We start from the raw sequence: 72,089 nt of genomic DNA on the forward strand, positions 1-72,089 counted from the left end.
AATGGAATCCCACTCAAGCTCCGAAAGCAGTGTGACTGGAATGGATCAACCAATTAACCATCATCTATTCTGGATGAATTGGGGATGGGTTCGTAGCCTCCTTAATCATTGGAGACAAAGAGAAGGCGATCCTTTCCATCTACCACATTGCCCTCTTGGCGAAGAACCTGAAGCACTTACCGGCGAACCTGTCCGAAACATCATTTTCTCTCTCATTTTCAGAGTATCTCGTCATGATTATATACTATACCAAATTCTAGATCATATTTATCCGCTCGTTCGAACCGACAACCACCCCGGTGTAATAGAAGAAGCCAACGAGCTTCGCGCTCGGGTAGTGGTTTTGGAGAATATGGTGCAAAGATTACAAGCACTAGCAGCAGCATCGGCAACAACAGTACCACCATCTGCAACACCAACAATACCATTACCACCACCAACAACAACATCCGCATCCCACACCTCAACATCACAATCTATACCTCGAACATCAACATCATACGCACCATAAATACCAAGGAGTACCAACAACACCAAACGATGAAGAATTGATTCATAACTTCATCGAGGGAAAATTCTGCAGAGAATATGTAATTTCTAAAAGTTTTAGAAATTATTTATTCTAGTACTAATTGTAAACCAGATGAGTGAGCGAAATGATGAAATGAAACCCTGACTGGAATGATGCACTATTTACAAACTAGACTTGTTTTACCAGCAGCATCAGCAGTACCATCAGCATTACCAGCACCATCAGTGCCGTCAACATCGTCAGCACCAGCAGCACCTATAACATCACAAGTTCAATCAGATCTATAATCACCGCGAACAACATCACTAACCAACAACAAGTAGGTCATATCAACGAGTTATGAACTCATTTCCACTGAAGAAATTATATGTATAACTTATATATATAAATTTTAGAAACCATAGTATATCTTTTCATATTAAGCTATTATAAATGAATTAATAAGGGTAGATACTACTCGGTTAATTCATATTACTAATATGCTATGATGTACATCCTCCGTTAATAACTTAACCATCGTTAGCTACAATATCCCTTTCAACTCGACAAATTTTATTTCATAATAAACCAAGTGTATTATTCAATTATAAGTTTGATTTTACACTTTCATTTTCGATATGCTCGAAATTCCCTAGAAAACATCATCTTATCTTACGAGGTTAACAAGAATTCCATGAGCATCAACATCCTTTACCGAGGAATATCAATTAGTATCGATAATGAAGTACTAATTACATTAGTGAAACACTCCGCGAAAATTATGTAATCTTTAATGTCTTAAAGATTATCCATTTCCAATTTCAGCCAAAAATCAAACGAGTTAGGTATTATATTAACTCAATAAATCTGTATTACATCTGAAGAAAATATACCTATATATTTTCATAAAGACTGTAATAAAATTTTTGTACAAAATATTAACTGTGAAATTTTTTTAATTGGTAGGTAATACCCGAGACATATATAAATTCACAATTAATATGTTACATTCTTGGATTTTGATTCACAAATCAACTATACGCATTACTTTCACAATATTATACATTCTTTTATAAAAATCAAAACAACCATTCTCATCAAAAATTGATTATATATTCTGAATTTTGACGAATCAAAATCCAAGTCAAGATTTAACAGAAGACATCACTCTTAGATTCTTACATCTTTCAAAGCTATACTTTGACTTCAAAACTGTGCTAAAACATCATTTCTATTCATAGAACTCGGAAAATATTTGTATCATTCAGAATTCTAGAACATTATATGTATATTAACGACTACAATTTGTGTTCAAACCCTTCGAAATTCCTGAAGACACTTCAAATAATGAACAATCAAGATGATGATCCAATCACATGTTACCCACAGTTATGTACCTGGAAAAACTCTTGAAACCAAAGTAAAAAGTTTAAAACACGTATCCACGTCAGATTCTTTGGCATTTATTAGCAAAAATAACTTTGCGATTCCTTTTCAAAGTAGCCAGTTTTTTCACAGCTCCAGCAAGTCAACTTCGCCTTTTCATTTGAAACAGTCTTATTATAACCTCAATATATACGTTGCCCTTTCATCATCGTTACTGGAGAACCTTTTATATCTCACCACATTAGCAGTAAACTTACCAACAACTTCATTGATCTTTAAGCCTCTCCGGAAAAAAAAATCACGATACTTATTCATTGAAACTCTATCCATCTACAACTTTTAACAATAATTGTCATACCAACTACTGGGAATTAGCAATCAGTATTTTGAATTTCGCAGCAATTTTATGCCAACAGTTATATGTATACATATAACGTCTATCTTCTGGACTTACATACTTCGAATGTGAAGTTTCTGAAAAACCCCCTAAACCGCGAACTAGTTCTCGAAATTTTGAAAAATGCTGATGAAGCAGCAAAAACTGTAAATGACCTTAACAGTAAAAAGTTTGATGATAAAGAATAATGTGTTGGAAAAGCTCAGAAAAAGAGAAGGTTTGGAACTGGAAAACGGATTGAGCAAATTATGAAGGAGGCTGTGGACAAATCACAAAGACAAAATCTACCTTAAAAGACTCCAAATGATTCAGTGTTGCTGAAGTCTTTAGCGAATACCTTGCTCCTTACTCTAAAACCCTTGCGGACGATATTCTTCATCATCCTCTGATCTTAGATATTCTAAGATATCATCATATCTTTCATTATAAATATCTTCGATGTTTCTGAAGATATCTTCATAACTATTGTTATTCGAAATCATTTATCTCTTCGCGCTATCTGTGTTATATCATAAAAGAAACTATTTTAGTTTCTAAATTCTAAAAAATTCGAATGTAAAATATGAATGCTATTGAAGTAGTGTTGGGAACTGAAGCATGAGTTTGTATAATATAATGTTACTTGATCAACGTGATTATATTACAGTAAGTCATGCTGAGTTTCTAAATGGAACGTGATGATTTATAGATCATAACATCATCATGTGCCATGTTACACGACTCTTGTATTCTACTTAACCTCTAAACATATCAAGAAAATATTTTTCTTGATGACTCAGTCTTTTCTGAGGTATTCTGGTAATTTGATAAATCAATATCGTGCTATTACAAATTCCCTTATTAAAACATTAACTATCCATACTTACAAATTCTGGACCATTATTCGCTTGACTTGAAGTCGGCAAGAGGAGACAAAAGTATGGAACTCTTGAATATAAAAGAAAATATAAAGCTCGACAACAACACATAAATTACAAACCGTGCATATCAATACGTATTGCCACGTAAAGGCACGGGAGAATTAAAGTTACTATAACCCCAAGGTAATAGTAGAAATAAACAAAATCCTCAGGTGGTAGATGAAACAGAAGAATGACAGATATGAAAGTTAGGAGTATATCCAGAATCAGTACTGGATTGAGCATACTGATGAAAGCTTTAAAATATGAGTTGAGGGAGAAAGAATAGAAGGTGTAAGTTGTAAGGAAACAAAGGGGGTGGATTTATAGTAAAATATCCGACAGAGCAATCAAAACAGATGATCACATTTAAAGCGGATCCTAATTCCCTTGATTACCGAAGAATCAAATCTTATTACGAAGATTTTCTCCAAATCTCCTGAACTTGAAAATCAATCCTATCTATGTCAAAAGATATGACGAATCTACACCTACTCATTTCACTCTTTTGTGATAACTTCACTCATACTCTTCACATAAATGGATTGTTTTATCCATATTACTCAATGATGGTAAAACTCTATTTATCAACTCATAATTGTCATGAAAACATTCTTATTGTTAGCCATGACAACCTTGATCAAATTTCGGGGACGAAATTTCTTTAATGGGTAGGTACTGTGACAACCCGGAAATTTCCGACACGATAAGCAAAGTTTGTTAAGTTAAATCTCAAGAATTTTAAACTGTGTTCATACATTCATTTAAACCTCGACCAAATTCCGACGATTCACGAACCATTAAATGAACGAATATGATTATATTTATATGTGTATATATTATAACTTGAAACATTAACAAAGTACTAAACGTATAATACTTTACAAGAACGTATTTGTTTCAATATGTTTATTGATGGAATTAGAAGATAAGATCAAATGATTGATTTATCAGATACATTGTATGATTACGAGTCTCTGTTGAGAGGTCCACTTTGATTTAGGAAACTTTTCCTTTTTAACGATATTCAGAATAAATGGTAAAGTGATTTATAAGTGAGAATAAAATGTCGATTATCGAGTACTAGATAAATATTAGTGGACATTCCTGTTGATTTCCAATTCATGCTTTACAACATTTTCCTCAAGACTTTGATAAGATAACTATTTTAATTTTCATTTTATTTAAATGTAAGAGTAAGAAAGTGTAGGGTAGGTAATTTAGATGTTGGATATTGACAAGATAATTAAATCAACGTTCTACATTAAATGATTTTTAACCATTGAACCTTATGTTATGCTTCACCAACAAACGACGATTTAGAAACTTGAAATTTATTATGTCCATTAGTTTAACCTTTTGAAATGAGTCATAAATATATTTAGTTTTGGGAAAACAAATTATTATATTTATTTAATTTAATTTCAAACGTACGAAAATGTTTTTTGATATAATAGAACTTGATTAATTAAAATATCTTTGATTAATTAACGTTTCTTTGAATATTGGTTGTTAAATATTTAGATAACTTGCAACGTGTATTTAAAATGTGTTTATGTATATTAGATATATCTGATTCCAAATTAATTAAGTAAACAATTGTAACACTCGCTTATTGATTCGATGGATATTTAGATATGTCAATTAGAACGTTAAGAGAATAAAATAAATGCTAGTACATAAATAAACTATACTTAGTTAAGTTTTAAAATGAAAAACGTTATATGATCTAGTAATTCGTATTATGCAAATGATCTTAAATTACACTTTGAAATATAATTAGTTTTGAAAAACTAAATATTATATTATTAGATAAATATTTCAAATATATATTATATGTATAAACTTGTATTTCTAAATGAACATATATATTTTAAAAGATGATAAAATATAATATTAACTTAATCATAAAACGTTTTGATTTAAAATAATTTTTAACAAAACTTTGAAATATAACGAAACGATGATTTAAAGAACAAATGACCAAAATACTCAAATGAATAAGTTACACTTTGAGTGAGATTGTTTTTCATTGATTTGAGTCTTGTTATGTATAAAGGTACATGATGTGTGCGAGGTGTACTAGGAAATAGTATTATTTTTACAACGTAATATTATTAAATATGATACAATTTTACACAAGATATTTATTTATTTATAGAATGGATATACCTAAACCTTGCTACAACACTTATAGGCAGTGTACCTAATCATACAGTAGTGTAGTTTTTAGTAAGTCCGGTTCGTTCCACAGGGATCTCTTAAACAAGCTTAACGCTATAATTTTAAAAACTATATTTGTAAAAATACAAAAATATATATAAGTAATATTATTATTATTAAAGGGGGTTTTTACCGTTTAATGACCGGTTTGTCGATTTTTAAAACTTTAGTCGCAGTTAAAACCTAATGTAAAATATTAAAAATAAATATAACTTAATTTAAAGCATAAAGTAAATAATGATAATGAAATTGAGATAAATAAAAGTGCAATACAATACGATGACAATAAATAAAAGTGCGATAATTAAAAGTGCAATTAAATATGAAATAAAAGAATTATGCTTATTTAAACTTCCGTAATCATGATGTTTGACGTGTTGATTTTTAGTTTATTCTCATGGGTTAATTGTTCTTTGTCCTGGATTATTTAATATGTCCGTCTGGTTTTTGTCCATAACAGTCCATCAGTCATAAATATAAAGTGCGAGTGTCCTCGTCAAATTATCATTATATCCGAAGTCAAATATTCTAACAAATTGAGGACTTAAACTATAACAAGGTTTTAATACTTTGTTTAATAATTACACCAGGATATCGACTGCTGTAACCCAAGATTTTAATACTTTGCTAACAATTATGCCAAGTGTCCTTGTACATAATTTCACCCCTATTTTAATAATTCCATAGACTATTAATCCATTCCCGTGTCCGGTTAAATGAACGATTATTCGTACATATAAATATCCAGCCCATCGTATCCGATCGAGTGTATATGGTTATTTATAGGTACGTCCAATTGTAAATATTTATATTAAATTAACAAACTATCATTTAGTTAAACAAATATAAAGCCCATTAATAGCCCATAGTCTAATTTTCACAAGTGTCGTTCTTTTGTCCAAACCCCAATTATGGTACAAAGTCCAATTACCCGATTTTAAATATTTTTAGCCGAACATCATGATTACTTCGGTATTAAATAAGCATAATAATAACTTAGCTATGAGACATTAAATTAAAAATAACATTAATCATAACTTACAGTGATTAAAAATAGCGTAGCGTTACACGGACAGAATTTTGACTTACACCCTTACAACATTCGCTAACATACCCTTATTATTAGAATTAAAATTAAAATTATAATATATATATATATATATATATATATATATATATATATATATATATATATATATATATATATATATATATATATATATATATATATGTATATGTTTACGTATGAAGGAAGAAGAAAAAGATGTGTTTATTTTGGCCAAAACACGTTGAATTTATAGGACCTGGGCTGGATTTTTCAGCCATGCGATCACATGTAATTACCTCTCCCAGGCCATGCAATCGCATGGCCAGCTGTTGAAGTTCACATGCATTTGTTTTCTTGCTTGCCGACGTTTATAAATAATAATATAATATATAAATAATTATAAGAATTATTTAAATATTATATTTTATTTATGTGCATAGTTAACTTGTAATTTTTAGTCCGTTGCGTCGAGCGTTGAGAGTTGACTTTGGTCCCGATTCCAGTTTTTCGAACGTCCTTGCGTACAATTTAATACCTTGTACTTTTCGTTTTGCGTCTTGTACTTTTGTAATTTTGAGACGTTTCTCATCAATAATTGGAACCACTTTGATTGTACTTTGTACTTTTGAGCTTTTTGGTCGTTTGCGTCTTCAATTCGTCGAATCTGTCTTTTGTCTTCACCTCTTATTATTTAAACGAATATCACTTGTAAATAGAACAATTGCAACTAAAAGCTTGTCTTTCTTGAGGGATAATGCTATAAAATATATGTTCATTTTTAGCATTGTCAAATATTCCCACACTTGAGCGTTGCTTGTCCTCAAGCAATATAGTCTTGAAATATACTAGAATCACTTATTTATTCTTCATACTTTGTACATCAGTGATTTCTATACGGCGGTATAAACAATGGTAGTAAGGTTGTGGTTTACAGTCCCACATGACTATGAAAATTTAGATCCATTAAGGAAATTGGATCTTTATGAAAACATTTGATTTTTTGAAAATTAAATCTAGCTTTTACCCTAGATAAGTTTTCCGGAATAACCGTTCACCGGTGTTTGAAAATTATTTTTGTGGGTTTGGTGGGTTTCAGATTTGAAAATTTTAGCTCAAAACTTACGGTTTTGTGTCACCCACTTGCTAACCTTGTATTAGGAAAGCAACTTATCCAGTATACTTGTTCCGTATATTACCTTTCGGTAAACTACCGTCCGATTGTAAAGGAAAGCGTTGAACAAGCAACTGTTAAGGCAATGTCCCCTGACATACTTTTAATTATGGTCTATAACGTGTCGGATGTAATTACTATCCTTGGTAGGAGCAATAGTAAAGCTCACCCTCATAATTTTCCGGTCTGGCACAAGGTCCTGTCATTGACCATGCTATGCAACCACCGTTCTTACGGTTGACACCCGATTTGGTTCAGGTGACCTAATGAATTCCAGGTGAATTCCTAGGATTTTACGTTTAATGGTAATGAACGCATTAAAAATGGGTTTTCAGAAAATAAATCGGTTTGTAATTTTGATCAAACTATTTTCTCGTTCAAGCTCGAGTTTAGATATCATCGAATTCCATGAGTTTGTAATTCTCAATCTTTAAGGTCAATCTCTAGGATTGAGTAATATCAGGCTTAAAAGCTGATTTTTGATCTTTAAGGAGATTATCCTTTCTGGGGATCTGGTTCATTAGTCTTATCCAGCTAATTTGCACGGCGTCCTCCCCATTTTACAAGATAGATCCTCTCATGGTTAGGATAAGTCTGACCACTTAGCGACCCTGTTTGATGCTGAGGTCCGTGGATTTCCTCCTGATTTTAGAGATGACTTTTCTAGATTTTTCGTCAACCTACAGCTGGTCTGGACGACAACTTCATGACCTAAATCAAGAAGCGCGTTTCTTTTTCGGAAGACTTTACTTCCTTTTAATGATGTAATTGATTCATCGTGTAGATCCATCTTTTCTTTCAAATATATTACAGTAAATTGGGTAAAACTGTTTAGATTAGTCCAAAGCAAAAGTATCTTCAGTTATTTGTACAAAAATATGTGATATATGTTTTAAATAACTTGGTAAATTTTCCCACACTTGGCTTTTATTTTCCTTTTTATTGTCCTCTATTCCATTTTAAATGAATTCTAACATTTTGGTTTGTTTCTCAATTTATGTCCTTTCCGAGGTAACAATAATTTCGGTGTTAACACCTAGTTTTATTGTTCATAAATATGTATAAACATAATTTTGAGTTCATTTAATTGAAAATTTTAAAATTTTTTACTAGAATTGGGTAGTCAGTATATAAGACTAGGGCTGTTCTTTATTATCAGAGAGCACTAGATTCTAATACAACTACTGCTTTACTAGTATTTTTAATGGTAACCAAGTGTTTAAACTAAAAAATTTTAAAATCCGAAAGAATTTAACCCCTTCCCACACTTAAGATCTTGCAATGCCCTCATTTGCAAGAAATCAGTAACAATTTAAATTATTGAGGGTGATTAGCGTAGAAAAATGATTAAATTTTACCAAAGTTTCCAAACATATTGGCGTTTGTTTGCTGAATGATAAATGGTGCATATCATTTGTTCATTCCGTCTTGTTGTTACATCACATTTGTTTTTCGTTTTGTTGTCAAAGTACTAGCTTTTTCTGAATTTAATGCCAGTCTTTGAAAATGCGCTGTTTTACCATGTTTTGTACAATTGAAAATATACATACATACAAATATAAACATGCATGGCAATTTGAAATGGGACTTAAAATCCCACTTTCAAATCAAAAATGAAACATTAGTACAACATAATAAAAATATTAAACATTACAATAAAAGTATCATAATATAATGTGTTTAAACATAAATAAACAGAAATAATAAAAATTAAAAATCATATAAATTACCAACAGGAACTATATCAATCATGGATAGGGGTTCCAGTTCATGTCATCGTCCGGGTTCCATGGTTGGTGATAGGTGTACTGGTATGCCTGGTTAGGGTCGTAGAGAGTATAAGGCGGTCTCATCTCGGGCTGGTGTGGAGGATAGTAAGCTGGTCGGGTCGGGATGTAGGGCTCCTGAGCTGACAGCCAGCTCATAATCTGACGCTGATGATAGTCCCATCTATCATGCTGTCATTGCCTGGAATGTTCGTAATCATTCTGGGCTTGCCACTGCTCCATCCGATGAAATCTCTCCGCGTTTGTCATGTCTACCTCATCTACACGCTGGAAGACATCAGTCATAGCCTCCCGAATGACATCCCTAATGTCATCCGCTTCCTCCATCTCCTCATCCGAGCCTCTCTCTACCTGAGGTTGACTACCTACATAGGGTATTGCCTGGTTGCGTCTACTCTTCAATACCTTAGCACCCGCATAAACCTTCAATCCTAAAAGCTCAACCTGTTCCCTACATTCCATAAGTAGACCCCCTTGGTCCTTATCTACACCTAAATACTCTCCAATGAGAGTAACAAAAATACCTCCTCCAATTATCCCCCCTTCCTGTATTCCTTCAACCATCTTAGATAAATAAAAACCAACACAGTAGGGGATATTAACAAAGCCTTTTGGGTCTCGAATACACTTTAGGTAAAATAAATCATGTAAGGTCAAATTTTCCTTGTTGTGACCTCTCGGTGTAATCGAGTTAGCCAAAAATCTATGAATTATACGAAGCTCGGCTTTGTTAATATGTAAGTAGGTATGTGTTCCTCCCCGCCCAAAAACATTATAATCTGACATACGCCTCCAGACGGCGTTCGCGTCAAAATTCCTATCTACCATTTCACCACGATAAATCAAACTCATACAATCGGGAAGTAGTAATTCAGCGGGCGTATATATCTGTAATGCCCTAGCCATGTCCAGCATGGACATCGTGTACATTCTACCGCCAAGTATAAACCTAAGAAAACTTCTATCATCTAATCTATCTACATCTACATTTAATTCTATAGTACTCATCAGCTCAACACACCATTCCTTATATACAGGTCTAGGAATGGTGAATAAGTGTTCCCAATCAGTAAAAGAAGAACTGTCATACCTTTGGATCAAATGCTCCCTAACACGGTCAGCAAGTTGGACCCTTTCCAAAGGATCCCAATCAATTACCCTAGGCACCTCTACATCTTTCGTTATTAATTTGAATTTATTACTTTGATATGCCGGGTAATCTCTCCATCATCTATCGAATCTCAGATTAGGATGCAACGTGTGTTCAGGAATATTTGGGTATTCTACAGGTGGATGCATCGGAAATACTATGAATTCAGTAACAAACTGTAGCGGATCATAATAAGGTACATGTTGATCAGGCTGATGTTGTGGTTCCTGTTGTGGTACTTGTTCGGGTTCATATTGCATTTCTGGTTCTGGTTCTGGAGCTGGAGCAGGTCGTCTAGATGACGATGATGATGAACCTCCAGTATCGGCTCTCTGCAAAACACATTAAACACAAAATTTGTGCATCCAAATATGCATTAGTGTTAGCAAAATAACAACTTAAATTAACCACAATAACATGTTAAATCAAACTTAAACTTATACGCATTTTCACAATTTTTACAATTCTACACTTTTTCAAATAAGCACATATGAAAATGTAGACAAAGTTCATAAGCATTTAACTCAAATAACATGTCAAAATAGTCATTACTAACAATTAAACAAGTCTCAATTGGCAATTATATCAAATTAATCAAGTTCATGAATTTTGCAACTAAAAAGTCCACTTTAATCTTCAAAAATCATGTTTAGGATTAAAGTTTGGATCATTTAGCTACCTAAACATGTTACACTACTCAATTTAGCAATAATTCATGACAAAAATCGGCCATAACCTGTTTATATCAAAAAGCCCCAAATTGCTCAAGAACACAAACCCTAGATTTCTAAAATTTTTGAAGTTTTTGGCTTCAAATCATGTTAAATAGCATCAATCTAGGTTATACATGCATAAAATACTAACAATTTAACACTAATTACATTAGAAATTAACAAAATTACATTAGGTAAAATATTGGTAATTATCACAAAAACTAGAAAATTTATGAGTTTAGGGGTGTAATTTTTTACCTTTTTTGATAAACTTCTGAACAATTTCATGATTAGAGCGAGAAATTTGACGAATTACGGTGGAAAAATGATGAAATTTGAGAGGATTTTGAGTGTTTTTCGTGTATGTGTGTGTGTATTGTGGTGAAGAACAGCTCGCTGAGCTTTTTCTATCTGGCCTATTTTCCAGCTCCATGCGATCGCATGGAGTTGGATTTCAAAACCCATGCGATCGCATGGGGGTCCGGGTACAGTACTTTGCCCCTTTTTTTTTTATAAAACCTTATAACTTATAAAATATATAATTAATAAAATTTTAAAAATTTATTTCTTTTTAGGATGAGGGTGTTTCGGATCGTTGTCCTAGTCCATCCCTCGACAAAATTTTAAAATTTATCAATTCAAAGCGCGGTTTTAAAAGTAAAGATTTTTTTGGGTTTTTTAAATGTTTTTGGCATACTTTAATTCAATAAGATTCAAAATAATGATAATAAAAGTTCTCTTCCCTCCCTCGGGTAAAGCAATTTTGGTTCAACGACCTAGTCTTCAACTCACGACGAATTTTAAAAATCATATTTTTAACTTAGCGAAATAAAGTAAATTTTTGTTTTTAAATTCACACCAAACTTAAATTTAAAATGCATAAAATTAAAAATTCATATTAAAAATTCACACCAAACTTAAATTTATATTTTTGTTTTTATACATACTAACTTATATTAAAAATATTAATTTTTCAAATATTTACAATTTTAAATATATTAATAATTTTTTTTTTAAAAAGAAGTTTACAATATTAATTTAATTTTTAAATATTAATTTTAAAATCATGGTAAAAATAAAATTAAAAATCTTTTTGGTCTTTTATCCCACTTTAATCAATCAAATATTATCAAAAATATACGCCCCTCTTTTCGGTAAAGTAATTTCGGTTTCATAACCTAGTTTAACTCATGACGAATTTTTGAAATATTTTGGGTTGATTGATTAAAGATATTTATACCTTAAGAATAAACGGTAAATTTCGCAGTGATGTAATAAATTTTTGTATGATATCAATAATTTCGGTCACAAGACCTAATTTTATTGAGTACCAATTTAATACTTTATAGCGAACGATTTAGCGTTTATTATCAAAAGGTTAAAAATAAAAATAAAAATGAAAACTGTACATACTTATCTGTGAGATAGATTTCTTAGTGATATGCTCTAGCCCACTCATAAGATAGTCGGACTAATTGGTTTTCCATAGCTACATAGGCGTAACCTCGAGCATTCAACGTTTTTTTTTCCTAAACATATGAATGGTCCATCTCTGCATAGCGTAACAAATTTGGTATTTGAATAGGTTTGATTATTTGAACATTTACCTTCGTGTGACCATTTTCCGCATTTGTGACATCTTTCAAGGTATCGTGCTCTTCTTTTCGCTGCGGATTTTGATTTTCCTTTACCAAATTGTAACTTATTATTTTCGTTCCTGGATTCTTTTCTTACTCCGTCCAATTTACCTCTGATTAATGATACTATTTCACTTGGAAGGGTATCATTATTACGTTTAGTGATCAAAGCGTGTAGCATTAGACCATGGTTTAGTTCACAGGAAGTCTTCATCTCATAAAACCTAAAAAAATCAAAATTCAGAATGGGGGGAGAAGACTAGTTCTTTAGGGTCTGCTAGGGAAAGACCATTCGGGTTCCATTTTTGAGAACTACACGAAAACAGAACATCTAACTCTAACAGAAATACATATTATCCTTTAAAGACTTGATTCTCCCCACAATTAGTTAGCTGTGGTGTCGAAATTGTGATTAACTTCGTTGTCGACTTCCATTGGACTATCTATGTAATGTTTAACTCTGTGACCATTAACTTTAAATTCAATCCTATTTGAATTTATTAACTCTATTATTCCGTATGGGAAAACTCTTTTGACTATGAATGGTCCAGACCATATTGATTTCAATTTTCTAGGAAATAGCTTGAATCGTGAATTGAAAAGAAGAACTCTATCTCCTTCTTTAAATTCTTTTGAACTTCTGTTTCTTTTATCATGCCATTTCTTCGTTCTTTCCTTATAGATTAACGAATTTTCGTATGCTTTATGTCTTAACTCTTCTAATTCATTTAGTTGACTTAACCGTAGACGTCCAGGTTCATGTAAATCAAGATTACAAGTCTTCAAAGCCCAAAATGCTTTGTGTTCAATTTCTACTGGAAGATGACATGCTTTTTCGTAAACGAGTTTAAAAGGTGTGGTTCCAATTGGAGTTTTGTAGGCTGTTCTAAAAGCCCAGAGCGCATCCTCCAATTTAATGGACCATTCCTTCAGATTTGATCCTACGTTTTTTTCTAGAATACGTTTTAAAGCTCGGTTGGTATTTTCAACTTGTCCACTTGTTTGTGGATGATATGCGGTGGAGATTTTATGAGTTACTTCATATCTTTTGAGAACTTTCTCAAGTTGATTATTACAAAAATGAGTACCCCGATCACTTATTAAAGCTTTCGGTGTTCCGAACCTTGCAAAAAGACGTTTTAAAAAATTGACTACAACTCGTGCATCGTTAGTTGGGAGAGCTTGTGCTTCCGCCCATTTAGATACATAATCAATGGCAACGAGAATGTAGAGATTATTATGAGATTTTGGAAATGGACCCATAAAGTCAATACCCCAAATGTCAAATACTTCACATACTTGAATGACATTTTGTGGCATTTCATCACGTTGACTTATTTTTCCGGCCCTTTAACAAGCATCACAGGATTTGCAAAGAAGGTGTGCGTCTTTGAAAATTGTAGGCCAATAGAATCCAGCATCGTAAACTTTTCTTGCTATAAGTTTAGGCCCATAATGCCCTCCTGTTGGTCCTGTGTGACAATGGTTTAAGATTTGACTAGCTTCATCTCCGAATACAATTCGGCGTATTATTCCATCGGGACAACTTTTAAACAAATGTGCATCTTCCCAGAAATAGTGTTTTATATCACTAAAGAATTTCTTTCGTTTTTGGTACGACAATCCTTTTTCAAGGAATCCACATACTAAGTAGTTTGCATAGTTTGCAAACCATGGAATTTTATTATAATCTATCTTCAATAGATATTCATCAGGAAAGTTGTCCTGTATGGCCGATTCATTTAGAACTTCTAATTCGGGATTTTCAAGACGAGAAAGATGATCAGCGGCGAGATTTTTTGCTCCCTTTTTATCTCGGATTTCAATATCGAACTCTTGTAAGAGTAAGATCCAACGGATTAATCTTGGTTTAGCATCTTGGTTTAGCATCTTGTTTCGAAAATAGGTATCTAAGAGCAGAATGGTCGGTATATGTAGTGACCCGAACTTTTCCATGTTTATATATATTAATTGAGATTGATATTTACATGATTAAATATTTCCAACATGTTAAGCAATTAAACTTGTTAAGACTTGATTAATTGAAATATGTTTCATATAGACAATTGACCACCCAAGTTGACCGGTGATTCACGAACGTTAAAACTTGTAAAAACTATATGATGACATATATATGGATATATATATAGTTAACATGATACTATGATAAGTAAACATATCATTAAGTATATTAATAATGAACTACATATGTAAAAACAAGACTACTAACTTAATGATTTTTAAACGAGACATATATGTAACGATTATCGTTGTAAAGACATTTAATGTATATATATCATATTAAGAGATATTCATACAAGATAATATCATGATAATATAATAATTTAAAATCTCATTTGATATTATAAACATTGGGTTAACAACATTTAACAAGATCGTTAACCTAAAGGTTTCAAAACAACACTTACATGTAACGACTAACGATGACTTAACGACTCAGTTAAAATGTATATACATGTAGTGTTTTAATATGTATTTATACACTTTTGAAAGACTTCAATACACTTATCAAAATACTTCTACTTAACAAAAATGCTTACAATTATATCCTCGTTCAGTTTCATCAACAATTCTACTCGTATGCACCCGTATTCGTACTCGTACAATACACAGCTTTTAGATGTATGTACTATTGGTATATACACTCCAATGATCAGCTCTTAGCAGCCCATGTGAGTCACCTAACACATGTGGGACCGTCATTTGGCAACTACCATGAAATATCTCATAAAATTACAAAAATATGAGTAATCATTCATGACTTATTTACATGAAAACAAAATTACATATCATTTATATCTAATCCATACACCAATGAACAAAAACACCTACAAACACTTTCATTCTTCAATTTTCTTCATCTAATTGATCTCTCTCAAGTTCTATCTTTAAGTTCTAAGTGTTCTTCATAAATTCTACAAGTTCTAGTTACATAAAATCAAGAATACTTTCAAGTTTGCTAGCTCACTTCCAATCTTGTAAGGTGATCATCCAAACTCAAGAAATATTTGTTTCTTACAGTAGGTTATCATTCTAATACAAGGTAATAATCATATTCAAACTTTGGTTCAATTTCTATAACTATAACAATCTTATTTCAAGTGATGATCTTACTTGAACTTGTTTTCGTGTCATGATTCCGCTTCAAGAACTTCGAGCCATCCAAGGATCCATTGAAGCTAGATCCACTTTTCTCTTTTCCATTAGGTTTATCCAAGGAACTTAAGGTAGTAATGATGTTCATAACATCATTCGATTCATACATATAAAGCTATCTTATTCGAAGGTTTAAACTTGTAATCACTAGAACATAGTTTAGTTAATTCTAAACTTGTTCGCAAACAAAAGTTAATCCTTCTAAATTGACTTTTAAAATCAACTAAACACATGTTCTATATCTATATGATATGCTAACTTAATGATTTAAAACCTGGAAACACGAAAAACACCATAAAACTGGATTTACGCCGTCGTAGTAGCACCGCAGGCTGTTTTGGGTTAGTTAATTAAAAACTATGATAAACTTTGATTTAAAAGTTGTTATTCTGAGAAAATGATTTTTATTATGAACATGAAACTATATCCAAAAATTATGGTTAAACTCAAAGTGGAAGTATGTTTTCTAAAATGGTCATCTAGACGTCGTTCTTTCGACTGAAATGACTACCTTCACAAAAACAACTTTTAACTTATTTTTCAGACTATAAACCTATACTTTTTCTGTTTAGATTCATAAAATAGAGTTCAATATGAAACCATAGCAATTTGATTCACTCAAAACGGATTTAAAATGAAGAAGTTATGGGTAAAACAAGATTGGATAATTTTTCTCATTTTAGCTACGTGAAAATTGGTAACAAATCTATTCCAACCATAACTTAATCAACTTGTATTATATATTATGTAATCTTGAGATACCAAAGACACGTATACAATGTTTCGACCTATCATGTCGACACATCTATATATATTTCGGAACAACCATAGACACTCTATATGTGAATGTTGGAGTTAGCTATACAGGGTTGAGGTTGATTCCAAAATATATATAGTTTGAGTTGTGATCAATACTGAGATACGTATACACTGGGTCGTGGATTGATTCAAGATAATATTTATCGATTTATTTATGTACATCTAACTGTGGACAACTATTTGTAGGTTACTAACGAGGACAGCTGACTTAATAAACTTAAAACATCAAAATATATTAAAAGTGTTGTAAATATATTTTGAACATACTTTGATATATATGTATATATTGTTATAGGTTCGTGAATCAACCAGTGGCCAAGTCTTACTTCCCGACGAAGTAAAAATCTGTGAAAGTGAGTTATAGTCCCACTTTTAAAATCTAATATTTTTGGGATGAGAATACATGCAGGTTTTATAAATGATTTACAAAATAGACACAAGTACGTGAAACTACATTCTATGGTTGAATTATCGAAATCGAATATGCCCCTTTTTATTAAGTCTGGTAATCTAAGAATTAGGGAACAGACACCCTAATTGACGCGAAACCTAAAGATAGATCTATTGGGCCTAACAAACCCCATCCAAAGTACCGGATGCTTTAGTACTTCGAAATTTATATCATATCCGAAAGGTGTCCTGGAATGATGGGGATATTCTTATATATGCATCTTGTTAATGTCGGTTACCAGGTGTTCACCATATGAATGATTTTTATCTCTATGTATGGGATGTGTATTGAAATATGAAATCTTGTGGTCTATTATTATGATTTGATAATATATAGGTTAAACCTATAACTCACCAACATTTTTGTTGACGTTTTAAGCATGTTTATTCTCAGGTGATTATTAAGAGCTTCCGCTGTCGCATACTTAAATAAGGACGAGATTTGGAGTCCATGCTTGTATGATATTGTGTAAAAACTGCATTCAAGAAACTTATTTTGTTGTAACATATTTGTATTGTAAACCATTATGTAATGGTCGTGTGTAAACAGGATATTTTAGATTATCATCCTTTGATAATCTACGTAAAGCTTTTTAAAACCTTTATCTATGAAATAAAGGTTATGGTTTGTTTTAAAAATGTATGCAGTCTTTGAAAAACGTCTCATATAGAGGTCAAAATCTCGCAACGAAATCAATTAATATGGAACGTTTTTAATCAATAAGAACGGGACATTTCAGTATAGACCACCGTTTTTGCTAGAACGAGATATGAACGAAATTTGTCAAAAGCAAAGACAATAGCAAGGAGTTCTTTTTCAGTAGTTGTATAATTTGTTTGTGCTCCTTGTAACGTCTTACTAGCATAATATATAGGTTGAAATCGTTTTTCAATCCTTTGTCCTAAAACGGCTCCCATTGCAAAATCACTTGCATCGCACATTAGTTCGTGTAACAACCCGACTTCATAAACTCAAAACACGTACCAAAAAAAAAATTTAGGGCAGTGCATCTGGACGTCGTCCAGAATCCTGGACTGCGTCCAGCTCAGAAAAGTGGGACGGCGTCCAACGTTTGGGACGGCGTCCAGCTCAAACAACTGGGACGGCGTCCAAGCAATTGGGACGGCGTCCCAATGGTCTTCCAGCTACTGATCACGGGTCCAACTCACACGAGCGGAAAACCCGCTTCCCGACACTTTCAAACGAAAACCTTTTTACCACAAGTCAATATAAGTGAAACTAAGAGATTTTCATCATCAAATCAAGTTTTACATCATCTGGCCCACATCGCCCATTTTACGAGTTTCGTTCAAAAATAAAAGTTTCGACCAAATATAAGTTTAAGTTCCAAACGACATTAGAGCATGGTGTTTGGGGTTAAACTACCCAATCTCAGTCAAACTCCAAAAGCTAACACCCAAAAGCATCCCCTAACAAACAAGCGGGAGATCACTAATCCAATTGAACGCTCTTACCCTTGTCAACGCCCGAGCCTATAAAAAAGTAAACAACGAGAGGGTAAGCAAAGCTTAGTGAATGCAATAATTATACGAATACATATATAATTATACCTACTTGCATACACTTACACAACTGCAAACATGCTAGCAAACAACATTAGCTTATCGTCGCAATAACAAGCTATAATTCACCAATACCCCCAAGCTAGCATAACATCCGCATATAAATATAACTCGAATAATATAATATGCTTACAACACAAATAACCATGGTTAACCAATAGTACAAGGGAACGGCGCTCGCGAAAACGCCATCGGTGTTCACAACATCCGTTAGGGCACTTAACACCTCGCACCACTAACCCCTAGGGTGGCACCTTAACACCTCGGCACTTCACCCCGAGTGGCATCTTAACACCTCGATGCTTCACTCATTATTTTACGGAGTGGTGTCTTAACACCTCGACACTACACTCCTAGGTGGCATCTTAACACCTCGATGCTACACCCGAGTGGCATCTTAACACCTCGATGCTACACTCTTCACGTGAAACGTGGTGTCTTAACACCTCGACACTACACCTTTCACGCTACAACAAATAGATACATTATATACATACGCATATAATTATTTCACTCACCTCAAAGCTTCGTGTAAGATAACCGAACTTGCAACGTCAATGTAACGTACCTATTATATTTTAGCACATAATCAATTCACAACTCAAGTCGGTCAAGCAACTCACTCAACAATCTAGAGTCTTTTGACCCTAAGTGCAATCCCGACCCATTTTGCACCTTTAACCCTAATAATGGGTTAACTTCACCAAAACTCCTAATCCTAGCCATTTAAGGTCTTAACACACATTTAAACATCAAGTTGACTCATTTTCACTCATGCAAGACAACCTAGGTCATCAAAGACCCATTTAACCCATTTCAAAGTCAACATACCCATTTGGGTCACCCACAACCCAAATGACTCCCACTAACACTAACTATAGGTGTACTAGTGATCTATTAGGCCTTTGAGACCCATTTACACATTTCAACATTTCAAAACCCTAAGTTAGTCACCATTTAGGTCTTCATGACCCAAACTTACCCAAAACCCCAAAATCACTCATACATGAGTTTTATGTACAACTTTAACCCAAACCTAACCCTTAAATATATTAACTAGAGAAATCAATTTTAGGGCTTACCACCACAATCAAAACGAAGCTAACGAGGAGATGAACAACTTCAATGCTCGAGCTAGAACCCGAAACAAGCTTCTTCCTCTCCTATTAGAGCTTTCTCACACTTAAGAGCACTCTCTCTCTAGAATTAAAGTGGATGATGTTTGGTGGTTGTGAATGGAGTAATGAGACTCCCAAAACTGATCTAGGGCTTTAGAATTCCTCCAAGAAGTGAAATTACCAAAATACCCATCTAAAATAATTAATAGCAAAAAGACATGCCTGCCAGCCATTCTGGACGGCATCCCAAAATGTTGGACGGCGTCCAGGTCTTCAAACTGGGACGGCGTCCCAAATGTTTGGACGGCGTCCAAACCCAAAAAGGAAAACAGGATCTTACAACTCTCCCCCACTTGAACCGGATTGCGACCTCGCAAACCACGCCGCATGACAAGCAGGAAGATAAACCAAAACAAACTCTTCGGGCTCCCAAGTAAACTCGGAACCTTTACTTCGCCGCCATTGAATCTTGAAAGTTCTCACCTCTTTATTCCTCAACATTTTCACCTTCTCGTCAAGGATAGCAATCGGTTCCTCGACATATTCTAACTTGTTGTTTAGCTCGATCTCGTCTAAAGGCATCCATGAGGAATCATCTGCAAGACACTTACGGAGATGGGAAACATGAAATGTATTATGGATCCCCGCAAGTTCTTCGGGTAATTCCAAACGATAAGCAACTTCGCCAACACGAGCTAAAACTTTGAATGGCCCAATAAACCGAGGAGCTAACTTTCCCCGTTTTCGAAATCGAATAATACCCTTCCATGGCGAAACCTTAAGCATCACCATATTGCCTTCTTGGAACTCAATCAATCGCCTACGTCTATCGGCATACGACTTTTGCCTATCTTGAGCCTTCTTCAAATGTTCCCGAATCAAATCGATCTTGCTATTTGTCTCTAAAACCAAATCGGTACTCCCGATCTCTCCTTGACCCACTTCTCCCCAACAAACGGGAGTTCGACACCTACGCCCATAAAGCATTTCGTAAGGTGGCATCCCGATACTAGTATGATAATTATTATTGTACGAGAATTCCACCAAAGGCAAATGCTCATCCCAACTACCACCAAAGTCAATGATGCACGCCCGTAACATATCTTCCAAAGTTTGATTCGTACGTTTGGTTTGACCGTCCGTTTGGGGATGATACGCCGTGCTCAACTTCAATTGCGTGCCCATATCTTCATGAAACTTTTCCCAAAATCGAGATGTAAAACGGGTATCTCGATCCGAAATAATAGATATAGGAACCCCATGTCGCGAGACCACTTCCTTGATAAACAACTTAGCCAAAGTCTCCGACGATATCGCTTCTTTAATGGGAAGAAACAAAGCGCTTTTTGTCAATCGGTCAACTATAACCCAAATCGAATCGAATTGGGTTCTCGCCGTTTTAGGTAACTTTGTAATGAAATCCATGGTAATGTGCTCCCATTTCCATTTCGGGATTTCTAACGGTTGCAACTTACCATACGGCTTTTGGTGTTCGGCTTTTACTTGTAAACACGTGACACATTGCTCAACATACTTCACAACATCACGTTTCATGCCCGGCCACCAATAATCTTTCTTCAAGTCAAGATACATTTTCGTCGCGCCCGGATGAATGGAGTATTTTGACTTATGTGCTTCATCAAGTAGCACTCGTCGGTAATCACCCATCTTAGGCACCCACACCCTTCCTTGGAAAGACAACAAACCACGCGGACCCATAGTAATAAACTCCGATTGGCCCACGATTCGCTCCGTATGCTTGTTGTGAACATAAGCCTCTATTTGAATCTCACCAAGCTTTTCAAGAAAATCGTTGGTAATAATCAAACGTAACGACCCCACTTTTATCGCCGGATGTTGACTCTTTCGACTCAACGTATCCGCGACCACATTCGCCTTACCCGGATGATAAAGTATTTCACAATCGTAGTCTTTCACCACATCCATCCACCTATGTTGGCGATAATTCAAATCTCGTTGATTAAAGAGATGTTTCAAACTCTTATGATCCGAATAAATCGTACACTTGACACCATACAAGTAATGGCGCCAAATTTTCAACGCATGCACTACCGCCGCCAACTCAAGATCATGAGTCGGATACCTCGTTTCATGTTCCTTTAATTGTGAGAGGCATAAGCGATGACTTTACCTCTTTGCATTAGAACACACCCGAGACCATTTAAGGAAGTATCACAATAAACCACCATGTCTTCAACACCTTCCGGTAACACTAACACCGGAGCTTGACACAACTTCTCTTTTAACAATTGAAAAGCAATTTCTTGCTCGTTCTCCCAACCAAACCTCGCATTCTTCCTTGTCAATTTCGTCAACGAAGAAGCGATCTTAGAAAAATCTTGGATAAACCGACTATAATAACCGGCCAATCCGAGAAAACTTCGGATTTCCGTAGGCGTAGTCGGTCGTCCCCAACTCTTCACCGTTTCGATCTTCCCCAGATCTACTTGAATACCGTTTTCGTTCACAATATGACCAAGGAATTGAACTTCCCTTAGCCAAAATTCACATTTGGAGAACTTTGTATACAACTTCTCCTTTCGTAGCGTCTTCAATACTTCACGCAAATGATGCTCATGTTCGTTCATACTTTTCGAGTAGACTAGTATGTCGTCAATGAACACTATTACCGACTTGTCCAACATAGGTTGGCACACTCGGTTCATAAGATCCATGAATGCCGCCGGTGCATTCGTAAGACCAAAGGGCATAACTACAAACTCATAATGCCCGTAACGCGTTCGAAAAGCCGTTTTATCTATGTCTTCCTCACGGACCCGCATTTGGTGATAGCCGGACCGTAGGTCGATCTTAGAGAAATACGTTGCACCTTGAAGTTGATCAAATAAATCGTCAATCCTGGGTAACGGATAACGATTCTTGATCGTCACTTTATTCAACTCACGGTAATCAATGCACATACGTATACTACCATCTTTCTTCTTCACAGATAACACCGGAGCGCCCCACGGTGAAGCACTCGGTCGAATAAAACCCTTCTCGAGCAATTCTTGAATTTGATTTAACAACTCTTGCATTTCCGTTGGTGCTAAACGGTAAGGAGTTTTAGCAATGGGGGTAGCCCCCGGAACCAACTCAATGCGAAATTCAACTTGTCTTTCCGCCGGAACACCCGGTAATTCATCCGGAAAAACGTCTTTAAATTCACTAACAACCAGAATTTCACGAATAGGTGGTGGCTCATTGCGAGTATCAACAACAAGAGCAAGGAAAGCCATGCCACCGGTAACAACAAAACGACGTGCCCGTGCAAAAGTGCATATCGGCACCGGTCTCCTTCTCTTATCACCATGAATAATTAACTCTCCCCCACTTAGGGTCTTCACACGAATAAACTTATCATGGCATGCAATATCGGCTCTATAACGATCGAGCCAATCCATACCAACGACAATATCAAAGTCGCCCAAGGTCATTGGAATAAGATCAATTTTAAAGGTTTCGGCACCAAAAACAACATCACAATTTTCACACACATCAACCACTAGCACCGTCTTGTCGTCCGCTATTTCGACTTCTATCGGACGACTTAACTTAGCTAACGATCTATTAAGTTTAGGCACAAATTTAGGAGACACAAACGACAAATTTGCACCGCTATCGAAAAGAATCCTTGCCGGATTAGAATTAACCATGTAAGTACCTGAGACAACTTCGTGCGATTGTTTGGCTTCATCATTGGTCATCAAATAGTTGCGGCCCCTAACCGTACCCGCCGCCTTCTCTAACCGTTTCACATTGTCGTTTCGCAAGTCGGGACACTCCGGCTTCTTATGCCCTTCTTTGCCGCAATTAAAACAAGTGACTTTGTTTCCGGAACGCGGTTTCGGACACTCACGAGCCATATGACCCGATTGCCCACAATTGTAGCACGTATAAGAAAACCCGCCGATAGTGCCCTTCTTTGCACTATTGACACTTTCGGCCCCCCTCTTGCTCTTGCTCTTCTTGCTTGAGGCATTAGAGTAACTAAAACCTTCAAATTTTCTTTTGGAAAACATGAAATCACTCTTTCTTGGAACCTCTGGCTCAAAACCCCGAGCCAACTCGAACAATTCATCAAAAGACTTAGCCATACCCCGACTAATCTTCCCCTTGTACTCATCATTCAAAGTACGATAGAAATCCTTCATGAGCTTATGATCATCACCAACATATTCCGGGCAAAAACGAGTCTTTGCCAAGAATGTAGACTTAAGAGTAACTAAGTCCATTGAGCCTTGTTGCAAATGGTGCAACTCGTCCCGGATTCTATCGAGATCGGAAGAAGTCCGGTATTCCTTGAAAAACTCCTTCTTAAACTCTTCCCACGTCAAGCCCATACATTGTTCCTCACCATACAAGTTGATTTTATCGTCCCACCACAACTTAGCTTCTTCGCGTAACATGCTAGAACCATACCTCGTCTTCTTTTCGGGAGGACATTCCGCGGTACGGAAAGCTCCCTCAATATCGGAGATCCAACATGTACTTTTTAAAGGATCCCGCACCCCATTAAACATCGGGGGTTGAGCATCCTTGAAGTTCTTGTAGTGGAAGTCCCGCCTTCCTTCGCTTCCTTCACCGCGAGGATAGATATTCCTAGCGTCAAGGGCCTCTTCGATAGTGGCCTTCATTCGTTCATTAATTAGATCGGTTATTTGCTCATCAACCGAATCTTGAAAGACCTTTCGAACGTCCGCAAGAAAATCCGCTTTTAACTTCTTAAAGACGGCCTCGACCTTGGTTGAGAACTCGGCGTCCTCGCTTGTACTTCCGTTATCATGATCGGGACCGTTTCTCATCTTCATTCTATAAAACGAAATAGGTTAAACCACAAAAACGAAAGGACAAATTACATATGTATATACATATACGCCACACTACTCCATCTCGCTCAACAATCGTCGTACATTACTTGTTTGACACGATTTGCACTCGTAGTGATGGTAGCTAGGCATTACTACGCGAGCACGTCGCGGTAACTCGCTAGTACAACGTCCGTCTTGCTGGATGATTGCTAAACACAACACAAAACAATTAGCACAAGGTTAATTCTCACAAACCAAAGCACTAACAATTCCCGATTAGACCCAAAGTCCTACAAGTCCCGCATAAGGCGCTCACACAATAAAGTCTAAGTCTAGGCACCTATCTCAAGTCGCCTAAATCCCTTAGACCATGCTCTGATACCACTTGTAACAACCCGACTTCATAAACTCAAAACACGTACCAAAAAAAAAAAATTTTAGGACAGTGCATCTGGACGGCGTCCAGAATCCTGGACGGCGTCCAGCTCAGAAAAGTGGGACGGCGTCCAACATTTGGGACGGCGTCCAGCTCAAACAACTGGGACGGCGTCCAAGCAATTGGTACGGCGTCCCAATGGTCTTCTAGCTACTGATCACGGGTCCAACTCACACGAGCGGAAAACCCGCTTCCCGACACTTTCAAACGAAAACCTTTTTACCACGAGTCAATATAAGTGAAACTAAGAGATTTTCATCATCAAATCAAGTTTTACATCATCGGGCCCACATCGCCCATTTTACGAGTTTCGTTCAAAAATAAAAGTTTCGACCAAATATAAGTTTAAGTTCCAAACGACATTAGAGCATGGTGTTTGGGGTTAAACTACCCAATCTCGGTCGAACTCCAAAAGCTAACACCCAAAAGCATCCCCTAACAAACAAGCGGGAGATCACTAATCCAATTGAACGCTCTTACCCTTGTCAACGCCCGAGCCTATAAAAAAGTAAACAACGAGAGGGTAAGCAAAGCTTAGTGAATGCAATAATTATACGAATACATATATAATTATACCTACTTGCATACACTTACACAACCGCAAACATGCTAGCAAACAACATTAGCTTATCGTCGCAATAACAAGCTATAATTCACCGATACCCCCAAGCTAGCATAACATCCGCATATAAATATAACTCGAATAATATAATATGCTTACAACACAAATAACCATGGTTAACCAATAGTACAAGGGAACGGCGCTCGCGAAAACGCCATCGGTGTTCACAACATCCGTTAGGGCACTTAACACCTCGCACCACTAACCCCTAGGGTGGCACCTTAACACCTCGGCACTTCACCCCGAGTGGCATCTTAACGCCTCGATGCTTCACTCATTATTTTACGGAGTGGTGTCTTAACACCTCGACACTACACTCCTAGGTGGCATCTTAACACCTCGATGCTACACCCGAGTGGCATCTTAACACCTCGATGCTACACTCTTCACGTGAAACGTGGTGTCTTAACACCTCGACACTACACCTTTCACGCTACAACAAATAGATACATTATATACATACGCATATAATTATTCCACTCACCTCAAAGTCTTCGTGTAAGATAACCGAACTTGCAACGTCAATGTAACGTACCTATTACATTTTAGCACATAATCAATTCACAACTCAAGTCGGTCAAGCAACTCACTCAACAATCTAGAGTCTTTTGACCCTAAGTGCAATCCCGACCCATTTTTCACCTTTAACCCTAATAATGGGTTAACTTCACCAAAAACCCTAATCCTAGCCATTTAAGGTCTTAACACACATTTAAACATCAAGTTGACTCATTTTCACTCATGCAAGACAACCTAGGTCATCAAAGACCCATTTGACCCATTTCAAAGTCAACATACCCATTTGGGTCACCCACAACCCAAATGACTCCCACTAACACTAACTATAGGTGTACTAGTGATCTATTAGGCCTTTGAGACCCATTTACACATTTCAACATTTCAAAACCCTAAGTTAGTCACCATTTGGGTCTTCATGACCCAAACTTACCCAAAACCCCAAAATCACTCATACATGGGTTTTATGTACAACTTTAACCCAAACCCTAACCCTTAAACATATTAACTAGAGAAATCAATTTTAGGGCTTACCACCACAATCAAAACGAAGCTAACGAGGAGATGAACAACTTCAATGCTCGAGCTAGAACCCGAAACAAGCTTCTTCCTCTCCTATTTGAGCTTTCTCACACTTAAGAGCACTCTCTCTCTAGAATTAAAGTGGATGATGTTTGGTGGTTGTGAATGGAGTAATGAGACTCCCAAAACTGATCTAGGGCTTTAGAATTCGTCCAAGAAGTGAAATTACCAAAATACCCATCTAAAATAATTAATAGCAAAAAGACATGCCTGCCAGCCATTCTGGACGGCGTCCCAAAATGTTGGACGGCGTCCAGGTCTTCAAACTGGGACGGCGTCCCAAATGTTTGGACGGCGTCCAAACCCAAAAAGGAAAACAGGATCTTACAGTTCGAATGGTAGATTCCAATTTGGAGTTATCATGATCGGCGCATTAGTGAGTTTTTCTTTAAGAATATTAAAAGATTTAATGCATTCATCTCAAAAGATGAATGGAGCATCCTTTTCTAGGAGTTTATTCATAGGAGTGGCAATTTTAGAAAAATCCTTTATAAAACGTCGGTAAAAACCGGCATGCCCTAGAAAACTCCTAACTCCTCCAACATTGGTGGGATGTGGAAGTTTAGCAATTACATCTACTTTAGCTCTATCCACTTCAATTCCTTCCTTTGAAATTTTATGACCAAGAACGATGCCTTCTTTAACCATGAAATGGCATTTCTCCCAATTAAGTACTAGATTTGATTGTTCGCATCTAATAAGCATTCGTTCAAGATTAACTAGACATGTTTCAAAAGTATTACCGAAGACTGAAAAGTCATCCATGAAAACTTCCATGCATTCTTCTATCATGTCGTGAAAAATCGCCATCATGCACCTTTGAAAGGTTGCAGGGGCGTTGCAAAGTCCAAATGGCATGCGTTTGTAAGCAAAAGTACCATAAGGGCACGTGAATGTGGTTTTCTCTTGATCCTCGGGTGCTATTGGAATTTGAAAATATCTGGAAAAACCATCAAGAAAACAATAGTAACTATTTCCGGCTAATCTTTCCAATATTTGATCAATAAAAGGTAAGGGAAAGTGATCTTTTCTGGTGGCGTCATTTAATTTTCTATAATCAATACAAACACGCCATCCTGTTACAGTCCTAGTAGGAATAAGCTCATTTTTTTTCATTTATAATGACAGTCATGCCACCCTTCTTAGGCACGCATTGAACTGGGCTTACCCATGGACTATCAGAAATTGGATAAATTAGACCTGCATCTAGCAGTTTAATAATTTCTTTCTTAACAACATCTTGCATATTAGGATTTAGTCTTCGTTGGCGTTGCACATACGTTTTATGACCATTTTCCATAAGGATTTTATGTGTGCAATACGAAGGACTTATTCCTTTAATATCATGAATTTTCCATGCAATAGCTGGTTTATGAGCTTTTAGCACAGAAATGAGTTGAGATTTTTCATTTTCAGTAAGAGAAGACGATATTATTACAGGTAATTCAGACTCACCATGTAAATAAGCGTATTCCAAATGGTTTAGAAGTAGCTTTAACTCTAATGTCGGTGGTTCTTCTATCGATGATTTGTATCGATATCTGTCTTCTTCTTTTAGCATTTGAATTTCTTCTGTTGTTGGTTCATATCCATTAGCCATAAGTGTAGCTATCATTTCAGTTTCATCAATTGGTTCAGTTCCTTCTCCTAAAGAACATTCTCCTGTTCCTTGTAATTCTGGAAATTCTTCTAACAATTCTGCATGTGATTCTATAGTTTGAATATAATAACATGTATCATCTGCAGATTGCGGTTGTAGCATGGCTCTATCAACTGAAAAGGTAACACTCTCGTCCTCTATACTTAGGGTCAGTTTCTTACTAAACACATCTATTATTGCTTTAGCCGTGTTTAAGAATGGTCTTCCTAATATGAGAGGTACTCGAGAATCTTCTTCCATGTCCAGAATAACAAAATCTACTGGAAATACTAAAGTTCCAACTTTAACTAGCATATTCTCCATTATCCCTCTAGGATATTTTACTGATCTATCGGCTAGTTGTATGCTTATTCGTGTTGGTTTCAATTCTCCAAGGTCTAGTTTAGCGTATAGTGAATACGGCATTAGATTTATACTAGCACCTAAGTCTGCCAATGCTTTTATTGAACTAAGACTACCCAGAAAATATGGAATTGTGAAACTTCCTGGATCTGATAATTTTTCTGATATCTTATTCAACAGCACTGCAGAACAATTAGCATTCATAGTAACAGCCGAGAGTTCTTCCATTTTCTTTCTATTTGTGATTAGATCTTTCAAAAATTTAGCATATCTAGGCATTTCTGAAATCACATCAATGAAAGGAAGATTTACATTTATCTGTTTAAACATATCCAAGAATTTAGATTGCTCGGCTTCAAGTCTCTCTTTTCTCATTTTACTCGGGTAAGGAAGTGGTGGTTGGTATGGTTTAACATAAGGTTTAGCCTTAACTGTGTTATCTTCATTAACCTTTTCAACTACCGGTTCTTTTTCCTTATCTTGTTCAGATTGTGGTTCTTGTGGAGTAGGAATAGCTTCATCAGAAATTACAGGTAATTCAGGTGGCATTAGTATCACTAGGTAGACTTCCCGGTTTTCTTTCACCTATCAACCTTGCTAGGTTGCTCACTTCTTGTTCCAGATTTTGAATAGAAGCTTGTTGATTTCTAAATGCTTGAGCATTTTGTTCATTGGTTTGTTTCTGAGATGTCAAAATTGAGTTTGAGATTCAACTAGCTTCGACATCATGTCTTCTAAATTTGGCTTTTTATCATCGATTTGTGGTGGTTTATTTTGAAAAATAGGTCTTTGCTGATTGTAAGTATTGTTAGATACTTGTTGATTGATAGGACCTTGTTGGTTGTTGTATGGAACATTTCGTTTATAATTCTGGTTTTGATTGTAGTTTGGTCTTGGCGGTTGATAATTATTCTGTTAATTATTTCCAGGCATTTGGTTTATGTATGAAACATTATCTCTTTGTTCCATTGTTAGTTCAATACTGAGACAATCTTTTGTCAAATATGGTCCTCCACACTGCTCACAACTAATTCGTATTGAGTGAATATCTTTAGTCATCTTTTCCATTCGTCTCTCAACAGCATCTATCTTTGCGGAAATGGAATCTAAGTCATGGCTAGAATCGGCTATAGCTGCTTTAGATGATCTAACGATATCTTTTTCTTGGTGCCACTCATGTGAGTGGGAAGCAATGTTATCAATAATTTTGTAAGCGTCAGTTTCTGTTTTCTTCATAATGGAACCACCAGCTGCTATATCGATGTCTTTTCTTGTTGTGATGTCGCATCCTTGGTAGAATATTTGTACTATTTGACAAGTGTCTAAACCATGTTGCGGACATCCTCTCAATAACTTTCCAAATCTTGTCCACGCCTCATATAGAGTTTCGTTTGGCTTTTGTGTGAACGTAGCAATTTCTCCTTGAAGTCTCACGGCTTTAGATGCCGGAAAGAATTGTTTAAGAAATTTTTCAACTAAAACGTCCCATGTATCAATCACCCCTTCAGGTAACGATTCTAACCAATCTTTGGCTTCTCCCTTTAAAGTCCAGGGAAATAACATGATATATATCTGTTCATCCTCCACTTCTCTTATTTTAAATAGTGTGCAGATCCTATTAAAGGTACGAAGATGTTCATTTGGATCTTCCTTCGGCGCACCACTAAATTGGCATTGATTAGTTACCATGTGTAGAATTTGTCCCTTGATTTCATAATCTGGCGCATTTATGTCAGGTTGAGTAATTGCGTGACCTTGGCCAGTGCGTTTAGCTCTCATTCGGTCTTCCATACTTAGAGGTTCCAGATTCTCCATGATTGAATTTGTTGAATCTGAATCACTATAGGATTCTGATTTAATGGTAGGTTCCTCAACAATCTCTGTTTGAATGATTGGTGGTTTCGGATGAAAGATTAATGGTTCAGGATCTATGAATTGTCCCTGAATATTCTCCGGATTCTCAATTGTGAGGTCGGGTTCAAAAAATGGATTATCGGAAATTTGAATTGGTGTACTTGGTCGACTGGATGACGATTCTAAAGAAAAATCAACGGCGACAATATTTGCTAGATGTCTTGATCGAGTTACAGGTGGTGAACGTACAAAAGGTGGTGAACGTTTTGCTCGGTGCATTCACTGAATATCCTATTAGTTATAAAAATAAGAAAAATTATATAAGTTATCAAATTAATAGACTTTTCTGATTTTGCCCACGTTTTGAATAGCCAAAAGATGCAGCAGAGGGGCAGGATTCGTTTGGTCTCAATATAATTGAGTACTGTTTGGCTCCAATAACCCGGTCCACGTACAAATCCAACTATTACTACGAACTAGAAAATTTTGATGTCTATCAATTTAACCACTCAAAATAATTTTTCGTAATTTAAAGAAATTTTAGAGAAGAAATAGAAAAAAAAAAACTAAGTCCTAAAACTAGAATGTCGAGAAATAAGAAAGAAAAAGAGCGCGTCGAAAAACGTCGAAAAATAAAAGGTCGAAAAATAAAAATAAGAATGTAGCGCGTCGAAACTTAAAAAGGAACTAAAAACTAAAAATTAAAAGTTGCGTCTAAAAATATTAAAGCTTAAAAGAAATTCTATATCCCAAATGGTAATAACTTAAAAAGGTACTAAAATATAAAAACGGCGTCGAAAAATTCTAAAGTACTTAAATCTTAGTCTAAAGAAAAAGCACTTAAGGGATTTTACGGCAAAGCCTAAAAATCTAGAAGTAAAAATAACTATGGCAAAAACTATGACTTGAAACTAAAAACGAGCGAAAAATACAAATATTACACTAAAACAAATAAAAATGTACAAAATATAAAAATATACTTAAAGTTGTAAAAAGTATAATTTTTATAAAAATATTATTTTTATATTATTTATTTAATAAAACTATTAATTTTATAATTTATTAAAACTAATTAAAACAAATTAATTAAAAACTAAACTAAATTAAATAAATACTAAACCCTAATTAGGGTTTTAAATATATAATAATTATAATTATAATTAAACCCTAACTGTCGGCTGAGGTTACCAGGCCTGTCAAATCAGGTCATGCGATCGCATGGCCTGACCGTTGAAATACCATGTGATCGCATGGTCTACGAATTTGGGCCAGACTTTGGGCTGTTACAGTGATCGGGCCGAGTGCTTATTTTTTTTTTATTTTTTTTTTATGTTTTCTGATTTAGATATTTATATAATATATTTATATAAATTAAATAAAACTTATATTTTTACAAAATAAAAATAAAGAAACTTTATAGAACTTAAATATTTAACAAACTCTTAAAAATATATAAATTTTGTTTTTCTTTTTATATTTTCGAATATTTAAAACGTATTTTTATAAAAGCGTAGTTTTATAAAAGTAAACTAAAAATTAATAAAAATCTTTTTTTTATATAGCGTTGCGTTTCCGGCGTTTAAGCAAAAATGTCCCCGGCAGCGGCGCCAAAAAATACTTGATGTGTGCGAGGTGTACTAGGAAATAGTATTATTTTTACAACGTAATATTATTAAATATGATACAATTTTACACAAGATATTTATTTATTTATAGAATGGATATACCTAAACCTTGCTACAACACTTATAGGCAGTGTACCTAATCGTACAGTAGTGTAGTTTTTAGTAAGTCCGGTTCGTTCCACAGGGATCTCTTAAACAAGCTTAACGCTATAATTTTAAAAACTATATTTGTAAAAATACAAAAATATATATAAGTAATATTATTATTATTAAAGGGGGTTTTTACCGTTTAATGACCGGTTTGTCAATTTTTAAAACTTTAGTCGCAGTTAAAACCTAATGTAAAATATTAAAAATAAATATAACTTAATTTAAAGCATAAAGTAAATAACGATAATGAAATTGCGATAAATAAAAGTGCGATAAAATACGATGACAATAAATAAAAGTGCGATAATTAAAAGTGCAATTAAATATGAAATAAAAGAATTATGCTTATTTAAACTTCCGTAATCATGATGTTTGACGTGTTGATTTTTAGTTTATTCCCATGGGTTAATTGTTCTTTGTCCTGGATTATTTAATATGTCCGTCTGGTTTTTGTCCATAACAGTCCATCAGTCATAAATATAAAGTGCGAGTGTCCTCATCAAATTATCATTATATCCGAAGTCAAATATTCCAACTAATTGGGGACTTAAACTGTAACAAGGTTTTAATACTTTGTTTAATAATTACACCAGGATATCGACTGCCTGTAACCCAAGGTTTTAATACTTTGTTAACAATTATGCCAAGTGTCCTTGTACATAATTTCACCCCTGTTTTAATAATTCCATAGACTATTAATCCATTCCCGTGTCTGGTTAAATGAATGATTATTCGTACATATAAATATCCCGCCCATCGTATCTGATCGAGTGTATATGGTTATTTATAAGTACGTCCAATTGTAAATCTTTATATTAAATTAACAAACTATCATTTAGTTAAACAAATATAAAGCCCATTAATAGCCCATAATCTAATTTTCACAAGTGTTGTTCTTTTGTCCAAACCCCAATTATGGTACAAAGCCCAATTACCCAATTTTAAATATTTTAGCCCAACATCATGATTACTTCGGTATTAAATAAGCATAATAATAACTTAGCTATGAGACATTAAATTAAAAATAACATTAATCATAACTTACAGTGATTAAAAATAGCGTAGCGTTACATGTACATAATTTCGACTTACACCCTTACAACATTCGCTAACATACCCTTATTATTAGAATTAAAATTAAAATTAAAATTAAAATTAAAATTAAAATTATAATATATATATATATATATATATATATATATATATATATATATATATATATATATATATATATATATATATGTTTACGTATGAAGGAGGAAGAAAAAGATGTGTTTATTTTGGCCAAAACACGTTGAATTTATAGGACCTGGGCTGGATTTTTCAGCCATACGATCGCATGGAATTAACTCTTCCAGGCCATGCGATCGCATGGCCAGCTGGTGAAGTTCACATGCCTTTGTTTTCTTGCTTGCCAACGTTTATAAATAATAATATAATATATAAATAATTATAAGAATTATTTAAATATTATATTTTATTTATGTGCATAGTTAACTTGTAATTTTTAGTCCGTTGCGTCGAGCGTTGAGAGTTGACTTTGGTCCCGATTCCGGTTTTTTGAACGTCCTTGCGTACAATTTAATACCTTGTACTTTGCGTTTTGCGTCTTGTACTTTTGTAATTTTGAGACGTTTCTCATCAATAATTGGAACCACTTTGATTGTACTTTGTACTTTTGAGCTTTTTGGTCGTTTGCGCCTTCAATTCGTCGAATCTGTCTTTTGTCTTCACCTCTTATTATTTAAACGAATATCACTTGTAAATAGAACAATTGCAACTAAAAGCTTGTCTTTCTTGAGGGATAATGCTATGAAATATATGTTCATTTTTAGCATTATCAGTACACTACACGAAACATAAAGTATCAGTTTTCTAAACGTATGAGAATGCGTTAGAGAATCCTAAACCAAGACATAAGTCGAGAGATAACGTACGAGACATTGGAACTAAATTTACAAATTGACTATGCACGTGAATATAATATATTATATAAATAATTATATAGATTAAATAATTAATTATATATAATAATATTAAACAAAAGTTTCAGAAACTTGAAAACAATCGAATGTGGCCAAGAGAAGAAGCTCATACGATCGCATGGCTTCTCCCATTGCCTCCCATGCGATCGCATGGCAGAGGGTTGTTGGCTACATCCTTTAAAAACCTCACTCGATTTCATCTTCTTTCTATTACGGAGTATTACTTATAGTAATTAAATTAATATTATTATTATTATTAATTTTATTATTATTATTATTATTATTATTATTATTATTATTATTATTATTATTATTATTATTATTAGTATTTAGTATTATTATTAGTATTAAACATAAAATACTACGACGAGGTTCTGCTCGCGTGATCTCAAAATAAGTTTTTTCGAGTGGGATAGAGCTAAGGAAATTATGGGCTATAGCTATGGAGGTTATGGGTGTGGATCAGGGGTATGCTCGTAAGGTCAATCTAGTGTTTATCATCTTCGTTGCGTCTACGTACTTTCCTGCAATATTGAATCTCAATATTGATACGTGAGCACTCATAACTTAACCTTTATATATTATTAGTGTATCCCTGACTAGTGCTCAAGTATATATGTTTATGCATGCTTGTATGTTTAATTTTGTCGTTAGATAACTTATGATAAATTATGAATTTGATACATATGCGTTTGAGATAAGGTATATGATATGCATGTCGTTGGAAAGCTGGCGAAAAACTATAAACTTTTCATTTAGATATCGTATGGTTTTGATGAACGGATTAAAAGATATTGTCAATTGAATTATCTATAATTTTAAAGTATTATTGTTAAAATGATTATCGTTATCGTTATCGTTATCGTCGTTATTATCGTTATTATTATTTTTTATTTAATAATCAATAATAATAATAATAATAATAATAATAATAATAATAATAATATTATTATTATTATTATTATTATTATGATTATCATTATTATTATTAATATTATTAAAATAATTAATATTTTTTATCAAAACTATCAATTTATTATTCTTATCGTCATTATTATTATTAAAATTATCACTAATATTAAAACCATCATTTTTATTAAAATTATCATTTTTAATAGAAATATCATTGTTATTATAAAATATAATTATTATTATCATTTTAGTATTATTATTATTTAAAAATTATCATTTTGAATAGAAATATTATTTTTATATAAAATATTATTATTACGGTTAATATTAAAAAGTATTGCTATTAAAGATTGTCATGATTAGAATTATTATTTTATTGTAATCATTAGTAAATATAAATATTTTTATTTTTATTAGTAGAATAATAATAATTATTATTATAAAATAATACAAATTTCACTTATTATTGTTATTATCGATAATATTTTATCAAATCAATATGTAATACAAAGATATTTTACTACATGTAATATAATTACATTAATAATACCTATCATTATATTTTTATGATATTAAATGAACTTTATAAATTTTATTACTTAAGATATATAAAAGTATATTTTTATTATATAAATTTTAATATAAATTTTTATTTATTAATAAATGAATTATATTATTACTCTAATAAAATCTGTTAAATATATTAAATATATAAAACTACTATATTTAAGTTATTGATAATGCTAAAAACGAACATATATTTCATAGCATTATCCCTCAAGAAAGACAAGCTTTTAGTTGCAATTTTTCTATTTACAAGTGATATTCGTTTAAATAATAAAAGGTGAAGACAAAAGACAGATTCGACGAATTGAAGACGCAAACGACCAAAAAGCTCAAAAGTACAAAGTACAATCCAAGTGGTTCAAATTATTGATGAGAAACGTCTAGAAATTACCAGAGTCAACTCTCAACGCTCGACGCAACGGACTAAAAATTACAAGTCAACTATGCACATGAATATAATATAATATATAATTAATTATTAAAATTATATATATATTATATTATATAATAAAACGTCGGTAAATAAGAAAATAAAAATATGTGAGCTGTCCCAGGCGGCCATGCGATCGCATGGCCAGAAGGCACAAAATCCATGCTATCGCATGGGCATCAGAATCTGGCCACATCTATAAATTGCAACGTTTTTCAGCGAATTATGTACATCTTTTTCTTCTTCATCTATCAACGTATATATATATATATATATATATATATATATATATATATATATATATATATATATATATATTATAATTTTAATTTTAATTTTAATTCTAATAATAAGGGTATGTTAGCGAATGTTGTAAGGGTGTAAGTCGAAATTCTGTTTGTGTAACGCTACGCTATTTTTAATCATTGTAAGTTATGTTCAACATTTTTAAATTAATGTCTCGTAGCTAAGTTATTATTATGCTTATTTAAGTCGAAGTAATCGTGATGTTGGGCTAAATATTTAAGACGAGGTAATTGGGCTTTGTACCATAATTGGGGTTTAGACAAAAGAACGACACTTGTGGAAATTAGACTATGGACTATTAATGGGCTTTATATTTGTTTAATTAAATGATAGTTTGTTAATTTAATATAAAGATTTACAATTGGACGTACCTATAAATAACCATATACACTCGATCGGACACGATGGGCGGGATATTTATAAGTACTAATAATCGTTCATTTAACCGGATACGGGAATGGATTAATAGTTAATGGACTTATTAAAACAGGGGTGAATTATGTAAAAGGACACTTGGCGTAATTATAGTTTAAGTCCCCAATTAGTTGGAATATTTGACTTCGGATATAAGGATATTTTGACGAGGACACTCGCATTTTATATTTATGACTGATGGACTGTTATGGACAAAAACCAGACGGACATATTGAATAATCCAGGACAAATGACAATTAACCCATGGTAATAAACTAAAAATCAACACGTCAAACATCATGATTACGGAAGTTTAAATAAGCATAATTCCTTTATTTCATATTTAATTGCACTTTTAATTATCGCACTTTTATTTACTGTTATTTTATTTAATTGTACTTTTAATTATCGTACTCTTTAATTATCGCAATTTTATTTATCGCACTTTTATTTATCGCAATTTCATTATCGTTATTTACTTTATGCTTAAAATTAAGTTATATTTATTTCTAATATTTTACATTAGGTTTTAACTGCGAATAAAGTTTTAAAATTGACAAACCGGTCATTAAACGGTAAAAACCCCCTTTTATAATAATAATACTACTTATATATATTTATATATTTACAAATATAGTTTTAAAAATATAGCGTTAAACTTGGCTAAGATCCCTGTGGAACGAACCGGACTTACTAAAAACTACACTACTGTACGATTAGGTACACTGCCTATAAGTGTTGTAGCAAGGTTTAGGTATATCCATTCTATAAATAAATAAATATCTTGTGTAAAATTATATCGTATTTAATAGTATTTCCCTGTAAAAATATAACTATTTTGTATACACCTCGCATAACATCAAGTATTTTTGGCGCCGCTGCCGGGGACTCGACGAAGCGAAACGCTATAAAAAAAAGATTTTTATCAAGTCTTAATTTACTTTTGTAAAAATACGTTTTCAATATCAAAAATATAAAAACAAGAAAAAGAAAATATATATATATATATATATATATATATATATATATATATATATATATATATATATATATATATATATATATATATATATATATATATATATATATATATATATATATATTTGCGTTTTTTTTTATTAAAAAGTTTGTATTTTTTTAGTTACAAAAACTAATAGGTAGTTTTTAAAATATAAGTTTTTATTTATATAAATATTTTATATAAATTAAAAACAAAAAAAATAATAATTAAAAGTATACGGGCCACTACACTGTAGCAGCCCAAGACCTGGCCTGGAATCCGAATCCATGCGATCGCATGGCCCATACACGTAGAACTCATGCGATCGCATGATCCTGTCTGACACGCCTGATACCTCTGCCGACAGCATTAATTACGGAGTATTAATAATTATTATTATTTTTTACCCTAATTAGGGTTTTAATTAATTAATTAGTTTTTATTAATTAGTTTTAGTTTTATTAATTAATTTGTATTTTAAGTTTTAATTAGTTTTAAAATTAATACTTTTATAAAATAATAATTTTATAAAATTGTAATTTTATCACTTTTTATATCTTTTTATAAATTGTATATTTTAATCGTTTAATTCGTAAAATTGTATATTTATCGTTCGTAATTACTTTTAATATAGTATTTGCCGTAGTTATTTTTATTTCTAGACTCTTAGGCTTTGCCATAAAATCCCTTAAGTACTCTTTCTTTAGACTAAGATTTAAGTGCTTTAGAATTTTGCGACACCGTTTTTAGATTTTAGTACCTTTTTAAGTTATTGCCGTTTTGGACATCGTATTTCTTTTAAGTTTTAATATTTTTAGACGCAACTTTTAATTCTTATTTTTTAGACTTTTAAGTTTCGAAGAGCTACGTTCTTTTTATTATTTTTTGACCTTTTATTTTTTTCGACGTTTTTCCGACGCGCTCTTTTTCTTTCTTATTTCACGACGTTCTAGTTTTTAGGACATAGAATTTTCTATTTATTCTCTAAAATTTTTTTAAATTTGAACGAAAAATTATTTTAAGCGGTTAAATTTATAGACATCCAAAATTTTCTGGTTCGTAGTAATAGTTGGATTTGTTAGTGGCGAGTTGTGGGCTTCCGATTTAAAGGGTCCTGACTACCTGCTGCATCTATTGGCTATTCGAAACGTGGGCAAAATTAGAAAAGTCTATTAATTTGATAACTTATATAATTTTTATCTTTTATAACTAATAGGATATTTAGTGAATGCACCGAGCAAAACGTTCACCACCTTTTATACGTTCACCACCTATAACTCGATCAAGACATCTAGCCATTATTATCGCCTTTGATTTTTCTTTAGAATCATCATCTAGTCAAACAAGTACTCCAACTCAAAATCTCGATAATCCATATTTTGAACCCGACTTCAAAATTGAAAACCCGGAGGATATTCAGGGACAACTCAGAGATCCTGAACGACTAATCATTCCTCCTGAACCACAAACCGTTAAATCAGAATCCTCTAGTGATTCAGATTCAACAAACTCAATCATGGAAAATCTAGAACCTCTAAGTATGGAAGACCGAATGAGAGCCACACGCACGGGCCAAGGTCACACCAATATTAAGCCAGACATTAATGTGCCAGATTATGAAATCAAAGGACAAATCCTACACATGGTAACTAATCAATGCCAATATAGTGGTACGCCAAAAGAAGATCCAAACGAACATCTTCGAACCTTTAATCGGATCTGTACTCTATTCAAAATCAGAGAAGTTGAGGATGAACAGATCTATCTCATGTTATTTCCCTGGACTTTAAAGGGAGAAGCCAAAGATTGGTTAGAATCGTTACCTGAAGGGGCGATTGATACATGAGATGTTTTAGTTGAAAAATTTCTTAAACAATTCTTTCCGGCATCTAAAGCCATGAGACTTCAAGGAGAAATAGTTACGTTCGCACAAAACCCAAATGAAACTCTATATGAGGCGTGGACAAGATTCGGAAAATTATTGAGAGGATGTCCACAATATAGTTTAGACACTTATCAAATAGTACAAATATTCTACCAAGGTGTCGATGTTGCTACACGAAAAGACATCGATTTAACAGCTGGTGGTTCCATTATGAAGAAAACCGCTACCGAAGCTTACAAAATCATTGATAACACAGCATCCCACTCGCATGAGTGGCACCAGGAAAAAGATATTTTTCGTTCATCTAAAGCGGCTAGAGCCGATTCTAGCCATGACTTTGATTCCGTTTATGCAAAAATAGATGCTTTCGAGAGACGAATGGAAAAGATGAATAAAGATATTCACGCAATACGAATCAGTTGTGAGCAATGCGGTGGACCACACTTAACGAAAGATTGTCACATTGAACAAACGATGGAACAACGTGAGAATGTTTCCTACATGAACCAAAGGCCGGGAAATAACTATCAAAATAATTATCAACCGCCAAGGCCAAACTTCAATCGAAATCAGAACATTCTTTACAATCCAAATGGGCCAAACAATAACTCGTACAACCAACAAGGTCTGAATAACCAACCAACTCAAAACAACACTTTCAATCAACAAAGACCTGGATTATATAAACCACCACAACAAACCAAAGAGAAAAAGTCAAATCTAGAAGAAATGATGGCAAAGCTAATGGAATCTCAAACACAATTTATTACATCTCAAACCCAAACAAATGAGAGGTTTGATCAGTCATTAAGAACTCAACAAGCTTCCATTTTGAATCTAGAAAAACACGTAGGTACTCTTGCTAGCATGATAAGTGAGAGGGAACAAGGAAAGTTACCGAGTAATACTGAAGTAAATCCTCGAAATGAGAATGTTAATATGGTATAAACAAATTCTGAAAAAACAGCTCCAGAAGATGGGAAGGTTTTAGATGTGAGTAACAATGAAGAAGTTACAACACCACCACCACCCGAGTATGTAAAGCTAGTAGTGGCACCATACAGACCACCCATCCCGTTTCCAAGAAAAGGAGTTGAGTATGAGCAAGTGATAGGTAATAAAGTTTATGATACCTCTGGAAAGAAGAAGAAGAATAAGAAAGTGCAAGAAACAAAAACCGTAAAGATAAACCCGGTGATGACAGTTCCATCAAAAGTTTCACCCATATTGGGTGATCCGGGTGAATTTATTGTTTCTTGTCTACTTAGTGGTTGTGTCATGTATGATGCACTAGCAGATTTAGGTGCGAGTGTGAGTGTTATGCCTCTTTCATTATATAAGAGATTAGGAGTAGGTGAGTTAAGTCCAACAGAGATGAGTGTTCGACTCTTTGATCAAACCATTAGGCACCCAGTTGGAATTGCTGACAACCTACCCGTTCAAGTGGGTAATATAACCTTTTTAGTCGAATTCATTGTCATTGACATAGAAGAGGACTCAAACATTCCTCTAATTTTAGGTCGACCATTCTTAGCATCCACCGGGGCGTTATTTGATGTAAGAAAGGGTAGAATGACACTTAGTAATAATGAAAAATCGGTCACCTTTGTGATTCGGAAGTCTAAATCTCCACCAACCAAAACCGTTGAACCAACAAAAATGATTGGTAAAAACCATATTGATTTACCAACTCCAACGGTAGTGCTTAACAATAATAAAATGCCTAAGTGTGGGGAAGATGAAGCAACACCTAATGATGACCTGATAACAAAGAACCCCGTTGTTGATACAAAATTAAATGACTCTGTTATTAACAGTTCAATGAAGAAACTTATTAAACGGATTCGCGATGCTAGAACCAAGGAAAACTTTAAGTTATGTAACCGGTTAGTATCCAATCTTTCGCCTAAAGAAAAGGCGAAACTAATTGAATTTGTGGATATTACACATGAATCCGACCAATGGCTTAAAGCAAAAGTCACAGATATGCAAGTTAATTATGGTCCAAGAGAAATTGACGATGAAGTCAATCACAATTTCGACACCACAGCTACCTAAGTGTGGGGAGATTCAAATGTTCTAAGAAATAATGCTGTCTAGAGTTAGTTGTTCTGTTCTCGTGTAGTTCCGAGAATGGAATCCGATTGGTCTTTTCCACTAGCAGACACTAAAGAACTAGTTTTTTCTTCCCCCATTCTGAATTTTTGTTTTGTAGGTTTTGTATGAAATTAATTTGCATTTTTTTTAAATTTAATTTTTGTATGAATTTAAAAACAAAAAAATTACTTTATTTCATTAAGTTTAAAAAATGATTTCTAAAATTCATCGTAAGTTGAAGACTTGGTAATGGAACCGAAATTGCTTTAACCGAGGGCGGACGAAAAATTTTGTTATCATTATTTTTAATAATATTGATCTAAAGTATACCAAAAAAATTAAAAAAAACACAAAAACCTTTGCTTTTAAAAAAATCGCTTTAAAAACGAAAAATTTTAAATTTTATCGAGGGACGGACTAGGTAAACATACCGAAACTACCTAAAGTAAAAGGAAACAAAATTTTAAAAAAATTTATTTATTTAAATTGTTTTAATAAATAAAGGTTTTTATAATATATATATATATATATATATATATATATATATATATATATATATATATATATATTTGTAGTTTATCTTATGTACAAAACAGGGTAAAACAGCGCACTTGTAAAGATTAAGTTCAGCAAAAGCTACTAATTTTGACGATAAGACGCAAAACATATGTGAAATTACAACAAAAGGAATGAACGATGAGGCGCGCCATCTATCATTCGAAGACCTTAGTAATTACAAACTCGATATTTTTAATCACTTTTCTACACTAATCACCCTCATGAATTTATAATTATAGTCTAATTTCATGCAAATGAGGGCATTGCATGATCTCAAGTGTGGAAAAGGGTTATAAATTCTCTCGGGTTTACACTTAGTTTAATTGCCAAATTTTGTGAAAATTTGAAAAATTTTCAACTAAATGAATTCAAAATCATGTTTATACATATTTTTAAACGATAAAACTAGGTGTTAATGCCGAAATTATTGTTACCTCGGAGAGAACATAAATGGAGAAACAACCCAAAACATTAGAATTCATTTTAAATGGAATAAAGGAGAATAAAAAGGCAAAGAAATAAAGTAAAAAGCTAAGTGTGGGAAGAATTTACCAAGTTCTTCAAAACATATATAACATATTTGTACAAGATTATTGCAGGTACTTTTGCTTTGGACGATTTTAATCAGTTTTACCTAATTTACGGTAATATATTTGAAAGAATAAATGGATCTACATGATGAATCAATTCCATCATTAAAAGGAAGTAAAGTCTTCCGAAAAAGACACTCGCTTCTTGATTTAGGTCAGGAAGTTGTCGTCCAGACCAGTTGTAGAGTCTACGAAAAACCTTGAAAAGTTTTCTCGAAAATCAGCTGGAAATCCACGGACCTCAGCATCAAACAGGGTCGCCAAGTGGTCAGACTTATCCTAACCATGAGAGGATCTGTCTCATAAAATGGGGAGGGCGCCATGCAAATTAGCTTGATAAGACTAATGAATCAGATCCCCATAAAGGATAATCTCCTTAAAGATCAAAAATCAGCTTTTAAGACTGATATTACTCAATCCTTGAGATTGAATTTTAAAGATTGAGAATTCAAACTCATGGAATTCGATGATATCTAAACTCGAGCTTGAACGAGAAAATATTTTGATCAAATTACAAACCGATTTGTTTTCTAAAAACCCATTTTTTATGCGTTCATTACCATTGAACGTAAAATCCTAGGAATTCACCTAGAATTCATCAGGTCACCTGAACCAAATCGGGTGTCAAGTTTAAGAACGGTGGTTGCATAGCATGGTCGAAGAGAGGACCTTGTGCCAGACCGAAAAACTATAGGGTGATCTTTACTATTGCTCCTACAAAGGATAGTAATTGCATCCGACATGTTTTAGACCATGAACATCTGCATGTCACGGGACATTGCCTTAACAGTTGCTTGTTCAACGCTTTCCTTTACAACCGGATGGTAGTTTACCGAAAGGTAATATACGGAGCAAGTATGCTGGACGTGTTGCTTTCCCAATACAAGGTTAGCAAGTGGGTGACACAAAATCGCAAATTTTGAGCTAAAATTTTAAAATTTGAAACCCACACAAACCTACAAAAACATTTTTCAAACACCGGTGAAGGGTTATTTCGGGAAACTTATCTAGGGTAAAAGCTAGATTGAATTTTCAAAAGATCAAATGTTTTCATAAAGATTCAATTTTCTTAAAGGATCTAAATTTTTAATAGTCATGTGGGACTGTAAACCACATCGTTACTACCATTGTTCATACCGCCGTATTAAAATCACTAATGTACAAAGTGTGAAGCATAAAGAAGTGATTCTAGTATTTTTATTTCAAGACTATATTGCTTGAGGACAAGCAACACTCAAGTGTGGAAATATTTGATAATGCTAAAAACGAACATATATTTCATAGCATTATCCCTCAAGAAAGACAAGCTTTTAGTTGCAATTGTTCTATTTACAAGTGATATTCGTTTAAATAATAAAAGGTGAAGATAAAAGATAGATTCAACGAATTGAAGACGCAAACGACCAAAAAGCTCAAAAGTACAAAGTACAATCCAAGTGGTTCAAATTATTGATGAGAAATGTCTAGAAATTACAAGAGTACAAGCCGCGAAACGCAAAGAACAAGATATTAAATTGTACGCAAGGACGTTCGAAAATCCGAAATCGGGACCAGAGTCAACTCTCAACGCTCGACGCAACGGACTAAAAATTACAAGTCAACTATGCACATGAATATAATATAATATATAATTAATTATTAAAATTATATATATATTATATTATATAATAAAACGTCGGCAAATAAGAAAACAAAAATATGTGAGCTGTCCCAGGAGGCCATGTGATCGCATGGCCAGAAGGCACAAAATCCATGCGATCGCATGGGCATCAGAATCTGGCCACATCTATAAATTGCAACGTTTTTCAGCGAATTATGTACATCTTTTTCTTCTTCATCTATCAACGTATATATATATATATATATATATATATATATATATATATATATATATATATATATATATATATTATAATTTTAATTTTAATTCTAATAATAAGGGTATGTTAGCGAATGTTGTAAGGGTGTAAGTCGAAATTATGTCCGTGTAACGCTACGCTATTTTTAATCATTGTAAGTTATGTTCAACCTTTTTAAATTAATGTCTCGTAGCTAAATTATTATTATGCTTATTTAAGCCGAAGTAATCGTGATGTTGGGCTAAATATTTAAGACGAGGTAATTGGGCTTTGTACCATAATTGAGGTTTGAACAAAAGAACGACACTTGTGGAAATTAGACTATGGACTATTAATGGGCTTTATATTTATTTAATTAAATGATAGTTTGTTAATTTAATATAAAGATTTACAATTGGACGTACCTATAAATAACCATATACACTCGATCGGACACGATGGGCGGGATATTTATAATTACTAATAATCGTTCATTTAACTGGCCACGGGAATGGATTAATAGTTAATGGACTTATTAAAACAGGGTTGAATTATGTACAAGGACACTTGGCGTAATTATAGTTTAAGTCCCCAATTAGTTGGAATATTTGACTTCGGATATAAGGATAATTTCACGAGGACACTCGCATTTTATATTTATGACTGATGGACTGTTATGGACAAAAACCAGACGGACATATTGAATAATCCAGGACAAAGGACAATTAACCCATGGTAATAAACTAAAAATTAACACATCAAACATCATGATTAAGGAAGTTTATATAAGCATAATTCCTTTATTTCATATTTAATTGCACTTTTAATTATCGCACTTTTATTTACTGTTATTTTATTTAATTGCACTTTTAATTATCGTACTCTTTAATTATCGCAATTTTATTTATCGCACTTTTATTTATCGCAATTTCATTATCGTTATTTACTTTACGCTTAAAATTAAGTTATATTTATTTTTAATATTTTACATTATGTTTTAACTGCGCTTAAAGTTTTAAAATCGACAAACCGGTCATTAAACGGTAAAAACTCCCTTTTATAATAATAATACTACTTATATATATTTATATATTTACAAATATAGTTTTAAAAATATAACGTTAAACTTGGCTAAGATCCCTGTGGAACGAATCGGACTTACTAAAAACTACACTACTGTACGATTAGGTACACTGCCTATAAGTGTTGTAGCAAGGTTTAGGTATATCCATTCTATAAATAAATAAATATCTTGTGTAAAATTGTATCGTTTTTAATAGTATTTCCCTGTAAAAATATAACTATTTTGTATACACCTCGCATAACATCAAGTATTTTTGGTGCCGCTGCCGGGGACTCGACGAAGCGAAACGCTATAAAAAAAAGATTTTTATCAAGTCTTAATTTACTTTTGTAAAAATACGTTTTCAATATCAAAAATATAAAAATGAGAAAAAGAAAAAAAAAATATATATATATATATATATATATATATATATATATATATATATATATATATATATATATATATATATATATATATATATATATATATATATATATATATATATATATATATATATATACGTTTTTTTTTATTAAAAAGTTTGTATTTTTTTAGTTACAAAAACTAATAGGTAGTTTTTAAAATATAAGTTTTTATTTATATAAATATTTTATATAAATTAAAAACAACAAAAAAATAATAATTAAAAGTATACGGGCCACTACACTGTAGCAGCCCAAGACCTGGCCTGGAATCCGAATACATGCGATCGCATGGCCCATACACGTAGAACTCATGCGATCGCATGATCCTGTCTGACACGCCTGATACCTCTGCCGACAGCATTAATTACGGAGTATTAATAATTATTATTATTTTTTACCCTAATTAGGGTTTTAATTAATTAATTAGTTTTTATTAATTAGTTTTAGTTTTATTAATTAATTTGTATTTTAAGTTTTAATTAGTTTTAAAATTAATACTTTTATAAAATAATAATATAAAAATAATATTTTTATAAAATTGTAATTTTATCACTTTTTATATCTTTTTATAAATTGTATATTTTAATCGTTTAATACGTAAAATTGTATATTTATCGTTCGTAATTAGTTTTAATATAGTATTTGCCGTAGTTATTTTTATTTCTAGACTCTTAGGCTTTGCCATAAAATCCCTTAAGTACTCTTTCTTTAGACTAAGATTTAAGTGCTTTAGAATTTTGCGACACCGTTTTTAGATTTTAGTACCTTTTTAAGTTATTGCCATTTTGGATATCGTATTTCTTTTAAGCTTTAATATTTTTAGACGCAACTTTTAATTCTTAGTTTTTAGACTTTTAAGTTTCGAAGAGCTACGTTATTTTTATTATTTTTCGACCTTTTATTTTTTTTGACGTTTTTCCGACGCGCTCTTTTTCTTTCTTATTTCACGACGTTCTAGTTTTTAGGACATAGAATTTTCTATTTCTTCTCTAAAAATTTTTTAAATTTGAACGAAAAATTATTTTAAGCGGCTAAATTTATAGACATCTAAAATTTTCTGGTTCGTAGTAATAGTTGGATTTGTTAGTGGCGAGTTGTGGGCTTCCGATTTAAAGGGTCCTGACTACCTGCTGCATCTATTGGCTATTCGAAACGTGGGCAAAATTAGAAAAGTCTATTAATTTGATAACTTATATAATTTTTATCTTTTATAACTAATAGGATATTTAGTGAATGCACCGAGCAAAACGTTCACCACCTTTTATACGTTCACCACCTGTAACTCGATCAAGACATCTAGCCATTATTATCGCCGTTGATTTTTCTTTAGAATCATCATCTAGTCAAACAAGTACTCCAACTCAAAATCTCGATAATCCATATTTTGAACCCGACTTCAAAATTGAAAACCCGGAGGATATTAAGGGACAACTCAGAGATCCTGAACGACTAATCATTTCTCCTGAACCACAAACCGTTAAATCAGAATCCTCTAGTGATTCAGATTCAACAAACTCAATCATGGAAAATCTAGAACCTCTAAGTATGGAAGACCGAATGAGAGCCACACGCACGGGCCAAGGTCACACCAATATTAAGCCAGACATTAATGTGCCAGATTATGAAATCAAAGGACAAATCCTACACATGGTAACTAATCAATGCCAATATAGTGGTACGCCAAAAGAAGATCCAAATGAACATCTTCGAACCTTTAATAGGATCTGTACTCTATTCAAAATCAGAGAAGTTGAGGATGAACAGATCTATCTCATGTTGTTTCCCTGGACTTTAAAGTGAGAAGCCAAAGATTGGTTAGAATCGTTACCTGGAGGGGCGATTGATACATGAGATGTTTTAGTTGAAAATTTTCTTAAACAATTCTTTCCGGCATCTAAAGCCATGAGACTTCAAGGAGAAATAGTTACGTTCGCACAAAACCCAAATGAAACTCTATATGAGGCGTGGACAAGATTCGGAAAATTATTGAGAGGATGTCCACAACATGGTTTAGACACTTATCAAATAGTACAAATATTCTACCAAGGTGTCGATGTTGCTACACGAAAAGACATCGATTTAACAGCTGGTGGTTCCATTATGAAGAAAACCGCTACCGAAGCTTACAAAATCATTGATAACACAGCATCCCACTCGCATGAGTGGCACCAGGAAAAAGATATTTTTCGTTCATCTAAAGCGGCTAGAGCCGATTCTAGCCATGACTTTGATTCCGTTTATGCAAAAATAGATGCTTTCGAGAGACGAATGGAAAAGTTGAATAAAGATATTCACGCAATACGAATCAGTTGTGAGCAATGCGGTGGACCACACTTAACGAAAGATTGTCACATTGAACAAACGATGGAACAACGTGAGAATGTTTCCTGCATGAACCAAAGGCCAGGAAATAACTATCAAAATAATTATCAACCGCCAAGGCCAAACTTCAATCGAAATCAGAACATTCTTTACAATCCAAATGGGCCAAACAATAACTCGTACAACCAACAAGGTCTGAATAACCAACCAACTCAAAACAACACTTTCAATCAACAAAGACCTGGCTTATATAAACCACCACAACAAACCAAAGAGAAAAAGTCAAATCTAGAAGAAATGATTGGAAAGCTAATGGAATCTCAAACACAATTTATTACATCTCAAACCCAAACAAATGAGAGGTTTGATCAGTCATTAAGAACTCAACAAGCTTCCATTTTGAATCTAGAAAAACACGTAGGTACTCTTGCTAGCATGATAAGTGAGAGGGGACAAGGAAAGTTACCTAGTAATACTGAAGTAAATCCTCGAAATGAGAATGTTAATATGGTATCAACAAATTCTGAAAAAACAGCTCCAGAAGATGGGAAGGTTTTAGATGTGAGTAACAATGAAGAAGTTACAACACCACCACCACCCGAGTATGTAAAGCCAGTAGTGGCACCATACAGACCACCCATCCCGTTTCCAAGAAAAGGAGTTGAGTATGAGCAAGTGATAGGTAATAAAGTTTATGATATCTCTGGAAAGAAGAAGAAGAATAAGAAAGTGCAAGAAACAAAAACCGTAAAGATAAACCCGGTGAAGACAGTTCCATCAAAAGTTTCACCCATGTTGGGTGATCCGGGTGAATTTATTGTTTCTTGTCTACTTAGTGGTTGTGTCATGTATGATGCACTAGCAGATTTAGGTGCGAGTGTGAGTGTTATGCCTCTTTCATTATATAAGAGATTAGGAGTAGGTGAGTTAAGTCCAACAGAGATGAGTGTTCGACTCTTTGATCAAACCATTAGGCACCCAGTTGGAATTGCTGACAACCTACCCGTTCAAGTGGGTAATATAACCTTTTTAGTCGAATTCATTGTCATTGACATAGAAGAGGACTCAAACATTCCTCTAATTTTAGGTCGACCATTCTTAGCATCCACCGGGGCGTTATTTGATGTAAGAGAGGGTAGAATGACACTTAGTAATAATGAAAAATTGGTCACCTTTGTGATTCGGAAGTCTAAATCTCCACCAACCAACACCGTTGAACCAACAAAAATGATTGGTAAAAACCATATTGATTTACCAACTCCAACGGTAGTGCTTAACAATAATAAAATGTCTAAGTGTGGGGAAGATGAAGCAACACCTAATGATGACCTGATAACAAAGAACCCCGTTGTTGATACAAAATTAAATGACTCCGTTATTAACAGTTCAATGAAGAAACTTATTAAACGGATTCGCGATGCTAGAACCAAGGAAAACTTTAAGTTATGTAACCGGTTAGTATCCAATCTTTCGCCTAAAGAAAAGGCGAAACTAATTGAATTTGTGGATATTACACATGAATCCGACCAATGGCTTAAAGCAAAAGTCACAGATATGCAAGTTAATTATGGTCCAAGAGAAATTGACGATGAAGTCAATCACAATTTCGACACCACAGCTACCTAAGTGTGGGGAGATTCAAATGTTCTAAGAAATAATGTTGTCTAGAGTTAGTTGTTCTGTTCTCGTGTAGTTCCGAGAATGGAATCCGATTGGTCTTTTTCACTAGCAGACACTAAAGAACTAGTTTTCTTCCCCCATTCTGAATTTTTGTTTTGTAGGTTTTGTATGAAATTAATTTGCATTTTTTTTAAATTTAATTTTTGTATGAATTTAAAAACAAAAAAATTACTTTATTTCATTAAGTTTAAAAAATGATTTCTAAAATTTATCGTAAGTTGAAGACTAGGTAATGGAACCGAAATTGCTTTACCCGAGGGTGGACGAAAAATTTTGTTATCATTATTTTTAATAATATTGATCTAAAGTATACCAAAAAAATTAAAAAAACACAAAAACCTTTGCTTTTAAAAAAATCGCTTTAAAAACGACAAATTTTAAATTTTGTCGAGGGACGGACTAGGTAAACATACCGAAACTACCTAAAGTAAAAGGAAACAAAATTTTAAAAAAAAATTATTTATTTAAATTGTTTTAATAAATAAAGGTTTTTGTAAAATATATATATATATATATATATATATATATATATATATATATATATATATATATATATATATGTTTGTAGTTTATCTTATGTACAAAACAGGGTAAAACAGCGCACTTGTAAAGATTAAGTTCAGCAAAAGCTACTAATTTTGACGATAAGACGCAAAACATATGTGAAATTACAACAAAAGGAATGAACGATGAGGCGCGCCATCTATCATTCGAAGACCTTAGTAATTACAAACTCGATATTTTTAATCACTTTTCTACACTAATCACCCGCATTAATTTATAATTATAGTCTGATTTCATGCAAATGAGGGCATTGCATGATCTCAAGTGTGGGAAAGGGTTATAAATTCTCTCGGGTTTACACTTAGTTTAATTGCCAAATTTTGTGAAAATTTGAAAAAATTTCAACTAAATGAATTCAAAATCATGTTTATACATATTTTTAAACGATAAAACTAGGTGTTAATGCCGAAATTATTGTTACCTCGGAGAGAACATAAATGGAGAAACAACCCAAAACATTAGAATTCATTTTAAATGGAATAAAGGAGAATAAAAAGGCAAAGAAATAAAGTAAAAAGCTAAGTGTGGGAAGAATTTACCAAGTTCTTCAAAACATATATCACATATTTGTACAAGATTATTGCAGGTACTTTTGCTTTGGACGATTTTAATCAGTTTTACCTAATTTACGGTAATATATTTGAAAGAATAAATGGATCTACATGATGAATCAATTCCATCATTAAAAGGAAGTAAAGTATTCCGAAAAAGACACGCGCTTCTTGATTTAGGTCAGGAAGTTGTCGTCCAGACCAGTTGTAGAGTCTACGAAAAACCTTGAAAAGTTTTCTCGAAAATCAGCTGGAAATCCTCGGACCTCAGCATCAAACAGGGTCGCCAAGTGGTCAGACTTATCCTATCCATGAGAGGATCTATCTCATAAAATGGGGAGGGCGCCGTGCAAATTAGCTTGATAAGACTACTGAATCAGATCCCCAGAAAGGATAATCTCCTTAAAGATCAAAAATCAGCTTTTAAGACTGATATTACTCAATCCTTGAGATTGACTTTTAAAGATTGAGAATTCAAACTCATGGAATTCGATGATATCTAAACTCGAGCTTGAACGAGAAAATATTTTGATCAAATTACAAACCGATTTGTTTTCTAAAAACCCATTTTTTATGCGTTCATTACCATTGAACGTAAAATCCTAGGAATTCACCTAGAATTCATCAGGTCACCTGAACCAAATCGGGTGTCAAGTTTAAGAACGGTGATTGCATAGCATGGTCGAAGAGAGGACCTTGTGCCAGAACGAAAAACTATAGGGTGATCTTTACTATTGCTCCTACAAAGGATAGTAATTGCATCCGACATGTTTTAGACCATGAACATCTGCATGTCACGGGACATTGCCTTAACAGTTGCTTGTTCAACGCTTTCCTTTACAACCGGATGGTAGTTTACCGAAAGGTAATATACGGAGCAAGTATACTGGACGTGTTGCTTTCCCAATACAAGGTTAGCAAGTGGGTGACACAAAACCGCAAATTTTGAGCTAAAATTTTAAAATTTGAAACCCACACAAACCTACAAAAACATTTTTCAAACACCGGTGAAGGGTTATTCCGGAAAACTTATCTAGGGTAAAAGCTAGATTGAATTTTCAAAAGATCAAATGTTTTCATAAAGATTCAATTTTCTTAAAGGATCTAAATTTTTAATAGTCATGTGGGACTGTAAACCACATCGTTACTACCATTGTTCATACCGCCGTATTAAAATCACTAATGTACAAAGTGTGAAGAATAAAGAAGTGATTCTAGTATTTTTATTTCAAGACTATATTGCTTGAGGACAAGCAACACTCAAGTGTGGGAATATTTGATAATGCTAAAAACGAACATATATTTCATAGCATTATCCCTCAAGAAAGACAAGCTTTTAGTTGCAATTGTTCTATTTACAAGTGATATTCGTTTAAATAAAAAAAGGTGAAGACAAAAGATAGATTCAACGAATTGAAGACGCAAACGACCAAAAAGCTCAAAAGTACAAAGTACAATCCAAGTGGTTCAAATTATTGATGAGAAATGTCTAGAAATTACAAGAGTACAAGCCGCGAAACGCAAAGTACAAGATATTAGATTGTACGCAAGGACGTTCGAAAATCTAAAACCGGGACCAGAGTCAACTCTCAACGCTCGACGCAACGGACTAAAAATTACAAGTCAACTATGCACATGAATATAATATAATATATAATTAATTATTAAAATTATATATATATTATATTATATAATAAAACGTCGGCAAATAAGAAAACAAAAATATGTGAGCTGTCCCAGGCGGCCATGCGATCGCATGGCCAGAAGGCACAAAATCCATGCGATCGCATGGGCATCAGAATCTGGCCACATCTATAAATTGCAACGTTTTTCAGCGAATTATGTACATCTTTTTCTTCTTCATCTATCAACGTATATATATATATATATATATATATATATATATATATATATATATATATATATATATATATATATATTATAATTTTAATTTTAATTTTAATTCTAATAATAAGGGTATGTTAGCGAATGTTGTAAGGGTGTAAGTCGAAATTCTGTCCGTGTAACGCTACGCTATTTTTAATCATTGTAAGTTATGTTCAACCTTTTTAAATTAATGTCTCGTAGCTAAATTATTATTATACTTATTTAAGCCGAAGTAATCGTGATGTTTGGCTAAATATTTAAGACGAGGTAATTGGGCTTTGTACCATAATTGGGGTTTGGACAAAAGAACGACACTTGTGGAAATTAGACTATGGACTATTAATGGGCTTTATATTTATTTAATTAAATGATAGTTTGTTAATTTAATATAAATATTTACAATTGGACGTACCTATAAATAACCATATACACTCGATCGGACACGATGGGCGGGATATTTATAAGTACTAATAATCGTTCATTTAACCGGACACGGGAATGGATTAATAGTTAATGGACTTATTAAAACAGGGGTGAATTATGTACAAGGACACTTGGCATAATTATAGTTTAAGTCCCCAATTAGTTGGAATATTTGACTTCGGATATAAGGATAATTTGACGAGGACACTCGCATTTTATATTTATGACTGCTGGACTGTTATGGACAAAAACCAGACGGACATATTGAATAATCCAGGACAAAGGACAATTAACCCATGGTAATAAACTAAAAATTAACACGTCAAACATCATGATTACGGAAGTTTATATAAGCATAATTCCTTTATTTCATATTTAATTGCACTTTTAATTATCGCACTTTTATTTACTGTTATTTTATTTAATTGCACTTTTAATTATCGTACTCTTTAATTATCGCAATTTTATTTATCGCACTTTTATTTATCGCAATTTCATTATCGTTATTTACTTTACGCTTAAAATTAAGTTATATTTATTTTTAATATTTTACATTATGTTTTAACTGCGATTAAAGTTTTAAAATCGACAAACTGGTCATTAAACGGTAAAAACCCCCTTTTATAATAATAATACTACTTATATATATTTATATATTTACAAATATAGTTTTAAAAATATAGCGTTAAACTTGGCTAAGATCCCTGTGGAACGAACCGGACTTACTAAAAACTACACTACTGTACAATTAGGTACACTGCCTATAAGTGTTGTAGCAAGGTTTAGGTATATCCATTCTATAAATAAATAAATATCTTGTGTAAAATTGTATCGTATTTAATAGTATTTCCCAGTAAAAATATAACTATTTTGTATACACCTCGCATAACATCAGTTATATAATAATCATGCATAGATTTTGAAAGTCATTTTGGGTCTAGTTGACTTTTGTTGACTTTTGCATGATAATCTCGAGCATTAGGATTGTGATACACTATGACCTGACCTAAATTGTTAGACAGATATTGATCAATCTATGAATATATATATATACTTTATATAGGTTCGTGAATCCGAGTCACACCCTATACTTGTCAGTGCCATCATATGCACAATTGCTACGAAATACAGTATTGTGAGTTTCATTTGCTCCTTTTTAAATGCTTTTGCAATATATACTTTTGGGACTGAGAATACATGCGCTGTTTTTATAAATGTTTTACGAAATAGACACAAGTAATCGAAACTACATTCTATGATTGGATTATCGAATCGAATATCACCCCTTTTAGCTTGGTAGCCTATGAATTAGGGAACAGACACCCTAATTGACGCGAATCCTAAAGGTAGATCTACAGGCACTAACACCCCCCATACTGGAAAATGGTATGCTTTAGTACTTTGAGTTTATATTATACAGATGGATTTCTGTTTCTGGGATATTCTATATGCATGATGTTAATGTCGGTTACCAGGTGTTCAATCCATATGAATGATTTTTAAACACTTGCGAGTGTATGATTATTGAATAAAGGAAATCTTGTGGTCTATTAAAATTATAGAAATGATTGATTACGATAAACTAATGAACTCACCAACTCGTTGGTTGACACTTTAAAGCATGTTTATTCTCATGTATTAAGGAAATCTTCCGCTGTGCATTTGTTCATTTTAAAGATATTACTTGGAGTCATTCATGGCATATTTCAACAGACGTTGTATTCAAGTCGTTGAATTCAATAAAGATTATTATTAAGTAAATGATAGATTAGGTCATTTATAGTTTAGATATTATGAAATGGTATGCATGCCTGTTAACTTTCGATGTAATGAAAGTTTGTCTTTTTAAAACGAATGCAATGTTTGAAAAATGTATCATATAGAGGTCAAATACCTCGCAATGTAACCATATGTTATTGTATTCATCCTTATGGATTAGGATGGGTCGCTTCAGTATGGCAGGCCGTTTTTATGCCTGGTCAGCCTCGATTCACTGGATCGTAACTTGATTTCTTGTCTTTCACCATTTTCGCTCTAGAATCTTCGTTTTAGCTCAGTTTCTCTTAATTCTTTTTGCATCGTATTCGTAATTACTTTATCTACAAATTTAATCGAAAAAGCGATTATTTTGCCGATAGAGTTTTGAACTTTATGCTTTTGGGACTCAATATCGGGGGTAAAAACATGACTTTTTAGCCGATATCAAATATCCCACACTTATACTTTGCTTGTCCTCAAGCAAACTTTCGAACTTTAAATAGTGAGGACTTTAATTCGTAGTGATCATGTTGTCTTTGCTCCGCAAGACGGAAGAGTGAAAACTTAGTTCTTATTCTTTTTACTATTCTCAAATCTTTTTCCGCAAGCATGAGAGGAGGTTACATATCTGAGGCTATCTCACTCGGGTCACTCATTTCACTAAAGTGTTTAGGGTGTCCTATAGTTCTAAGAAATGAAGTCACTCTTAGCCAGTCATGCTTACATTCTTCGTCATAGGCTTGATCAAGACTCAAATCTCCATCACTTAGTTGCGAGAATTTTTAGTTATCGACTCAACTTGGATTGTGAAGAGATGGGGATTTGGAAGTTTAGGGTGCGAAGAGTTTTGATAGATAGGAGTTTCTTTTTGAAAGATCGATTTCAATGATCCTTTCAGCTTTTTGTCAGGAATTTCATGGTAAGTATCCTTCTTTTTGACTGTCAGAAGTTTCTTTTCTCGAATCTTTTCTGGTTCTGCTCCCTTTCTCAGAACCTTTATTCATCAACAAGATTTTTTTTTTAAGATAACATCTTTTGCTTTTCTCTTCGAGGTCCATTTTTGGCGATCTTCTTTGATAATTGGCTTGGATGCTAGCATTTTTTTCTAATGCGGTTTTGTAGAGGGTTTTCCCGAAAAAGGATGATTTTGTCGGGATTTACTTATTTATGAAGCGGATAGAGTAGGTAAGAATAGGTAATATGATGGAAATGAAAATGTGTAGCGGGGGTTGTTTTTGTCTTCACGAATAGCTGGGGTTTTAACTTAGTTATCCTCGTCAAACTGTGTAATTCCAAAATGTAGATCAAGAGCAAGTTCTGATTCCGAGATGTTAACATCGGCGCGCTCAACGGAAATATAGTGAAGCACTAAAAATGAGTGCTTATAAAGCCTTATTTGGGGGTGCCTTACAACAATTATAGTAGGTCGAATTGTGCCTTTCGTTATGCAATGCTCTTTTGAAAAATTGATTTTTATTTTCGCAAAAAGTTTTCAACCTTGTTTTACCCTTTTTGTCTATTTTGTAGCAAAAACTTTTTGATCTTTTATAGAATTTTATAATCCTTAGTGTTTTATAATTCGGAAAGTTTTAAATTTTTGTTAAAAACTTGAGGATTTTACAAGAATCGTTATGTGCAACATTTGCTATCCCACACTTTAAAATAAGATTGTCCTCAATGTTAAGGATACGAAGTATCTCACACTTTAGGTTTTAAAAGAGGCATTGTGTTATTAAAAGTTTATGTTATAGTAGTTTGCGTATATTCTATTGAAAAAGGTGGTGAAGACGTAGTACTCCCCTATTGTTGCAGGACGTGCAGTCGGATGGCGTGCTAATTATGGATTCTTCAATTCTTGTACCGGCGTCATCCTCGTTCAGAGCGTCCTTGCTCCAAGTTATGCTTCCATCTCTTACGGTGTCAATCGTCGTTTGTTATGTGACGTTTTATTCATACAATTTTTATTCTAAAGACCATACATACTAAAAACATAAAGATAGTTATGCCCAAAACCGGGCGTACAAGCATAAAGTAAGATAGAGTAGCATAAGTAATAATCTAAATATTCGAAATATAAATATAGTCACGGCTGAGGTGGTGGGTACGGAGGGGAATAGATTACACTAGTGCGCGGCCTTGCCGGTTTTCTCAATCTGGACTGACGTTCGTCGGTTGATATCGCATATTTAATACGCGTTTTCCTTAGCGATATCGGGCACATTTTGGTCCTTTTGGATACGATTTGGTGTTATTTCGATAATTGTTCGAGTTCTAAGACCAAGAAGATGAAATTTGAAGTTATTTGATGGTTTTAGTGATTTTCTATGGAAACGAGTGAAAGAGATTGTTTCGATTCGAGTTTGGATGAATTTATTGAGTTTTCAGTCCGGATTCAGCAAAAATGGGCCTGGAGCGCCGCTCAAAAGCATGGAGCACCGCTCCAGTAGGCAGGAAAATCAGTTCGAGGGGTTTTGGAATTTAACATATCGATTTTTAGTTATATGGAGCGCCGCTCCACCTCCATCCGACTTCAGGATTTTGGTATTTAAAGCCCGAATTTTTACCATAATTAATCATTATTGCCTCCAGACGAATTCCAGCAGTTTTTGGATGAAAAAGAGTGATTTTTTGGGGAATCCCAAGATCATTCTAACACCTCAATCATTCCGGAAACGCGTCTCGATCCGTTCATCATTCAAGAACACAATTTTCATTAGGTTTTATTCTTATCGTCATAATGAATACTCTTAATTGTTTATTTGTGATTTTGGTTTTAGTCAAGGTTATTGGCTAAGCACTTTAATGTTTATCTAGATTGAATATTCTAATGTGTTTGGATGATACTTTAATGTTTAATTTGATTAATACCTAATAATTATGAGTTTTGATTAAGAACCATACTTTTGGGATTTGATTATTGTTACTAGGCTTGATTAGTGATCTTGTTTGAACAAAGGGAATCCTGTTTCAATTTAGTGAACTAATTTCCAATTGATTTGTCTTAACCAATTGGGTACTTACTGGACCCAGGGTGTAAACCGGGTTACATAGATAGAATAAAATAGGGGTGAATTGTGTGGAGCGAACGCGTAACCAATTGAATCTTAATATTATAATTAGCTAATTACTAAGTCACAAACGAAAGAGGTCTTTGGTGAAAGGGAACCCTAAGCCAATAAATCTTAGTTTGACGTGTTTGCTAAAAGAGAACTCTGGGTAAACCGACTATGTAGTTGCATGTATTGATAAATTGAACTAGTGCTTAATAACAAATCATCCGACACTGTGAATAATAGATCTAGGCGAACATTCTTTTATCTATTGAATTCAAATATCTTTACTTTTCGTTGAGTCTGCATTTATTTTCTATAAACTTAAAAACAAAAAAATATTGTCTTTTACTTTTAATCTATCCTTGATTTGGCTAATCGTTAAATAGCCATATGAAAGGACCCGTTCATATACATTATAAACGCTTCACAATAGTTGATTACATCGCGAGGTATTTCACCTCTATATGATACATTTTACAAACATTGCATTCGTTTTTAAAAGACAAACTTTCTTTACAACGAAAGTTGATGGCATGCACACCATTTCATAATACATCCAACTATAATTGACATAATAATAATCTTGATGAACTCAATGACTCGAATGCAACGTTTTTCAAAATATGCCATGAATGACTCCAAGTAATATCCTTAAAATGAGCTAATGCACATTGGAAGATTTCTTTAATACCTGAGAATAAACATGCTTTAAAGTGTCAACCAAAAGGTTGGTGAGTTCATAGGTTTATCATAACAATCATTTCAATATATTAATAGACCACAAGATTTCCGTTTATAAATATATGTACACTCGCAAGTGTATAAAAGTATTCTATAAGTTGTAGGCACCCGGTAACAAGCCTTAACGTTCATGTTTTACCCTCTGAAGTACACCAGATCAGGTGTGTTTAAAATAACTTCGAAGTACTAAAGCATCCCATAGTCAGGATGGGGTTTGTCAGGCCCAATAGATCTATCTTTAGGATTCGCGCCTACCGTACATAGACAAGTAGTTTAATGTTACCAAGCTAAGGGTATATTTCTGGTTTAAACCCACGTAGAATTAGTTTTAGTACTTGTGCCTATTTCGTAAAACATTTATAAAACAGCGCATGTATTCTCAGTCCCAAAAATATATATAAAAGGGAGCAAATGAAACTCACCATATTGTATTTCGTAGTAAAAATACATATAACGTCATTTAACAAGTGCAAGGTTGGCCTCGGATTCACGAACCTATATTAATTATATATATTTATATGTTGGTCAATATTTGTCTAACAATTTTTGGTCAAGTCATAGTGTACCACAATCCTAATGCTCGAGACTAAAATGCAAAAGTCAACAAAAGTCAACTTGACCCAAAATGACTTCTAAAATTTATACGTGTTTATTATATAACTTAACTATAGTCGTTTTATATATTTAAATATATTTATTAGATTTTATAATAATAAAAGTCATTTATTAATAAAAATTTATATTAACGTTTATATATGATAAAATATACTTTTATATATCTTAAGTAGTAAAATCTATAAAGTTCACTTAATATCGTAAAACTATAGTGGTAAGTATTATTAATGTAATTATATTACGCGTTGTGAAAAATATCTTTGTATCCCCTATTTATTTAATAAAATAATATTGATCATAATAATAATAAGTAAAAGTTGTATTATTTTGTAATAATAATTATTATTATTCTATAAAAAAATAACAATATTTATATTTACTAAAAATGGTATTATGATAAAATGATAATACTAACATAATAGTAATAATGATATTTTATAATAACAATGATATTTCTATTAAAATAATAACGACGATAGTAATAATAATCATTTTAACAATAATACTAAAATTCAGTTGACTATAATAACTAATTCGTTCATCGAAATCATTCGATATCTAAATGAAAAGTTCTTAATTCTTCGCTAGCTTTCCAATGACATGCATATCATATACCCTATCTCAGTAGCATATGTATCTAATTCAGGATTCAACAAACCTATCTAAGGACAATATCGAATGTACAAGCATGCATAATCCTATATACTCGAGCACTAGTCAGGGATACACTATTGATATATAAAAGTTAAGTTATGAGTGCTCACGTATCAATATTGAGATTCAATATTGCAGGAAAGTACGTAGACGCAACGGAGATGATAAACACTAGATTGACCTCACGAGCATACCCATGAACCATACCCATCACCTCCATAGCTATAACCCATAATTTCCTTAGCTTCGACTCATTCAAAAAAAACTATTTTGAAATCACTCGGACATCACTCCGTCGTAATATTTTAAGTATACTAATAATATCTTAAAATAATACAGAGCAAATATATATAAATCGATTGAGAGAGTTTAGAGAAATATATTTTCAAGTTTCTATGAAATAATGAAACCTATTGAATTCTATTTATAATAGATTTTCGAATTATTAAAGTGAATTATTAAAGTATGAATTATTAAAGTGAATTATTAAAGTATGAATTATTAAAGTGAATTATTAAAGTATGAATTATTAAAGTGAATTATTAAAGTATGAATTATTAAAGTATGAATTATTAAAGTGAATTATTAAAGTATGAATTATTAAAGTGAATTATTAAAGTATGAATTATTAAAGTTAAAGTAAAGTAAAAGTAAAGTAAAGGTATAGTTAAAGTATAGTAAAAGTATAAAAACTATGTATGTATAATACGCGTATAAATATATATATAATATTAATTTAAATCGTTATATATATTTAATGAAATAAAATATAAATATCGTTATATTTATTATACTGGTTAAGTAATGAGTTGTCAAAAGTGATTCTAGATATTTATAAAAGTTATATACGTTTTAATAATAAAGTTCTTTTTAAACTGAAAACGTCTTTGTACGTTTGAAAATAGATTAATAGAATATTATGGAAACCAATTCTCCACTAACTTTTGTCTAACTTTCGTAAATGACACTTTTTGTTTTTATTTATAAATACCTTTACAAATTATTCTGAATATCGTTAAGAGGAATAGATTTTCTCAAATCATAGTGTACCTCTCAACAGAGACTTGTAATCATAATTCAATGTTTCTGATAATTCAATCATTTAATATATTTTTTTTTTATTTCGTCGATAATCATATTGAAACAAATACGTTCATATAAAGCATTATACGTCTAAATACTTTGTTGACATTTTCAATTTATAACATATACACATATACATACATATTCATATATGTTCATTTAATGGTTCGTGAATCATTGGAATTTGGTCGAGGTTTAAATGAATGTATAAACATAGTTTAAAATCCTTGAGATTTAACTTAACAAACATTGCTTATCATGTCAGAATAATATAAAGATAAAGTTTAAATTTAGTCGGAAATTTTCGGGTCGTCACAGTACCTACCCGTTAAAGAAATTTCGTCCTCGAAATTTGATAGAGGTCGTTATGGCTAACAATGAGAAGGTTATTATGACGTAACGATTATGAAGTTTTATCATGTCTAAGAAGTATGGATAAAATAATTCGATTTCTCGAAGTGTATGAGGGAAGTTATCGTAAATGAAGGAAATAAGATTATAGTGATTCGTCATATCTTTTGACGTCATCACAATTGATCTCCGAATTTAAAGAAAATCTTTGTAATCTATGTTGGATTTGATGCTTCGGTGATTAAGGAGATTATGATTCTCTTTGAATTAATACAATAATCCATCTTGATTTCTCTGTCGGGTATTTCACTATAAATCCACCTCCTTCATTTCCTTACAACTCACACCTTCTATTCTTTCTCCCTCAACTCATATTTTAAAGTATTTGTCAATATGCTTCATCTAGTACTGATATGGAACCCCCTTGAATATGGAACCCTGTAGCGACCCCGACAAATCGTCAAGTGACGGCGTCAGCTACGTGGGTCCCATTACCTGATTATAAGTCTTTAAGATAACGTTTGACCAAAATATGTCGCCTTCATTTCAAAATAAGGATTGTTTCAAAGTTTACAAGAATTGTTCAACCAAAAGTTAAGTTACAACGTTATAAGTACGATTGAAATCTAGGCGACACGGTTTAAAGTAAAGTCAAAAGACGCTCCATGAAATGCATGTATACTCGACATCGGATGCAAGTATCAAATAGTGAGCGGAAGCATGTATCACATATCGTGCAAGACCTGAGAAAAACATAGAAATCTGTCAACGAAAACGTTGGTGAAATCATAGGTTTAGTAAGTATTAAACGTTGTTTTTGAACCACAAGATTTTGTATTTCCATAACGTAGATTATCCAAATCATTTGCATTCCAAAAGTGTTGTTATACGCGAGCACTCAATTATCAAAACTTAACCAACGTTACCCCATCACACAGTGCTAGAACCCACACTAAAACACAAAAATATATTTCATCCGCATAACGGTAGCGAACCGTCCGAATGAGGGTTTGTTAAACCCGTATGGCCACACAATATAAGTTCTCGCTTACACCCTGCAAGTGTAACTAATGATAATCGAATTGAGGCATTTTTGTTCTAACTCGCACGTGGAATGTTTGTTTTCACACTTGTGTTCAAAACATAAAAGTAAGTAGTACAAGATGTAACAAAGTATATGTTTTCTCAGCCCACGATTTAAAAGTATAAAAGTTGTTGAAAAGGTGGGACTATGATCTCACCTCGAGTGCACGAGTATAAAGGTACTTCAACAAGTAAACGTGTGCATGAAAGTTGCTTAGCCTTGACCTAAACAAGTAAGTTATATCAATTAACCGGTTACGACACAAGGTCGGGTGAAATGTGTTCAATTAGTCCTATGGCTCGTTACGACTCGATTAAGTATAGCATGTGAATCACGTTGTCAAGTTTCATACAAGAAACAAGTATAAAAGCATGTTAGAATGATTGTATAAAAGTTTGGTTAAGTTTGACTAAAAGTCAAACTTGGTCAAAGTCAACGAAAAAGTCAACGCGTTCGGGTCGGGTCCCGAACTATTTTTCTATGTTAATTATTCATATACAAGTGTATTAAAACAAGTTTCATGTGAATCGGAGGTCGGTAACTAGTCAAACATTTCGCGTGAATTGGGACGAGGAGGTCAGAATCTGACCAGGCACATCCGCGCGCCGCGCGGGGATGGGGCGCGCCGCGCCACCCTCTGGGCAGACACTTTTCTGTTTTTCACAAGTATGCACGAGCTAAAAACCAAATAACCACATTTTATGATCCGTAAACAATTAGAACATGTATCTTATATCATCGGAAAGGTAATTTGACGAGGAAAACACCTAGACACATTTCATCAAGCAATTCAACACTTACAACAACCCAAAACCGCATTAAACGTTCATAATCAAAGTTTCAAGTTCTAAAAACGCATTTCATGATTCGGGCAACCAATTTACATGTATGATATGCCGTTTCGAAGGTAATCAAACACACATTGCAACTAAACACTTATCAACAACAATTCATAGCATTTGATGCCCCAAAAGTTCATATAAAGCTTATCAAACCCTAATCCAAGTTCACAAAATCATTAATCATGTTCTTGGAGTTTCCTTAATCAACCTATACATCAAAACGAAGCTAATGATACTAGTAACACTTTTAAAACATGCACTTTAACAATCTAACAACATTTGATCATCCAAAATCAAGGATTTAGCAAGTAATTTTCATATTGAACTAGTTACACTAAAAACAACGAATCGAGCATACAAATTACATACACGACATCACAATGAGCCATAGACACTAATTAACAACATTTCAAGTCAAAAACACGAATTTAGAGAAATCTAGAGTTTTAGAAATGTTACCCAAACTTGATGATATTGGTATCAAAATGTAGAGGATGAAGAGAGGATCACGAAAATGTAATTTGTTTTGATGTTTGCTTCTCCAATCGGATTTAGATGATGATTGAATGAATTTGGAATTTGGGTGTGTTCTTGCTAGAGAGAAAGAGAGAGAGAGGGAGATGGTTGAATGGTGGTGATTGGGGTGGACTAGGTGACCTAGTCAACTAGTTTGCCCCGTGTCAATTTTAGTCCCTCGAGTTTGTAGTCGGGTGCGGAAAATACCTAAACGGAATATTTTAAAACGCGTATTAACGGAAGATATTAAAATCCGATAACGAGAAATTTAGAATGTTAGCTAACGGAGGTTACGAATCTAGATACGAGGAATATTATCTAAAAAGAAAAAGACGGCGTTAAAAATAATTTAACGGAAAAATGCGGGATGTTACATTATCCACACCTCAAAAGAAATTTCGTCCCGAAATTTAGTTGGAAGTAATAGTCGATGTCTCTTACTCGAGACTTAGTGTAGTAACTCTACGAATGATTGAAGGTACTTTCTTGGACATTCCACGAATCCGGATAGTCGGGGTGTTACGTTGTATTAGGGCTTGGTTTTACGATCCAAAAGTTCAGCCGGTTTTTCCTATGAGGAGGAGTTTGTCATCAATAGTTGGTGCATCTAGGAGGATTGCACGTTCCTGTTCCGCAGGACACGTTTCTAAGTTTGTTACACGAAATGTAGGGTAAACGGAAACTTAATTGAGTCGGCCGTTCTAAATGGTAGGAAGCGGCTCCAATACGCCCCAAGGTTTCAAAAGGTTCAATATTGCGGATATAACCTTCCTCGATTTCCCAAAATGGATTACACCTTTCCAAGGTGCGGTTTCTCAATATTACGCGGTTACACACTGGGATTTGTGAGGTTTTCATCTAAGTTTGGTATGACTCTTTTGGGCGACTACGGGTCGTCTCGAGCCCTCCTCGGATATGAATGATTTCAATTGTTGTTTCTTGATGGAGTTCAGATTTCGGTGGTTGATGCTTTGGTTAAATGAACAGGGGTATGACATTAGCGGTCATATAGGGTTTCGGAAAGTGCGCGTGAACACACGAGTGGTAACTACTGTTGTAAGAGTGATCTACTAAGGGTGACAATACGAGTTTGTGACATGTCTTTCCAAGACGTAAATCGTTCGTTTGCTCGGTTCGTCGGTTTGTGGGTGGTACGTGGTACTCATGTCTAAACGGGTCTCCAAGGTTTCTTGTAAAACTAGAAGTGAAACGAGTATTTCGATACGGAATAATTGACAAAGATACGCCGTGTTGGAATAGAATCTCTTAAGATACGTTTGAACAAGTTAGTTAGGGTTCGAAAAATGTTCGTTAGGACTATTCACCCTCGTGGCGAATACTAATGTAATATGATGAATTTCTCCATCCATGGAGAAATGTTACAAGGAGTTTCTTTAAACGGAAATGCGAGCGATAAAGATAGGAGTGAAATAAGGACTTAGAATAGGATGAGCTTGCATCTCGAGGTTGCCATAACGTGCCTCTAGTTGGCAAAAGTTGAAGTCTGAAAGAGAAACGAGGTAGTACACGTAGTTGTATAGTTCGGGGTTGAATAATAGTTGACCGATTATCAGAAACACAAGGGCGTTAAGTCAAAGAAGAGTGAAGTATCATTGGATTGTGTGTTATCTTAAATTCCAGTAATATCAGACGGTGACGGTGAAATAAAGAGGTATGTAGTGTGGTACGTGATGACGAGAAGTTTGATCGGATCCACAATTTAGTATTCGAATTCTTCGTGTAAAATAATGAATTTTAGTTATGTTGATTTTTTTTTATTTTTTTTTTTTTTTTTTGAGTCGAGAGAGTATGCCTTTCGGCGTTCAAATAGAAATATTTCCATGTTCGAGTTCCATCTGTTGCTATACGATTTTAACTAGAAATGTTGGTGTGAAGAATCACGTTCAAGGCTCAGACATGAAGAGGTTTAAAGTTGTGTAACACGAGAAAAGTCAGAAATGAATCTTCGGTAACAACCGGTGAGATCTAAGATTTTTACGAATACAAGTCTGAGTTGGGAGAGTTTCCTGATTACATGTGGCTTGATTTCGAGATTGATTGTAATGCCTTGACCATTAACATCATGGTCTAGAAAATTGGACTTCGTTCAACAGAAATTCTCACTCGGAGAATTTGGTATAAAGTTGCTCTTTTCTCAAAGTTCGAGCGTAAGATGGTGATGTTGTTCGTTTTCCTTCTTTACTTAAATAAGTTAAGATGTCATCCATAAATACGATAACAGATTTGTCTAGATAAGTTGCATACGTGGTTTAGGAGGTTCATGAATACGGACGGAGTCCTAAATAAATCAAACGGTACTAAGAGGGATTTACAACTAACGTTGCGAGCTCGGAAAATGGCTTAGGAGACATCGTCTCCCTTAACCCCCAATTGATGATAACCAGAACGGAGGTCGATTTGGAATACACGGGATCCACGCAAATAATCATGAGGTAATGGATACGAGGAAGAGAGTATTGGTTTCCAACCGAAAGTTACTTAGTTCACAATAATCAATACATAAATGTAGGGCAACAATTTCTCCTTAATGAATAGGTTTTGAGTTCCTTAGTTCTATAGGTGTCGAGTCCAATTTCTTAACGCATATCCTCCGACAAAATTTATAGGCACACAATATTTTCCGTCGGTCACTTAAATCGTCTAAGTAGTATCTGGGGGAAAGAGGTGGAATATAAAGAGCACGAGTCAAATCCTTGGTTATAAAACGTCTAACGGTACTCGAATCGAATAAGTATGAAATATACGGTTTGTTGTGAAGAAACGTACCCGTGACTAGTCCATCATCGTCTCGGGCATCCTAGGTGTCGATGTTGTAAGTTCAACGGCGCGCGTTGGTTTTTGCTTTATTCTTTGGGCATTCATTCCTAAAATGACCCGATTGGCCACATTTGTAGCAAATACTCGGCTTTGGTGCGCCGGGCCCCTTTTGAGTGACGGGGGCGGTACTTCCACAATACTTGGCAATATGACCACTACCTTGGCACCGATGGCAAATTAGCTTGCCACATTCACCAAAATGATGCTTGTGGCATTTGTTGCAAAAAGGTCGTGTCCCGGCATAACTTTTCTTGCCGACGGGGGTGAGAGGTTCCTTGGAAAAGTTGTTGTTGTAGTTACTCGATTGGGGGGCTTCCCATTTTCTTTTGTTGTCACCCGACTCATCCTCGGCTTTAGGTGCCGGCACTTCAATCTCGTCTACCGTTTCGATCAATTGACGGGCCATATTCAGGGCCTCTTGGTGATTACTGGGTTTGGATGACATTACTCCTTGTTTGATGCTCTTGGGAAGTCCATCCATGTAAAGTTCAACCCTTAGAGGTTCGGGGGTCACGAGGTTTGGGCACATCAAGGATAGCTCAGAAAATCGTTGATTATATGCCTTTAGGTCATTCCCGACCGCTTTTAAAGTTCTTAGTTCGTGTTCGAGCTTACGGGTCTCTTCGCGCGGGAAGTATTCGGTGATCATCTTTTTCTTTAAGTCGGCCCATGAGAGTGTGTGGGCTTCATCGATACCTACCGACAGCACATACGTATTCCACCATGTGAGGGCGATACCGGCAAAAGTGTGGGTGGAATATTTGACTTTGTCTTGGTCCCGACAACCGCTTATGCTAAAAACGGCTTCTGTTTGCTCAAACCATCGGGTGAGCACAACCGGTCCTCCGGTCCCATCGAAGGTGTGAGGTTTGCACCCCATGAAAGTTTTGTAGGAGCAACCCTCGTTTGAATTACCGGTTCCATGGTTGTTGTGGTTGTGGTTGTTATTGATGTCGGAGGAGATACTAGCCATAGCCGCACCTATGGCGGTGGCTATCATGCGTTGAAAAGCTTGTTCGGAAGTTTCATTACGTGGTCCGCGACGGGGAAGCATTGTTCCTTCAAGACACAAGAATATCGTTGATTAGTATTCTCAATAATACTAATCATGATAGGGAATGATGATGTAGAGAAAATTTTCCTTGACTCGCCTTAAATTCTTTATGTCATAATGTCGGAACGTCCATGTGAATCACCGTAATATAATCCCGGAAATTATATTACCCTGATTCTCATGTGCATTTAACATTACTTCATAAAGTCAAGGTGGCGCATCAACAAAATTTATCAACTCAAGATTAAGATCGAATACGAGTTAGATATGATAGAAGAGTTCGAGTAAAAATGCACAAATAGTCAAGTAATTCCTACTTCAGTCTATATGCCGGTTGTAGTCTAGATTCACCTATGTACCCTATGACTCGGGGTGAACACAAATGAACTCTAAATCCCTACAACCAAGGCTCTGATACCACTTGTAGCGACCCCGACAAATCGTCAAGTGACGGCGTCGGCTACGTGGGTCCCATTACCTGATTATAAGTCTTTAAGATAACGTTTGACCAAAATATGTCGCCTTCATTTCAAAATAAGGATTGTTTCAAAGTTTACAAGAATTGTTCAACCAAAAGTTAAGTTACAACGTTATAAGTACGATTGAAATCTAGGCGACACGGTTTAAAGTAAAGTCAAAAGACGCTCCATGAAATGCATGTATACTCGACATCGGATGCAAGTATCAAATAGTGAGCGGAAGCATGTATCACATATCGTGCAAGACCTGAGAAAAACATAGAAATCTGTCAACGAAAATGTTGGTGAAATCATAGGTTTAGTAAGTATTAAACGTTGTTTTTGAACCACAAGATTTTGTATTTCCATAACGTAGATTATCCAAATCATTTGCATTCCAAAAGTGTTGTTATACGCGAGCACTCAATTATCAAAACTTAACCAACGTTACCCCATCACACAGTGCTAGAACCCACACTAAAACACAAAAATATATTTCATCCGCATAACGGTAGCGAACCGTCCGAATGAGGGTTTGTTAAACCCGTATGGCCACACAATATAAGTTCTCGCTTACACCCTGCAAGTGTAACTAATGATAATCGAATTGAGGCATTTTTGTTCTAACTCGCACGTGGAATGTTTGTTTTCACACTTGTGTTCAAAACATAAAAGTAAGTAGTACAAGATGTAACAAAGTATATGTTTTCTCAGCCCACGATTTAAAAGTATAAAAGTTGTTGAAAAGGTGGGACTATGATCTCACCTCGAGTGCACGAGTATAAAGGTACTTCAACAAGTAAACGTGTGCATGAAAGTTGCTTAGCCTTGACCTAAACAAGTAAGTTATATCAATTAACCGGTTACGACACAAGGTCGGGTGAAATGTGTTCAATTAGTCCTATGGCTCGTTACGACTCGATTAAGTATAGCATGTGAATCACGTTGTCAAGTTTCATACAAGAAACAAGTATAAAAGCATGTTAGAATGATTGTATAAAAGTTTGGTTAAGTTTGACTAAAAGTCAAACTTGGTCAAAGTCAACGAAAAAGTCAACGCGTTCGGGTCGGGTCCCGAACTATTTTTCTATGCTAATTATTCATATACAAGTGTATTAAAACAAGTTTCATGTGAATCGGAGGTCGGTAACTAGTCAAACATTTCGCGTGAATTGGGACGAGGAGGTCAGAATCTGACCAGGCACATCCGCGCGCCGCGCGGGGATGGGGCGCGCCGCGCCACCCTCTGGGCAGACACTTTTCTGTTTTTCACAAGTATGCACGAGCTAAAAACCAAATAACCACATTTTATGATCCGTAAACAATTAGAACATGTATCTTATATCATCGGAAAGGTAATTTGACGAGGAAAACACCTAGACACATTTCATCAAGCAATTCAACACTTACAACAACCCAAAACCGCATTAAACGTTCATAATCAAAGTTTCAAGTTCTAAAAACGCATTTCATGATTCGGGCAACCAATTTACATGTATGATATGCCGTTTCGAAGGTAATCAAACACACATTGTAACTAAACACTTATCAACAACAATTCATAGCATTTGATGCACCAAAAGTTCATATAAAGCTTATCAAACCCTAATCCAAGTTCACAAAATCATTAATCATGTTCTTGGAGTTTCCTTAATCAACCTATACATCAAAACGAAGCTAATGATACTAGTAACACTTTTAAAACATGCACTTTAACAATCTAACAACATTTGATCATCCAAAATCAAGGATTTAGCAAGTAATTTTCATATTGAACTAGTTACACTAAAAACAACGAATCGAGCATACAAATTACATACACGACATCACAATGAGCCATAGACACTAATTAACAACATTTCAAGTCAAAAACACGAATTTAGAGAAATCTAGAGTTTTAGAAATGTTACCCAAACTTGATGATATTGGTATCAAAATGTAGAGGATGAAGAGAGGATCACGAAAATGTAATTTGTTTTGATGTTTGCTTCTCCAATCGGATTTAGATGATGATTGAATGAATTTGGAATTTGGGTGTGTTCTTGCTAGAGAGAAAGAGAGAGAGAGGGAGATGGTTGAATGGTGGTGATTGGGGTGGACTAGGTGACCTAGTCAACTAGTTTGCCCCGTGTCAATTTTAGTCCCTCGAGTTTGTAGTCGGGTGCGGAAAATACCTAAACGGAATATTTTAAAACGCGTATTAACGGAAGATATTAAAATCCGATAACGAGAAATTTAGAATGTTAGCTAACGGAGGTTACGAATCTAGATACGAGGAATATTATCTAAAAAGAAAAAGACGGCGTTAAAAATAATTTAACGGAAAAATGCGGGATGTTACAAACCCCTCTTGAATATGGAACCGGTGAGCTGTGACGGTTTGTACAACTCCAAATACCTTGCAAACCGTGTGAGAGATTGGTGATATGTGTGGTTTTGGTGGCAAAAGTGGATGCACTCTTGATCATTATAATCCTCCTGATCAACTTCTGAATCAAAACTCCAAGTAGCCATAAATTCCGTGTATGGCTCATTGTATGTTGTTTCATTCAGCTCAAACAAGTGTTGTCAGGCCCTGTGTGTTCTACCATTTGCTTGAAAGGTCAAGATTGCCCTAAGTTCGTCGGCCCACCCACACTGTTCCATGATCGTCCAGTTGATATACTTGTTACCCCCTTTTGGCAGATTAATCCAAACTCTCATAACCGGTTCATTATCTGCCGGATCATCTTACCCGAGAAGATAATGGGGCAACTCATATTCGTGTGATAAGCGATTAGCCATCTGCAAAAATCAAGTAACATAGGTTATGTTCCAAAAATTTAGACTTAGAATCCAAAAAATTCATTTATT

This window comes from Rutidosis leptorrhynchoides, chromosome 11, assembly GCF_046630445.1.
Source record: "Rutidosis leptorrhynchoides isolate AG116_Rl617_1_P2 chromosome 11, CSIRO_AGI_Rlap_v1, whole genome shotgun sequence".
In the NCBI taxonomy this organism is placed as follows: domain Eukaryota; kingdom Viridiplantae; phylum Streptophyta; class Magnoliopsida; order Asterales; family Asteraceae; genus Rutidosis; species Rutidosis leptorrhynchoides.